The 72,089-nt window shown below is 43.6% G+C and overlaps 1 protein-coding gene and 3 pseudogenes across 2 annotated transcripts; 3 read left to right on the plus strand and 1 right to left on the minus strand.

The window, feature by feature from the left end:
• Nucleotides 1-2,552: 2,552 nt before the first annotated feature.
• On the minus strand, nucleotides 2,553-4,874 carry LOC125507541 (L-gulonolactone oxidase 2-like; annotated as a pseudogene).
• A 5,813-nt stretch (nucleotides 4,875-10,687) lies between these two features.
• LOC125507542 (heat shock 70 kDa protein, mitochondrial-like) lies at nucleotides 10,688-13,870 on the plus strand (annotated as a pseudogene).
• A 2,699-nt stretch (nucleotides 13,871-16,569) lies between these two features.
• Nucleotides 16,570-19,254, plus strand: LOC125506307 (glycolipid transfer protein 3). Of its 2 annotated transcripts, none has more exons than XM_087525046.1 (8): nucleotides 16,570-16,845; nucleotides 16,984-17,039; nucleotides 17,152-17,282; nucleotides 17,383-17,518; nucleotides 17,772-17,827; nucleotides 17,909-18,075; nucleotides 18,196-18,331; nucleotides 18,694-19,254. In XM_087525046.1, exons 1-5 carry the CDS (start codon nucleotides 16,677-16,679, stop codon nucleotides 17,793-17,795), a joined length of 516 nt encoding a protein of 171 aa, XP_087381172.1. In that variant the 5' UTR covers nucleotides 16,570-16,676; the 3' UTR covers nucleotides 17,796-17,827; nucleotides 17,909-18,075; nucleotides 18,196-18,331; nucleotides 18,694-19,254. The 2 variants fall into 2 exon arrangements, with proteins under 2 accessions (XP_087381172.1, XP_048527113.2); XM_048671156.2 differs by having other exon boundaries at nucleotides 16,571-16,845; nucleotides 17,945-18,075; nucleotides 18,694-19,250.
• Nucleotides 19,255-24,333: 5,079 nt separating this feature from the next.
• Nucleotides 24,334-29,750, plus strand: LOC125507543 (glycolipid transfer protein 2-like; annotated as a pseudogene).
• The last annotated feature ends 42,339 nt before the right edge of the window (nucleotides 29,751-72,089 follow it).

Genomic DNA, 72,089 nt, shown 5'->3' on the forward strand with positions numbered 1-72,089 from the left:
TTGTTAAGCACTTATTTCGTAAGAATTTAATGACTTATACCATATAAATATGTTTTTATTTTGGTAAGTTAATAAAACATGAGACAATTGATTCTATTTTAGGGATAATGGATGGGAGAAAAATCAAAGATGGGAGGAAAAGATCAAAGAGGAGAAGGAAAGAATTGGACGTATATAAGGAAGGTTAGACGAAAGAGAAGTGAAATGGGAACGTTACGTTCTTTTTAAATAGTAGAGATAGAGATTCTCTATAACATGTTGGCAAAAGGCTGTTAATTTGCGAAAGAATTTGGTGAAATGTTGTTTTTTTAGTTAATTAAAAAACGGACATTTGAGGTATATGGTTGGATGGCCGCCTCCCGTATCCATGTCCGGACACCAGTCCAGACCGGCCCGCGAACAAATACCGTGTCTGTTTTAGGGGGTCGGCATCGGAGATGTCCTTATTACTTACTCCATCCATTCCAAAATATAAGGTGTTTGACCAAAAAAATTTAAAAAAATATTAATATGTACTATACCAAATTTTTATCATTAGATCCATCACAAAAGTATTTTTTTTGTATTGCAGATGTTGGCATTTTATTCTATAATCTTGTTCAAAAATACATAAGTTTGACTTGGACATAAAACATGGATGAGCAGTTGTCCCCCCGCCGCGTCCGGAACCCCGCACCCCATCCATCAGTCTGCCGACATGGATTGCGTCGTCGGACCACGTTGGAACAGAGGAGAATCAGACGGCCGGTTGGGCATTCCGGACAGCTTTCCGCCCCTCGCAGATGCTGGCGGTTGACGTATGTCAATCGCCGCAGCTCGTTCGGGCGCGGATGAGCATGAGCGCCGGCGGCGCCCGGTCTGCCCACAACCTGTTCGAAGGAATGACACAACAAGAGTCAATACAGTTTTTGTTGCTCCTGCCCAATCAACTTTGCATATGGCATTTCAATGTTTTGCATAGGCCGCTATTCATTTCGTACATGATGAATGCTTGCAAACAACGATCATTTAGGAGGTGTTTCAGTCGGACATGATCAATGACAATCATGGTCCGACCCAAATGGGTTACGAATTGGGGGGCACCACATTTGAAGTTGAGACAACATCTGATCCCAAACAGAGCAAGAAGAAGAAGGGAATGACGGCGAAGGCAATAGGTCTGGCATTCTCAAGTTTTGAGGACATCTTGTTGGTTAAAGCTTGGTTGGCCATAAAAATAAATCCAATATGTGGCACCGAGCCAAAGGGGAAAATATTGGGAGAAGATTTGAAAGGAGTATCACGGACAAAAGGAATATGTGGAGCCACATCCTACCGTGACAGACCACAATGCGGCATCTCTCCAACATCGATGGGGGGTCATTCAAGGGGAGGTGAACAAATGTGTTGGCTACTACTCACAAGTGACCGACCGCCCTCAAAGTGGGATGGGAGTGGCAACTCACGTAAACTCAACTACTTCATCTTGTCATCATTTGCATGTGCTTGGTTTTGTTGCATTCTCAAGCTCATGCATTTTTTGTTTGCTAGTCGGTGTGCTATGTATCAAGAAATGGAGAAGCATCCATTTGTTTTTAGCCATTGTTGGGTCATATTCAACGGAGTGCCAAAGTGGACACAACTCGTGCCCGGTCTCAAGGCCAGCAAAAAGAGGAATAATGGCTCAAACTTCCACCGATCAATTGGATTGGACGACGAAGAGGAAGATATTGTCGTCGAGAATGGAAGACCCACCGTGCCAAAGGATAACCGCCGAGTCATGGGAAACAAGTGGGAGAAGGCAAGGGCCTCCCGTGACGCCGTGGCTACAAAAATGTCCTCCGCTTGGACGGGCCTTTTTCGGCGAGGGAGAACAAGAAAGAGGAGAGGTACAACTCATGTTGGATTCACAAAAGAAGATGATGGATTGAGACCGGAAGAGGGAGGAGAAGAAGCTGCAAATTGAGAGGGGGAAGATCGAGTTGGAGAAGTAAGAGCCGGCGATCAAATGGGAGCTCAAGAAGGCCAAGACATTTGGAGAGATTGAGGTTGAGAAGAGGAGGTTCCAACTCGCACGAGACACGGAGGATGCCAAGATCATGCCGGCGGATGAAACCCTCTTGGATGACCGTGCAAAGAAGTGGGCTTGCGGCGAAGAAGAAGGAGACAACAGGGGTAGGAAATACGAGGCGACGAGGGCGGTTGCGGTAGCAGTGGACCATGCGACAAAGATGCAAGTGGAGCATGCGGCCCAGATGCAGGCAGAGCAGGATGCAAGGATGGACTCGGAGCAGGCCGCATGGATGGCGTCCGACCAGTGATCCGGCCAGCCAACGAGGCATCCGTCACGCTCAGACATTTATTTCATTTTGGCATGTCCGGTTTTGTTGAACTATGATTTTCTTTGCTTGTTTTGAACAATTGAATTCGGACAATTTGTCTCGTATGATCGATGTGCATGGATTACATGGATTTGAGGCTCCGCATTTGAGACATATGAATGTGCGGCAGCACATATGAGAGGCCGGCAAGCGTCCCGTGAACGCGCCTACGGGCATATAGGGGACCGGATTTGCCAAGCCCGGCTTAGATGCTCTTAAACCTACAGCCGGCTTCCAGCGCATGTATGGATATAAATCACTTATCTACGGAAAAATGATTTAGATAACCATGTGGAAGAGAATGAAGTAAATCAACACACCGCTTACAAAAGCATACTAATTCAACATTAGATCGCACCACTTCTTGACCCATCCATGACTAGATTCATGTTTTGTCGTTGTGGTCACGGTGTGAGGTGGGTCGGAACGAGCATACCCTTGCCTCCGCGTACACATTTCCAGGCCGACAGTAATAGCCTTGTTCTGGCGCGCAATGCGAGTCGTGAGAGCATATGCAGAGCCCTTCGATGGCGCAACCCTTGTGAACGATGTTGGGGCTCCCATCGATGCCGAGCACATGGTCGCTCCACTAACTAGAGAAGACCCCATCTGGGTCGTACCTCTCCTTCACTTTGAGGAACTCGCCGGACTTTGCGCACTTGGTGATGGCGCCGTCGAAGCCGAAGTTGTGGTTCTTGCCCCATTGCGGGACGACGCCATACTTAACAAAGCCATCTGTTCGAGCTCGTCGATCACATCAGAGTGAGCACGCGGCCTGCCTTGGGTGTAGCTCCGGTAATAGGTGAAGTCAAAGTTGACCGAGTCCTCCGTCTTGCCGAGGTAGGCGGAGGAGGCCCCAACGTAGCGGATGAGCACGCCCATCTTGGCGTGGAGGCTGCATAGGGCGCGTGGGTTGAGGTCGCGAAGTCGTTGCATGTCGGCGACCAGAGTCGGGGCTTTGGAGAGCGCGACGCTGAAGCCCGAGTTGTAGAAGAAGAGGCTCCGGACGCGTGGGTCCCACGTGCATGAGGAGCGGAGCAGGGTGCCCTTGGCATCGATGCACGAGCTGGACGCCTGGATGCGGTGCTGGTACCCGACCACCGGGTATCCCGTGAAGGAGGAACTGTCGTTGGTGAAGCCATACGCCTGCATGGGGAACAAGGCGGGCAGCACCCCCGCGGCTAGGCATCGTGCCATGTCGTTGCTTTCCTCCACATGCTCCTCCGCGACTCTCGCGACGATGAGCCCGAGCATCGGGAAGAAGCGGAAGCCGAGGTAGTCGTTGAGGCCATCGCCGGGCGACGAGACATCGACACGGTCATCCTCGCGGTAGATGACCTTGCCTTGGCGCCGCAGCCATGTCATGTCGCCGAACTCGTGTAGGTCGCCCCACACGGCCACCTGCGCCGCCAGGTCCGAGTCGTCGCGCTCCAGGAACGTGACGGACCGCTTGAACATCGGTTGCAACTGCAAAGTAACCTGCGCAAGCATGACACACAACACACATAAGGATGGGATTACCCTGTCTAGTGACTTTTTTTTATAGGAACATTACACATACAAAAATGTGAACATTTGTGTACATCGAAGCGATATATACAAAAACTGTAAGCTGTATGTTCACCGGTGTGTGTATGTATGTATGTATGTATGTATGCGTCACGTACCAAGACAGCCAAGCTTTCGTAGGCAAGCAAGTAACACAAAACCCACTTCAGCACATTGGCATGCATGCGCATTGGCAACTATACTACACGTGTAGGAGTAGGTACGTACCTGGGAGACGACGCCAAGGACGCCGAGCGAGACCTTGGCCGCGTCCAGGTCGGGGTGGTCGGTGCCGAGCTCCCTGACAACGGCGAACCCCTGGTTCGCCGGCGCTGGCGTGACGATCCTCATCCCGACCACGTACTCGTGCACGGCGCTGCCCTTCCCCCACAGCGAGCTCCCGTGAGCGCCCGTGGCCAGCAGGCCACCGACGCTGACGCCGTACCAGTAGGGCGAGTGCGGCAGCGCGAGCCCCACGGCGGCGGCGGCGCGGATCAGGTCCCGGAGCACCATGCCGCCCTCCACGGTCATCAGCCCCTTGGCGGCGTCGACGCTGATGATGGTGCCGTCGCGGCCGCCCGGGCAGGCCAGCTTGGGGAAGCTATGGGAGTGCCCGGGGACGGCCTTCACCTTGCGCTTGGCCGCCGCGGCGGCCGCCACGGCGGCCACCAGCTCCGCCTCGGTGCGCGGGAACGTGGCGTCAGCCGCGCGGCAGGCGGTGCGGTCCGGGAAGGAGCCGTAGACATTGGCGTTTTGGCGAGGATGCAGTCGGACGTGCCGCGGGCGCAGGAAACCGCGTCCGGCGGAGGGCTGGAGGCGGCGGGGCGGCTCAGGAGGAGGCCCAGGGCCAGGAGGAGAGCCGCCGGAAGCAACGACGATGACCTGCTGGCCTCCATCTACGTAGGGCGCTGGTGGCAGGCAGGCATGGACGTACGGTACTTGAATGCGAGTGTTGCATACGCAAGGCCTTGCTTGGGTAGACAGACGGTAGTGAGCGAGCTAATCTCTATTATTTAAAAAGAATGTAAGGTTCCCATTTCATCTTTATTCGCACCACTCCTTAGTCCAACCTTCCTTATATGATAATAAATCAACTTAATTACTTACCTTTTGAACCAGTTTCACTTTAATTTACTTACCAAACTTCGGATCAAGGTAATTCATGGGCAGAATTTGATGATCATTTATTTACACAATCACGTTATTATAGACAGGTAAATCACAAGCCGACGTACTAGAAGATTTATACCCCGTTGCAATGCATGGGCATTGTTCTAGTAAATTGAGAAGATGCTTATATATATGGCCACGTACGATCGATATGACATCCTCATCTAACATATAAAGCCTTCTAGAGTGGTAGTCACAACGAAGGCCTCGAGCGCACGGTATCACGCGAGGGAAAAAAGATCACCGCACCGTGCCCGCGCGTGGGGTTGCAGCGCACCACGCGAGCAGAAAAAACACCGCACCGTGTTCTGCATAAAATCCTTTGTCGTGTCAAGACAAGCGTTTTTGCTTTTTGAATCATCTCAATCCAAGATTGTATGCAAAAGTTACAATTAAAATAGTGCACTACAACAACGGCCCGTAAATTAGAGGTGATGGCCAATTAGAAAAAAAATACAATCGCAAACTCATCTACTACTTTTTACCCTAGTTTTTATATCTCTTTTTTGTTTCTTTCTCATTCTTCGTGTTGGAGAGCAAGGATCCGATGAAGGACATTTTTGCGCTCATCACACCATTGTATAAAATGAATAATCCTGGCATTTATGAGAAATTTCCTCCAATATTGTCACTAATGACTAATGAATGCTAGTGATCACGAAATCCTTTGTTTAATGTGTTTCTGCGGGAAAAGAGCCTAAACATGGAAGAGAATCACCACGTACGAGGAAACACGAAGTTTGATGGAAGAGATAAATCAACAAGAAACATTTTAGGAGTAATAGGGTGAAGTCTGGGGAAAAGGAAAGTCAACACGAAGAAATTCCGGACGCAATAGAGCGCAAGATGACACTTGGTATGACCACGCCTGCTCATACCAGTCGAAGTCAGCACCAGGAGATCCACCTGGCCAGGAGTTATAAAAGGGGCGACAACAAATTCCCAACATGGAAAGCACCATTCATGAAACAGAGCACCAGAACCGTCCTCCAACCCTAGCCGCCGCCATTTCCCATCTCATCTCCATAGCCATCTTTGCCATCATCAATCCAACCATCCATTTCCAAGTTAGTCATATTTTAATCGGCGTATCGCATATGCAACTATTATAAGACATATTATTGATGATCCACAAGTATAATGGGATCTAAAGTAGACCCTTATGGAATAATTCTCAATCTAGGGTTTGAATTTCTAGCACTCCTGTAACCCATCATCTACAAACTAATTTCACAATGCCTTCCTCTAGGTCCAAAGATGGTGGAGTGTGATGTAGTCGACGTTCACATAACATCATTAGAGGAAAGAACAACACAATATAATATTAAAACATTGAACAGGAATAAACTTCACATGATTGCTGGTAACAAGACTAGGGTTCGGAGATGAGATGGTACCGGTGAAGGTGTCGATGAAGAGGATAATCCCCACGATGAACAGAGCATTGGTGATGATGAAGGCTTCGATTTCCCCCTCCCGGAGAGAAATTTCCTCGACAGAATCGCTATGTCGAAGAGCAAAAGTGCTCCACGCAAGTTCCGCCTCACAGACGGCAGCAGAAAGTCCCGAGGATTTTCTGTGATATTTTTCTAGGGCAAAGTATAATTTACAGCCAAAGGACATTGGCAGAGGGGCCACAGGGGCCCCATACGGCCACATGGCGCACCATAGGGGGGGGGGCGCTACCAGGGTGTGTGAGCCTCTGGTGGTTCCCCTCTTGCCCATTCTTGCCCCATAAGTCTTCATATATTATGAAATAATTCTAAAAATCCATGATGCATTTTGAGCTCTGAAGCATAGTCTTATCTTCTGGTTCTTCTTCTTATGTTGGGAAATGAGAGAGAGAGAGAGACTCTTTTTGGGGTCCCTTTTTTAGAGAGACATGACCCAGTCGTCTCCTACCCAGCCCCACCCGTCACCATTTCATGGGTCCCACGCTGAGTAACCAAGCTAAGTAACGGTCAACAACTTTAACCCGACGGGAAGCCCCATTTGGACATATATGAGGTTGAGCTTACTAGAGGAGGGAAAACCCGGGGAATGTTAGATGGGCGGGGAAAAATAGAGCACAACTAAGCAACAAGGGGCATGAAAATACAAAAGCCTTAATAAAATGTTTACAAGTTTTTAAAAATGTTCACCAATCTAAAAAAACTTTCCTGTTTCTTAAAAAAAATCATCTAATTTAAAAAATTGTCCACAAATTTTAGACATACTAATAATTTTAAAAAATTATTACTAATTTGAAAACATGTTTCACGGTTCAAAAAATGTTCATGAATTCGAAAATTATTCCCATATGAATTTCAAAAAACTCCATAAATTTGAAAAAATATTCCCATATTTCGGAATAGCTTCATGAATTTAAAAATTAGTTTGTATTCCAAAAAATGTTTCTAGATTTCAGAAAATGTTCTTTGATTTTGATATTTTTTTCATCAATTTTAAAACTGTTCCCAAAATTCAGGAAGTGGTATCTCATGAAAAAATGAAAGAAGATGTAAAATAAATAAAGAATAAAAGGAACAAAAAAACATAAACGCAAAAGAAAAAGCAGGAGGAGGTTAGCCCATATACTAGGCATTTATAGGGGGAGGTTGCGTGCGAAATCACTAATTAAGGAGTACTCGTTGCAAAGAACACTCCACTTTCCCAGGTCGCGACAAGTGGCGCACATGCAGCGCGCCACTTGTTGCAACCTGGGAGTTTTTCCTTTTTTCGTAGATTCGTTTATTCAAAACGTTTTATCTCTTAAACCGTGCGTCCAAATCTCGAACCGTTTTCACCATTGGATTTCTCGCGTCGAGATCTTCAAAACTAGATCCCATGTAGATAGGTTTTGACAAACTTTTTTTTTCACGAAAAAACCGGACAAAAAAATCGGGCAAAAAAACCAAACCAAGAGCATGGTTTTTTTCCCTTTCCGAAAGAGGCACGCCCGTGCCTCTCGCGAAATCACAACCGTGCCTCTCGTGGAAGCAAAACCGTGACTCTCATGAAAGGAAAAAAACAGAAAACACTTTTTTTTCCGTTTCCGAGAGGCACGGCCGTGACTCTCGCGAAAGCACAACCGTGCCTCTCGCGAAAGCAAAACCATGACACTCGCGAAAGAAAAAAAAACAGAAAACGCGTATTTTTTCCCTTTTCGAGAGGCACGGCCGTGACTTTCGCGTAATCACAACCGTGCCTCTCGCGGAAGCAAAATCGTGACTCCCACGAAAGAAAAAAAAACAGAAAACGCGTTCTGTTTTTCCCTTTCCGAGAGGCACGACCGTGATTCTCGCGAAAGCACAACCGTGACTCTCGCGAAAGAAAAAAAACAGAAACGCATTTTTTTTTGTTTCCGAAAGGCACAGCCGTGACTCTCGCTAAAGCACAACCGTGCCTCTCGCGGAAGAAAAACCGTGACTTTCGTGAAAGGAAAAAAAAAGAAAACGCATTATTTTGCGCAAATTTTTTTTGATCGAAAAGCTAAGAAAGACCGGGGGAAAAACAAAACATCGAAAAAAAAGAAAAAAAAACGTTTAAAAAGCCGAAAACGCGTGCGGAAAAATAAAAAAAACAAAATTCGAAGGGAGCGTTCAGAGCGCGACACGTGACGAATGGCTGAGAACGCGCAAAGTGGCGCTGATCGTTGCGAGGCTCCCGAAGGAGCGCTCGTTAACTAGTTGCTCCCGGTTGCGTGTGTTTGCTATTCCCCAACCCATACAGGGAATAGGATCTGGAACTAAAATTAGAAGGGTGGTAATAAAAAGAAGAAAAATTTGTGTACACGCAACTGCGGCAACTCCTATATGCCGCTCCTTGCGACAAGTAGTCGCCCTTTCGCACAGGGGCCCGAGTGGGCCGGCCCATTAATAGCACAGGGAAGCAATTTGGAAATGCACAGTAGCGCTGGATCAAGTACTGCAGAGATTTTCTCAAAAAAGAAAGTACTGCAGAGATCGACCAAGCATCTGCAAAGCTGGAACAAGGCATTGCAGCAAACATTTTAGAAAATCTGAGAACATTTTTTTGGAAAAAACTTGGAACATTGTTGGAAAAGCGAACAAATTTTTAAAAATGTGACAAATTTTCAATTTTTGATCAGTTTTTTTCTAAAAAAATAACATTTTTTGGAATCCGAATATTTTTAAAATGTTGATACTTTTTTGAAGCTACGAAAAAAATGTGAATAGTTTTCAAAATTCGGAACAATGTTTTTAAAATGTGATTTTTTTTCAAAACTGCGAACATTTTTGGAAAACAGAACATTATAGTTCAAAAGGGCAAATATATTTCAAATTTGCGGCCATTGTTTTAGAACAGTGTGGTTTTTTGAAAAAAAAGAATTAAAAATAAATATAAAAAAGGATATGTAAAGAACAGCGGAGAAAAGAAAACCAAAACGTCTTGTATGTTTTGCTACCGAAAAATGTGCCGGACCAATTAACTCACCCGTCGTCCCTTACTAAATTAAGGGGTATCTCTCTCAAAAGCCACTCCCACCTTCTCTGGTGTGGACAAGTGGCGCACATGCAGTGCAATCTGGGAGTTTTTTTTAGTAGATTTTTGCCCCAAAATGTGTTATCTCTTGAACCTTGCGTTCAAATCACGAATCATTTTCATGTTGGATTTGTTACATGAGATATTCAAAATTAGGTTTTGCATGAAAAAGCAAAACAAAAAAAACCCAATAAACCGGAATTAAATGAACCAGGAACCCAAAAAAGCAAAATGAAAAAACTGGAAAACCAAAATGAAGGGAAAAAGAGAAAGCCGAAAAGCCAGAACCAGGAGTCTTCTGTCACTGCTGATATGCTGGCCTCGGCGCTAGGTGAACTTAGTTAAGACATGGCCCCACATGCCATTGAGAGGAAGCGGATAGAAGAAGAAGAAACAATGATAGCCAGGGCCTAGTAGAGCGGCAGGTGAAATATGGCGTGCGTGCCGATGAAGGAGAATTAATAAGGATTGGCAAACTAGAGGACACAGTCTTCTTCACTAACGCTTCGCAAACTTGGCAGTCAATAGTGCATAGCTTGGATCTATTGAAGAAGGGCTTGGTCTGGCGCATTGGTAATGGGCTATCTGTTCGCATTTGGAGAGACTCATGGATCCCCCACCCCATTGGGCGTCCTCCAATAACTCAACAAGGGCGCTGCAGGTTGAGGAGGGTGAGCGAGCTGCTAGATGACAATGGTGCTTGGCGCGTTGATTTGCTCCAGCAGGTGTTCTGGCCGGTTGACGTACAACAAATTTTGAAGATCAAGGCATCTCCAAGGCTGGGAGATGATTTTATTGCATGGGGTGCCGAACGCACTGGTATCTTCACCGTGCGTAGCGCATACAGGCTGGCGCTCGAGGACAAGTTGCGTCCCTCTTCAGTCGCGGCGAGCAGGGCACCGGACGGGCGACGTGCCGTCTGGGCATTTTTATGGAGGTGCCCTGCTCCTCCGAAGGTGCGTGTCTTTGGTTGGCGGGTGGCTACAAATGCACTTGCTACTTGGGCTAACAAATTTGATCGCCATATGGAGGTATCTGATATATGTCCACTATGTGGTCTCGAGCGAGAGGACACATATCATGTGTTTTGCAGGTGCCCACGGGCTGTGGATTTGTGGCGTACCATGGCGGAGGTGTGGAGAATTCCCAAAGTCACATCCATACGGAACACGGGGCCGGAATGGTTCTTGAACCTCTTGGCGGAGTGTGAGGAGGGTGACCGTCTCAGAGTCATCATGGTGATGTGGAGGTGTTGGTTCATACATAATGAGATCCAACATGACAAGAAACCACCGCCTATGGAGGTCTCTCGACGCTTCCTACAGAGCTATGTTTCCTCGCTGTTGGGTGTACAACAATTCCCAACAGGAGATTGGGATAAGGGGAAGATGGTTCTGTAGCATGAAGGGGCGGTGCGGCGATCTTCGCATGTGTCGACGGGACCAAAGCTTCCTTGAAAGTGGCACCCACCGCCGCATGGGTGGGCTAAGCTGAATGTCGACGGATCCTTCGCCCACGAGGATGGTACGGCGGGCTCCGGCATGGTTCTACACGGTCATGATGGCGCCATCATCTTCTCTGCATGCAGAGCCCTGCGTTCGTGCCCTAACCCACTTCATGCCGAGCTGGCAGGGTGCCGGGAAGGACTCGCACTGGCCTTATAGTGGACTGAGCTACCAATCGCCCTCGAATGCGATTGCCTGCATGCAATATCGTTGATCAAGGCGACGGGACAAGACCGATCCGAACATGCAATGGTGGTTTCAGAGGTCAAGCTTCTTTTGGGTTCTAGGGAGTCTAGTGTTACTCATATCTCTAGAGAGCAAAATAATGTAAGCCATGTTTTAGCAAATTTTGGTAGAACGAAGGACCGTACGGTGGTTTGGCTCCGCTCTGGCCCGGCTAACATCCCTAGCTTGTGTAGGGATGAACTTCTATGCTCTTGAGTAATACAACCCTTTTACCCCCGCAAAAAAAAAAGGATTGCTCGCATCTACGGTCTTGAACCCCTTTTACACAAAATGCCAGATTGGTGGGTTTGTGCTGACCAAGATGAAGGAGACAGCTGAGTCTTACCTTGGCAAGTCTATTTCCAAGGCTGTCATTACCGTTCCAGCTTACTTCAATGATGCTTGTTGTAACCTGTCTCTTAATTAGCAGTAGTTTGCTTCAGTAAGGAAATTAATTAAGTTGTTATATAAATGCTTCGTTTCCATTGCTGATATGTTGATTGATTATGTTCTTGATTGACAGGTCAAAGCAACAAACGGCGACACTTTCTTGGGTGGAGAAGACTTTGACAATACTCTGTTGGGGTTCTTAGTGAGCGAGTACAAAAACACTAAAAATATCGATCTGTCAAAGGATAGATTGGCCCTGCAGAGACTGCGTGAAGCAGCTGAGAAGGCAAAAATCAAACTCTCCTCAACAACCCAGACTGAAATCAATCTTCCCTTCATCACTGTTAATGCCAGTGGAGCAAAACATCTGAACATCACACTGACAAGATCAAAATTTGAGTCTCTGGTGAACAGTCTGATTGAGAGGACCAGAGAGCCGTGCAAGAGCTGCTTGAAGGATGCCGGCATAACCACCAAGGATGTTGATGAGGTCCTTCTCGTCGGTGGAATGACAAGGGTTCCGAAAGTGCAGGAGATAGTCTCTGAGATCTTTGGCAAGGCCCCTAGCAAAGGAGTCAACCTAGATGAAGCTGTGGCCATGGGTGCTGCTATTCAGGGTGGCATTCTCCGTGGAGATGTGAAGGAGCTTCTTCTCCTTGATGTTACCCCGCTGTCACTTGGTATTGAGACTCTTGGTGGTATCTTCACCAGACTGATATCCAGGAACACTACCATCCCCACCAAGAAAAGCCAGGTTGGTAAACCACGTTTCACTCCTCCTGAACTAGTAGTATAATACTCCATGGTTCTCAAGTACTATGAACTAGTGTTGCATGTTCTTGTCATTTTTGCTGATTGTGTATCGCCGATCTTCCTCTGTTTAGATGTTCTTTTCATTTTTGTTCTAGTTACTTGAGATGTTTATGTGATGGCTTTGTGTCCAGTCATTGATAGATGGTGCAATTGAACATTGTTTTTGTCATGTTAAACTTGTGTCCAGTTACTGATGATTGTTGTTCGCAATTGAACATTGTACTGTAGTTTTTGGTCATGTCCTCTGATAGTGACAAGTTTTTCTTTTTTACCAATCTCTGTAGTACTATTAGCTTGCTTACTTGCTTTCACCTCTTGGTGCATTTCCTAAGAGGATCAATTAGCATTAGCTATGTCTGTGCCTTCTGATGGCATTCATGGAGCTGGCTTTTCCCTCATAGCAGAGTACTGATTCATCCTTATGCCATAATAGAACCTTCGGTTTGCCTTTTCTGTGATAGTACATTTCCTAAGATGAATCGTACTTTTATTCATCTAACATGTGTTGAGCAGCTTGCTTGGCATGTACATGATATTGTTTTGGCAGCACAACATACTAACAAGAAACAATATAATGTCGGCGCTCTTAATATCTGCACTGCAGGTGTTGTCAACCGCCGCTGACAACCAGACGCAAGTGGGCATCAAGGTGCTGCAAGGCGAGCGTGAGATGTCAACAGACAACAAGCTCCTAGGCGAGTTCGACCTGGTCGGCATCCCGCCAGCACCGAGGGGCACGGCACGCCCCAGGTCGAGGTGGGATCGTGACGGTGTCGGCCAAGGACAAGGCGACGGGCAAGGAGCAGCAGATCACCATCCGGTCCTCGGGCGGCCTGTCGGAGGCGGAGATCCAGAAGATGGTGCAGGAGGCTGAGGTGCACTCGCACAAGGCCCTGATCGACGTGCGGAACACCGCGGACACCACCATGTACAGCGTGGAGAAGAGCCTGGGCGAGTACCGGGACAAGGTCCCCGCGGAGGTGGTGTCGGAGATCGAGGCGGCCGTCGCCGAGCTCCGTGCTGAGATGGCCTTGGACGATGCCGAGAAGATCAAGGCCAAGATCGACGCGGCCAACCGGGCCGTGTCCAAGATCGGGCAGCACATGTCTGGCGGTGGCGGCGGGGCTGCTGGTGGTGAGCCGGGGTCGCAGCAGGGTGGTGGTGGCGACGCAATCTTGTTGTGATGTTACTCCCTGTAAGCTGTAACCCATGAGGGAGAGATGTTTGATGCCTGGAGGTAGCTAGGTAAAATCTTCTAGACGAATGGCAGATAGCATTGCGCCTCATTCCAGAAAGAGATATCTTCATTCAGTTGCTGATGGGGAACTGCCAGGATAACGAGGATTTCGGGGAAGATGTCATCATCTTGCTCTCATTTGTACTTGTACAGCCTTTGCTAGAGGAGATGAATGCCATTTCGGTCGGTGTTCCCCATTATCAATCCCTACATCTTCTTAATGATCATTTTGGGGAAGGTGTGTATTTGCTGATGCAGCTCATGGTGGTTAATTTACAGGTTAAGCACCGGCTCGACAGGCTGAAATCCAGCTGAAACACAAGGATGACCAGTCACCTGATGGCTCTACTTATATCTACTAGTGTACCGCATATAATAAGCTAATTAACCTACCTTGCCTTGTAAAAATGGTGATACCTTTTTGTTTAAGCTTTCACACATGTCTGCGCCATGTATTTGGTGGCCGGTTGGATGTATCGTAAGAGAACTTAAATAACCGAAACACAATGTGGCCGGTTGATTTCTTCCTCCCTCCCTCACATTATTTTTGTTGGTTAGTGGCAACACCGTTCATGCTTCCGCACAAGCGATCATCGAGAATCTTCTTCTTCATCTCTTGTTGCTAACTGCATGATACAAAAACCAATCAAATCATACTTCTTCACCTAATCTCCTAGATGAGGCCGAGGATGACAATGGCGCCGATCGTCGATCTAAAGCCACTTGCAATCTCACGGCAATAAAACCAAAGATGTTTGCGTTGTTGTGTCACTGGTCAGCACAAAGCTAGCTACGCGCAAAGATATTTTCTAGTTATCGTATACTCAGACTAATGATCTCTACTTTTTTTTTGAGTGGACGCAAATTGCGTGGCTTAGCTTTATAGAAGACAAAGGGTAAAATACAAAAAAGACTGACAAGCTCCCACTACAACCCGGCAAGAAGCAAACTCACTCCAATTCCAATGTAGACAGTACAACCACAACACATAAGAACATGCCCTAAACTGATCAACGAAGCTGCGTCTCAACCAACACCGGTCACCTCCGAAGAGCACAACTCCAAAAGAACTCTCCTTGCCGATGCACCAACCACCCTAGAGTGCATAAAAGAGTTGGCTGGTGGGTGGTGGGACTCAGACTAGTAAATTGCTGAAAACTACCACATTTGTGGCCAGAGTACTCCAAAACTAACCTTTTTGCCAAAAATCACGAAAGACCACCACTTTTGGTGCAAGTGAATAACAAAACGCATTAAACGAGCCGTGAGCCGCGACTAAGTGAAAATCTGGCATTTTGGGCCCCCTTGTCGGAACCACGTGGCCAGGGCAAACGGCCGAGGCCAGGCGACAGTTACCACCGCTCGTTAAGTCTTAGTCACACGCGGGAGGGCATTTCATCCAACCGCTCTCTCCTCTGCTCGTTCCCCTCTCGCACCGCAACAGCTGCTGCCGCCGCCGCGACCAGCTTTGCACCGCCGACGGGAGGGAGACATGGTGTCTTGGGATGATCTGCCAACGTCGTCTGACGATGAATCTGTGACAAGCCAGGTTAGCATCTGCTCCTTTGAACCACATCTAGGGTTAGGGTTCTAGGGAGAAAGGGGAATTTCTGTTCCTAATCAAAATTGAAGCCATTTTGCTTATGTCTAGCCACCTGCGACCATGGAGTGCACGAAATGGAGCGGCCTGGCTCTAAATCATGATGCACGTTATGAGCATCGAGCCCCCTGTGAAAAGTTGGTGGCATTTGAATCCACTAATAGCGACAGGAGGTTTCTAGGCTGTGCAAAAAAGGTAAGTGAGCAGTGCAATTAGCTGTTTTAGTGATTTTGTGAAATCTGTGAATTGATTACTTCTTAATTCACATAGAATTAGTCTGCAATTAGGATGTTAAAAGTATAATGCTCTGGCCATAAATCTTGATACAACAATAGTACCAAATGCATAAGTAGCCAGTGCAGTGTAGGAGTTGTCAGTTTTTTATGCTCTGGCCATTAGTCTTGATATAAAAGTATAAATCTCTGGCCATAGCTCTTCTTTATAAGTATTTTTAGCTCTCTATTATTTATCAGTAGTAGCCAATGCAGTCTTGTTTTTGTTTTTCTTTATCATCACTGTTGCTATATATTTTTATCAGTAATGTTGCTCTATATTTTTATGTGTTTGATATTATAGCAGTAGTATTTTAGCTCTATATTATATTTATACAAGTAGAACATTAGCAGAATTAAATTGGTTAAGTGGTTTTGCGTTGTTTTCAGTAAATTGGTTCCACATTGGATTGAATGTTATTTCCTTTTTTCACACATTTATAGGGCGGCGATCCACGAGGCTCATGGGTGATCACGTCGACCTAGGGCAACCCATAGCCGCTGCACGCCCTGACATGTCCTACCGCATGTGGGGTTTCGGGTTTTGAAAAGCGCTCGCCGAATTGCTTGCGTACCGCGCTTCCGGCCGGGTCTTCTTCAAAATGAGCTGCGGTGTATCTCAAAGTAAATTTTTTCGTACACGTATCTTTCACCTGGAAACCACGCCAGCTGGTTAGCCGTTAATTAAGATGGAGCTACAATTAATTGGCAACGTTCTTTTTTCCGGGGAGCCAATGGTTTAACAACACTACGACAAGTACAAGCCAGCTGGTTAACCGTTAAACAAGTACATCAACTGAATCAAATCATCCATTTCCAAGCTAGGCGACAGAGCCACCACCTCATATTTTACTCCCAATAATACATCATTTGCTGCTCTGACTTCCCATAGAGGATAGGATAGCTCCAAGACATAACAATTAATACATTACAAAAATAGCATCAAGAAGTTGACCCCCATCATTTGTCCCAAGAAATGGCAGCAGATGAGGCTGAATATGTGCGTATATAACTGGGGGACTAATCGAGCCAGATGTCAAGCTAAGGTAGTAGTAGCTAGGACTAGGAGAGATGGAAAGGGAGAAGATGGAGAGGGGCAAGTCTGAGCTGAGGATGGCCATCGACGACCTCTGCTTGCCCAGCTCAGGAGATGGTGAATATCAGGAGCAGCAGGGGAAAGTTAGGAGGTCATCCACCATGGATCTCCTCTCTGTCTCCAACCAGCTTCTACGTGTCCTTGGTTAGTTACTTGAACAAAACTGAAACTGAAAACAGTATGGATTAAACTTCTATTTCTTCAGAGCTACTCTGTTTTAAACCTTGGCTTACCATCTCCTCTTCTTTCAATGTATATATGCTTTGTCTTTGGCTGTCAAAGATGCGATTGGGCCAACGCTTCTAGTCCTCAGACAAGACATTAAGCAAAATGCTGAGGTAATATTGCGATTCTGCATTGCGTTTGTTCACATAACTAAGCGACTGAGCATACCGACTCCCTCCGTTAATTGCATTGAAGTGATTACAGTTATCTATCATTCGTTTGCAGACAATACAATATCTCCATGCAAGAGACTCTTTGAAGTATGCGAGCTTGACGGCGATCGTGATAGAGGAAGTGGAGGAAGGGACCTCGAAGAAGGCCCACAGTTGTACCAGGGCAATTATCTGGCTGGCTAGGTAACTTAGATGTACATGGGTTGTCTTATCATTGTACTGTATATGTCCATTCTATTTCCAAACCTTTGTTCTCACGTGTCGGGAAACACGTTTGGTTTAGATCGGTGGATTTCTCGATACGTTTGCTGGAGAGATTAGTGAAGAACCAAGAGTCAAGCCTGCAAGAGATGGTGGAAGAAGCATATGAGAGCACCCTGAAGCCATTCCATGGATGGATCTCATCAGCTGCTTACAGGGTATGGCCACTTTGATCAGCTGTCCATCATCATGGCTGCTACATATTTTACATGACCGTATAAGCTACTCCCTCCGTTACTTTTGTAAGTCATTTCAGATAACTCAAAATGGGCTATTTTGTACATTGTCTGAAATGTCTTCAAGGTCTTATAAAAGTGAACAGAGGGAGTAACAATTTTCTGAAGATTGTTCCAGCGATAAATCTAGTACTCCCTCTTTTTTCACTGTATGCTTTGTTTTTCGCCGTCAAAGATGCGATTGGGCCAACGCTTCTAGTCCTCAGGCAAGACATTCAGCAAAATGTTCAGGTAATATTGTGATTCTGCATTGCATTTGTTCACATAACTAAGCGACTGACTGAGCATACCGGCTCCGCGTTTTAATTGCAGCGAAGCGATCACAGTTATCTATCTTTCCTTATGCAGAGATTACAGGATCTCCATGCAAGAGACACCTCGAAATACACGGGCTTGATGGAGATCGTGATGGAAGAAATGGAGGAAGGGACCTCAAAGAAGACCAACAGTTGTACAAGGGCAATTATCTGGCTGGCTAGGTAACTTAACTGTACATGGACTGTCTTATCATCTAACAACATATGGTACCTGTATACCATATGTGTCATTTTTGTTCCAAAACCTTTGTTCTCATGTGTCGCAAAATACGTTCGGTTTAGGTCGGTGAATTTCTCGATATGTTTGCTGGAGTGATTAGTGAAGAACCCAGAGTCAAGCCTGCAAGAGATGGTGGAAGAAGCATACGAGAGCACCCTGAAGCCATTCCATGGATGGATCTCATCAGCTGCTTACAGGGTATGACCACTTTGATCAGCTGACATACTGCTGTCCATCATCACGGCTGCTACGTACTCCCCCTGTCGCATAATATAAGAGCATTTTTGACACTATATTAGTGTAAAAAACGGTCTCTTATATTATGTGACGGAGGGAGTATTTTACATGACTGTATAAGCTAGCAATCTTTCGGAGATTGTTCACGCGATAAATGTAGTTCACTTTTTCGATAAATGTTAATACTCCATTGGATCCATATTAATTGTCAGTGATTTAATACAACTTTGTACCAATCAGCGATAATTAATGTGGATTGGAGGGACTCGAGTTTGAGTTTTGTCAACTGAACTAACGTGTTGGGCATACTTGCAAACTGTCAGGTAGCATTGCGACTCATTCCAGAGAGAGACATCTTCATTGAGTTGCTAATGGGGAACTGCCAGGATACCGGGGATTTTGGGGAAGATGTCATGATCTTGGTCTCCATTGTACAGCCTCTGCTAGAGGAGATCAATGTCATCTACAGATGTCTGCGTTGTATTTGTTGTTGTACCTGTAGTTTAATAGCCGGTTGGATGTATCGTGTCAGAGGACTTAAAATAACTGAAGCACAATGCATCTCTTGTTTTTCCTTTTGATTCCTTCCTCTCCGCCTCACCGTATTTTTTTGGCCGATGCGTGGGTTGGCCCATTCGCCGGACGCCTCCGCCACCATGGGGCCGGCAAGGAGCAGCAATAGCGTTCGGCCGCGCGGCTTCTTCGGCCCGGGCCGCGACCTGGCCGTTGGCGAGCTGCCGGCGCCGTTGCTCAGGGCGGGGCCGGCAAGGAGCAGCAGCAGCAACGTTCGGCCACGCGGCTTCTTCGGCCTGGGCCACGACCTGGCAGCTGGCGAGCCGTCGATGCCGTTGCTCTGGGCGGGGCCGGCAAGGAGCAGCAGTACCGTTCGGCTGCGCGGCTTCTTCGGCCTGGCTCGCGACCTGGCCGCCGGCGAGCCACCTACGCAGTTGCTCAGGGCGGGTTGGCGCAGCTTTTCATGGACCCGATTGCTTTTTTTCAAAAAACATATAAGGACCCGGTTGCTTTTAAAAAAACTTACATATGAGACCCACATGTAAGTTAACGGTTAAAGTAAATGGTCAAACAAACGGTTATCTTATATTTGGGTCCCAATTGTCATAATTGTGATCAACTGATAAAGAATTAACGATTTGGGTTTTTTGAAACAGTTGACCACCCATTTGGTAGTTATTTGAGAAAAAAAAAATAAAAAACCGGCAGTTTTTTGAAACCCTAACCCGTAAAGTAGTAGTTTTATACTATTTATTACTCGGTCAGCACAAAGCTAGCTACGCACAAAGATATTTTTCTAGTTATCATATGCTCAAACTAATGATAATATATGCCGGCACGTCATAATCTCTACTTAATCCAGTATGCAACTTGATAGTTTGTTAGCAAAAGAGAATAAATTTAAAAAACAAAGACTTAAATTAAATTAGAAAGAAAAAGCAACGACTGCGAGATACAGAAACCAAAGAAAACATGATTGTTTACCTAATCACTTGACATGCGGATTGACAATGACAATGACGCTGACCTAAGGGCATCTCTACCTGACTCCTTATAATGTAAGTCCCTAGAGCATTTCTAACCGTTTCCTTATAGCCAGTTAGAGGAGTAAAAATTTAGTTTTACTTCACTAGCGGCACCTAGCTGATCCTCAATCCGCCGTAAGGGAGTAAACTTTTTACTCCGGCCCCAAACTTCTCTCTAAATATACCCATCGAGATGGGCCGGATTATAAATTTCAGCTCTCTCTCTCTCTCTCTCCCTCCCTCTCTCCCCCCTCTCTCGCGCCTCCCCCTATTGCTCCTGCGCGCCGCCGGCCGCGTTGCTTTCATGCACGCCGCTGCCCCCCGCGCCCGTACTGGTGCCGCAACCATCATGGAAGAGCTCCGAATTCAGAGCTGGGCAGGCTCGTCGTCGGTCCCGTCCGCCATAGCCGCGGATCGAAACCCGCCATCGAAATCGAATCACTCCTTGTTGTGTCGATCGTTTCCTCGGGGGAGAGGAAGTTGGTTGGATGGGGTGTAACAGAAGTTTTGCGTGCTCGTTGATTAGGATGGAAGCGCTAGCTTTGATTTAGTCGTTATGGCTATGCCGAAATGATTTGGTTTTGTATCGCACTGATACTATATTTTGAGTTAACACCCTTCACTGAAAAAAGGAACCTTGCATGCACGCACTTAGGTCGTTATATGGATCTCCATTTAGTTATAGATGGTTGCTCAATATAAAATTCACCCATATAAGAAACCATGCACGGCAGTACGTACGCCTCATTGGACAAATATATAGACCAACACCATTGATCATCATTGATTAACCTGGTTAATGTGTAGCAAGTCTGTCCATTTCGAGAGGCAAATCACGCTCATAGGCTACACACTGCCCAGTGGCTTACCGCACGCAAGCGCGCGCGCACACACACACACTCATTGGTCAGTTGCTGCTTCTACAAGCACCAGCTTAAACAAAGTCGCTCCAGTAATCTGTAAGAGATCATATCTTAGAGGATCCATGGCAATATAATTTCTATGTGAATATAAGTAAACATGACTTATTACATTGTCTTTCTTATCCAACATCAATTATTTGATTTGAAATAATTAATTAGGGCTCACAATCATAAAAGATGTTCAAGATAGTATATTTATATGTGAAATCTCTCTTACTTTATTATTCTTTCATGAATTGTATCAATGACCAATGCTATGTTTGTTAATTTCCAATAAGTTTTATCAACTAGACTTCTTTTATGTGAAGTCATCACTTCCCATGGGATTAGGAGGATTTTTTGAAACTATGATGATTTTTATAGCAAATTCGGAAACTACACACCCTAATGCATAAAAATCAAAAGTATCACCCTGTCGGCCTCCTGTTGGCCGAAGAGGGACTTTTCGGTCTACTGTTGGCCGAAGAGGGTCTTTTCGGCCAACCATTGGCCAAAGAGGACTTTTCGGCCAACCGTTGGCCAAAGAGGACTTCTCAGCCAACCGTTGGCCAAAGAGGACTTCTCAGCCAACCGTTGGCCAAAAAGTCCCTCTTCAGCCAATGGTAGGCCAAAAAGTGGTCTTCGGTCAACACGTGCTCTCCTGTTTTAAAAAATTCATATCAATTAGGAATTTTAGTATTTTAATTTGATTCTTTTTGCATTAGATTAGAAATTTTATGAAGTTTCTGTAAATATCAAGTTTGACTAGATTTGAAAATTTAAATTTAAATTTTCATGAATTTGCTCAAATCACTAGATTGCCTATAATTTGAGTTAGGAGTATTTTTTAGATGATTCTTTTTTGCTACTAGTTCTTTGTGACTTTGTTTATCAGTAGTAATTAATTGGCAAATTTTAGGATTATTTAAAATTAGATTTTTATGAAAACAATTCTGTTTTAGTGTTTTATAGGTTTTGTGCTATTTCTTTTAATTTTAATTAATCTAAATTATTTTCTTTAGATTTTTTTGACATATTCTTTTAGTTTCTGTTAATTTATCAGTAGCTATTTATTTGTAGTATTTTTTGTATTTTATTTCTTTTATCCTACTAGAAAACTTTGAGCTTGATAGGAGTTTATATTTAAAAGTGCCTTATAAATCCTGTACAACCATTGCTGTTTTATACATGAAAAAACTATACTTTCCCGCAATCTTTTTCCCTCCATTTTCTTTCCCGCCATTTTCTCTGCTGCCATTTTCTCCCGCCATTTTCTTTCCCGCCATTCTCTCCCGCCACACTAAGGAGGCCAGTGTAGTCTCGTCAAGATGTCTGGTCATCCTTTTGATCGTAGTTGTTTTCACCCTAGTGTGTTCAAATGTCTTTTGGGTTTAGACACCAGTTTCACGATAGACAATAGGATAGTTCCATGGGACGAACTCCTTAGTAGTGACACCTTACTGAATGAGTTGGCTCACGCATTAAGTAGGTGCGGGTAGCCTGCAAGGACCTTTGAGGAGATACGAAAAGAATGTCTCAGGTTGCATGGAAGATGGAAGAAGCAACAACATAAGGGTGAATCATTCCTAAAGGCTACAGCAAAACATACTTATTTATGGACCCAAGACAACGAGGACAAAGACGATATTTTCATGCCGAGCACCAAGGGCAAGAGTACCGCATCGTCAAAGGGCAATAGTACCGCATCATCAAAGGGCAAGAGTGCTGCATCGGCGGAGGATGACGATGATGCCTTCATGTGGAGTGTGAAATACTCTCTAAGAGAAGTCATAAGTGTGAAACACTCTCCGATGATGATGACGAAGCTGCAAACACTTATGACTTCTCTCAGACAGTGTTTCACACTCCACCACCTGCACCGACGCAGGTGACACAGACCGTGTCAGACGATGTTATCTACGGTCGTGGACACCATGAGGCTCGTTTTATAAGTTGAGAAGAGAAGATGGCGAGAAAGAAGATGGCGGGAAAGAAGATGGCGGGAGAGAATGGCAGGAAAAAATGGCAGGGGAGAATGGCGTGAAAGAAAATGGCGGGACAGAATGGCATGAAAGAAAATGGCGGGAGAAAATGGAAGGAGAGAATGGCAGAAAATAAAATGACGGGAAAGAAAATGGCAGGAGAAAATGGCGGGAGAGAATGGCGGCAACGAATGGCGGGAACGAAAATAGCGGGAGAAAATGGAGGGAAAGAACGGCGGGAAAGAAAATGGACGATAAAATAAATAAAATAAAAAATACTACAAATAAAATATCTACTGTTAACTTAACAGAAACTAAAAGAATATGTCAAAAAAACTAAAGAAAACAATTCAAAGCAATTAAAATTAAAAGAAATAGCTCAAATTAAAAGAATCATCTAAAAAAATACTCCTAGCTCAAATTATAGGCAATCTAGTGATTTGAGCAAATTCATGAAAATTCAAATTCAAAGTTTCAAATCTAGTCAAACTTGATATCTACAACAACTTCATAAAATTTCTAATCTAATGCAAAAAGAATCAAATTAAAATATTAAAAATCCTAATTGATATGAATTTTCTAATACAGGAGAGTAGGTGTTGGTCGAAGACCACTTTTCGGCCTATTGTTGGCCGAAGAGGGACTCTTTGGCCAATGGTTGGCTGAAAAGTCCCTCTTCGGCCAATAGTAGGCCGAAAAGTCCCTCTTCGGCCAACGGTAGGCTGACGGGGTGATACTTTTGATTTTTATGCATTAGGGTGTATAGTTTCCGAATTTGCTATAAAAATCATCATAGTTTCAAAAAAAATCCTGGGATTAGCATATGAACTTTTTATCATCATTGCTGTGATCTATGGAAAAGAATAAAGGTAAAGAAACACTCAAACCCATACTACCCTTTATTATAACTTTCAAGTACGATTACATTGATAGCTGGGTTGATGGATGATGACATGATGATTTTTCTGCTCCAACTAGATGATGACATGATGTTCATATATGCATACATCCCTTACCTAAAGTAGTTCTCTCTGATAAAATATGCCATTCTTGATGGTCTATTTTGCGAGGGAATCTTATATGTCACTCCCGAGGGATGATCTCCAATTAAAAAGAAGGCAACTTGCTATTTACAGAAGGCCAACTTAGTACTTGACTGTCTTTTTAACAACATTGTATCTGTGCAAGCTAGAAGAGTCTTATGCAGATTAATTGCTAATAATGGCTTAACAACACCACAACAAGTACAGGTCCAGCTGCATCAATTGAGTCAAATCATCCACTTACAAGCTAGGCAACAGAGCCACCACCTCTTACTTTACTCCTAACAATACAATCACCTCTTGCTGCTTCTGTCTGACTAAACATGCATAGAGGATAGCTCCAACACACAACTAGTATTACATCACAGAATAGCATCAAGAAGTTGACCCCTATCATTTGCTCCAAGAAATGGCAGAAGATGAGGCTGAATGTGTGTGTATATAACTAGGGGACTAATGGAGCCAGATGTCAAGCTAAGGTAGTAGTAGCTAGCAGAGATGGAAGCAGAGATAGAAAGGATGAAGATGCACAAGGGAAAGTCTGAGCTGAGGATGGCCATGCATGGAGGACAGGAGGAGCTCTACTTCGTCAGCTCTGGAGATTTTTTTGAGAAAAGGAGGCATAACCCCCGGCCTCTGCATCACATTGATGCACACAACCATTTTATTAAAAATCAAAGAGGTCCAAAAGTCTCCTCAACCATTCTCAAAATATCATAAAGAAACCAATGCCACATGCGGCCAAAACAAAAAAAAGCCACAACCGGCTAAAATAGATTAAGCTGCCTACACACCTAACCTATTACTGGACCGCCATCCATATCGGTTGTAAGTATCCCGTACAACCATTTCCCATCGGTTGCACCCAATAGCCATATGCGCCCTGTGGTCCGTATGGCTCAGCAAGGACCATGTACGGATCCATGTAGACGCTCTAAATATGACCTGCAAAAAATTAGTAATGTGTTGCCTGTTAAAAGCCATGTCATTCCGACAATTCCATATAGCCCAAAGCAACGCACATGCTCCGACTCTGATTTGTGCTGCTGTCTGAGGTCTCACCCCGTTCAGCCAGTTATGAAAGAATTGTGATATTGTAGTTCTCCAGAGTAACCTAGAAAGCGGACATTTGATAAACAAATGTTCAATTGTTTCGTTTTGATCACAAAAGCAACAACGGGAACTCCCTACCCAATTACGTTTGGCTAGGTTATCTTTGGTTAAAATGACACCTTTGTGAAAAAACCACATAAACACTTTTATTTTCAACGGCACTTTAATCCTCCAAATATGGCCCAACCTTCGGATGTCTCCGGTATTGATTAAATCCGTAGCTAGGTTATCTTTGGTTAAAATGACACCTTTGTGAACAAACCACATAAACACTTTTATTTTCAACGGCACTTTAATCCTCCAAATATGGCCCGACCTTGGGATGTCTCTGGTATTGATTAAATCCGCATACATAGTTTTAACCGTGAAGACTCCTGACACCGTTAACTTCCAAACTATCGTGTCATTGGCATCCGACAGATTAATATCCATTAATCTACGCACGAGATGCAACCATGTATCCCAACGTGGACCTACAAGTGCCCGTCTAAAATGAATATTGAGCGGAATGGACTGTAACACTGAAGCAACCGAAACATCTTTCCGTTGTGCAATGTTATATAAACTTGGATACTGCAACACTAATGGAGTGTCCCCTAACCAGGTATCCTCCCAGAATCTAGTTCCTTGCCCATTCCCTACTCTAAATTTCACTCTGTTAAAGAAAGCAACTTTCGTCCTCATAAGTCCTTTCCAAAATGGTGAGTCGGTGGGTTGTGCCGTTACGTGAGCCAAAGACTTCGCATATAAGTATTTGTTACGCAATAACTGCAGCCACACACCCTCTGTCTCTACTGAAAGACGATATAACCATTTGCTCAGCAAGCATCTGTTTTTTACCTCAAAATTCTCAACACCCAAGCCACCCTGGTCCTTCGGTCTACAAATTATATCCCACCTGGCAAGCCTATATTTAGCCTTGTTCTCATCCATTTGCCAAAAGAATCTGGATCGGTAAAAGTCTAATCTTTTCCGTACTCCTACTGGTACTTCAAAGAAAGAAAGGAGGAACATCGGCATGCTAGTCAGAACCGAGTTAATAAGAATTAATCTTCCTCCATAAGATAAAAGTTTGCCTTTCCAGCAACTTAGTTTCTTCTCAAATCGATCCTCAATACACTTCCATTCTTTGTTAGTTAGTTTGCGATGGTGAATTGGTATCCCTAGATACGTAAAGGGAAGCACACCTAATTCACATCCGAACAACTTTTTATAGCTTTCTTGTTCCTCCTTGGCTCGTCCAAAGCAGAACAATTCACTCTTATTAAAATTAATCTTAAGTCCGGATAGTTTTTCGAACAAGCAAAGCACTAACTTCATGTTCCTTGCTTTCGCAAGGTCATGTTCCATAAAAATAATTGTGTCATCCGCATACTGTAGGATGGAAACCCCACCATCCACCAAATGTGGGATTAGGCCTCCTACTTGGCCTTCTTGTTTCGCCCTATTAACAAGAACAGTCAACATGTCGACAACAACATTGAACATAATTGGAGACATGGGATCAACTTGTCTTAATCCCTTAAGCGTCTGAAAGTAATGACCAATATCATCATTCACTTTAATACCAACGCTGCCTCCCTGCACAAAGGATTCAACCTGCTTTCTCCAGGCTTCATCAAATCCTTTCATGCGCAAGGCCTGTTGCAGAAAAGGCCATTTGACTTTATCATAAGCCTTTTCGAAATCCACCTTGAAAATCACTCCATCGAGTTTCTTCGAGTGGATTTCATGAAGGGTCTCATGTAGGACAACCACCCCTTCTAGGATATGTCGCCCTGGCATGAAAGTAGTCTGCGTTGGCTAAACCATCGTATGTGCAATCTGTGTAAGATGGTTTGTGCCAACTTTCGTGAAAATTTGAAAACTCACATTGAGTAGACATATCGGTCTAAATTGCTCAATGCAGATTGCTTCCTCCTTCTTTGGCAATAAAGTGATAGTTCCAAAATTTAAATTTGAAAAGTTGTAAGTGCCCATTAAAGAGATCATGAAACATAGGCATCAAATCTCCTTTAATGATACCCCAACACTTCTTATAGAATTCAGCTGGAAAACCATCCGGACCAGGTGCTTTATTGTTTTTCATTTGAGCAATCGCCTCATATACCTCCTTCTCAGAAAAAGGAGCTGTGAGGATCTCATTCTCGTCATTCCGAAGTTGAGGGATGCCATCTACTCTTGCCTCATCCAGGCTGACAAAATTCTCAACTGGATCCCCAAACAATTGTTTATAATAGTTAGTGATGTGCAGCTTTAGGTTCTCATGACCTACAATCGTACCCTCATCCTGTTCAAGCTGGATTATTTTCTTTTTCCTATGTTTTCCATTTGCAATCATATGGAAAAATTGTGTGTTGTTATCCCCTTGTACAACGCGCCGCACTTTTGCTCTAAGCGCCCACTTCATTTCTTCCTCTCTAAGAAGCTTCGTCAGACTGACCTCAGCTTCTCTCTTAGCAACCCGATCATTGATGTCTAGATTCATACTTTCTGCCTTAATGTCTAGATCATCTATCAACTTGAGTAGTCTTTCCTTCTCAAGTCTATAGGCTCCACTAATATTCTTAGCCCAGCCTCTCAAGAACTGTCTAAGGTGTCTAATTTTGTATTGCCATCTCTCTATATTAGATGTGCCCCGTTGCTCTACCGCCGACTCCCTTTCAACCAATTCAAGGAAGTCCTCTCTCTCGAACCATGCAGTTTCGAAAGAGAAAACACTCTTGTTACCCAAGTGAACTGCCTCACCTGAATCCACAAGAAGTGGCGTATGATCAGAAACCCCTCTAGGCATCGCCATCACAGAAACTAGAGGAAATTTTTGTTCCCATTCAGTGCTCATGAGAACCCGATCAAGCTTTTCATAAGTAGGAGATGGAAGATTATTTGCCCAAGTGAATTGTCTACCAGTGAGCTCAATCTCACGTAGGTCCAAGCTTTCAGTGATCTCCTCTGGAGATGGTGATGATCAGGAGCAGGAGTAGTACAAAATTAGGTCATCCACCATGGATCTCCTCTGCGTCTCCAAGCATTTTCTCCATGTCCTTGGTTAGTTACTTGCATATATGGAACTGAAACTGAAACTTATGAGAACTGCACTTTGATTTCTTTAGAGCTACTCTGTTTTAAACCTTGGTTTACCATTTTTTTGAAACAGAGACAAAAGCTTTGCCTCATCTCATTAAAAAGAAGGGGAATAACAAAGTTTGCAGAGGGCCATTACACCTCACACAAATGGAAAGAAAACGCAAGCCTACTATCGCGACATCAAAAAACCAAATGCTTCGCCCCTGCGACAATCCAGAGCGTCGCCTCTGCTTTAATAGCCTCAACCAACACGTTTGGCAACCTACATACATGCTGGAACACCCTCGCGTTTCTCTCTTTCCACACTTCCCAAGTAACAAGCATGATGAGTGATGAAATCGCCTTCCTTATGTGTCCACGCCTAAGGACCACCGCGTACACCACTCTTTGACCGTGGGGATCCCGTTCCAGGCTGCAACGTCTAGTTCATGGCATCCACCCAAACCCTGATCGCATTCCAAATGCGGGCAGAGAACCTGCATTGGAAGAGAAGATGAGCTGCGGTCTCTGGCTCCCTCTTGCAAAGTTGACACAAGTTGCAGTTAGTTTACCGTTTGCACTTCTTTCACTATGAATATATCAGTAGATCAAGGTTTAGCTAACAAATGCTCTGTTTTTTTGTCATCAAAGATGTGATTGGGCCGACGCTACTAGTCCTCAGTCAAGACATTGAGCAAAATGTTCAGGTGGTTGCTCTTTTTCTACGTAATCATTACTCCCATGTTGCCTTGCATTCTGCATTGCATTTGTTCACATAACTAAGCGACTGGGCATACCGACTTGATTGTGCCAATTGCAGTGAAGTGATTACAGTTACATAATAAGCGAGTTTCCCTTTGCAGAGATTACAAGTATCTCCATGCAACAGACTCTTTGAAATACGCGAGCTTGACGGCGATGGTCATGAAGGAAGTGGTGGAAGGGACCTCAAAGAAGACCAATAGTTGCGCCAGGGAAATTATCTGGTTGGCCAGGTAACATATGCTGTTTTATACCATATGTGTTAATTCTGTTTCAAAACCTTAGTTTTCATGTGTCGCCAAAATGCGTTGGGTTTAGGTCGGTGAATTTCTCGATACATTTGCTGGAGGGATTAGTGAAGAACTCAGAGTCAAGCCTACAAGAGATGGTGGAAGAAGCATACAAGAGCACCCTCAAGCCGTTCTATGGATGGATCTCATCAGCTGCTTACAAGGTATGACCACTTTACTTTGATCAGCTGACATACTGCTATTCATCATCACGTCTTTTAGTTTCACACGACCATACAAGCTAGCAATTTTCTGGAGATTGTTCACCTGATAAATCTAGTTCATTTATTTTTGATAAATGGCAATACATTAGTAATATCAAGCTGTTATTGCAGCCATTAGCTGGTTTGAGTTGTGTCCACTGAACTAACATCGCGAGCATAATTGCAAACTATCAGGTAGCATTGCGTCTTATTCCGGAAAGAGACATCTTCATTCAGTTGCTGATGGGGAGCTGCCAGGATCCTGGGTATTTTGGTGAAGATGTCATGGTCTTGGTCTCCATTGTACAACCTTTGCTAGAGGAGATAAATGCCATTTTGGTCGGTGTCCCCCATTATGCAGACACACACATTCTTAATGAAACAATCACTGCATTACACTGAAGATATGTGTTTCCTGATGCAGTTCATGATTGTTAATATACAGGTAAAGCAACGGCTGGAAAGGCTAAAATCCACCTGAAACACAAGGATGAACAGTCACCTGATGAATCCGCGCATCTACCACTGTATTGCATAACCTAACGGTTAACATTTGACAAAGCATAGGCTTTCATACACCCCCTTATCTAGCGATTCATTTCCACATCAAGATTCGTGCGAGCACTTTTGTCTTTTTTGTTTCTTCCAAATAAAACAACATATGAACTATAAACTTTGGAGGACAACAAAACATTCTAACCAGAATGTTAGAAAAAACTTTCAGATTTTTTTGTGAAACATATATACTAAAACTAATATTTTTTACCCCCCCAAAAAATCTCATTTTGTATGTTTATGTTGTACCAAAAAATCTGAAAGTTTTTTCCCACATTGTAGTTAGAATGTTTTGTTGTCCTGGAAAGTTTGAAGTTCATATATTGTTTCATTTTGAAGAAACAAAAAAGAGAAATATGCATGTAACACGTTAATTGTGTAGCACGGATCTCAAAGCAAGATTGTAGGGTATGGATAGGAGGTGTGGAAGCCTGAGCTTTTATAAATCCACATTCCTAAGCTAACTAACCTGCCTTGCCTTGTAAAAATGAAAGGTAAGGACTTGAAATGCAGGGCTTGTGCGCTTTTCTGCAGCGATCTCCTGTTTTAGAGAAGTTGACAGATCTTTAAGCACGGTATTTACGTTTGATCCACATTCCCCAGTTTGATTTATATAATCGTTCACACACATCTTTTTTGTTTTCCACGCATACATGTTTTCTCTTAAGAAATGTATACCAGTACATGTTTTCTCTTAAGATTTATGAACTTGTGTGGATGAGAAGCGAAAAGGTGACAACACCGTTCATGCTTTCGCAAAAAGCGATCACCGAGAATCTTCTTCTTGGTCACTTATAATTGATATATAAGGTGTAACATATTTGTTGTGTTCTTCTTGCTGGCTGCAAGATACAGAAACAAAGCAAATCTTGATTCTTCACCTAATCTCTTGAGATGAGGCTGAGGATGACAACCAAAGATGTTTGCGTTGTCGTGTCGCCGGTCAGCAGAAAGCTAGCTACGCGCAAAGTTACTACTTTTTTTAGTTATCGTATACTCAAGCTGGTGATGATATATGCAAGTGTTGGAAATATGAGCAATTTACCAAATAATTTTGCTAACAGAAATGCTAGATAAAGCATGACTAATATAGTAGAGATAAAACAAGTCATGCTATCTGACAGAGTGAAGGTAAATAGCATCTGCATATATGAACTTGAACTAAACACATCTAGAACAGACACTAGATGAAGTTGCATATATGAAGTAGCACCTATCATATGTAGGGCAGAAACTAGAGCAAAGAACTGTGGCAGGACATCTAACAGAAAGAGCAAGAACACGTACGGAACAACAGCAGTAGAAGCACTGGACTTGGGGTCGACATCCTCTCCAGCCATGTCGTCGATGAGGTTGTCGACATCGGGGAAGAAGTCCTCGTCGGGGAAGTAGTCGTCGGAGTCCGTGATGAAGAAGTCAGTAGTCGTGCGGAGCGCTCCCCAAAAACTTTATCACCCTTCTCCCATACAAGACTCAAAAGGTGCGGTTCCGGAGGCCTACTGTCCCGACCTGCGGTGCAAGCTGCAAGCCGGGATGGGGAAGATCGTAGCAGCAGTGCAGTGCTTAGGAACTTTGTGGCGAGAGGGAGGGGATCTTCTGGTGTGTCTCTCTGGAGAGGAGCGACCTCTCTTATATAGGTACAGGAGAAGGACGCGAACAGGCTGCAGCGGGAGGTGAAGCAATGAAGGGAGACAAAGTGAACAGGCAGCGGCCGAAGAGGCGCGCCATTCGAATTCAGTGTCCACTACAGAAAACGTTTCAGCTTCCACGTGACCTTTCGCATACCCGTCGTGCGTGGCAAAAATTTAGACATCGGCTCGGCTCATTCCCGCAACCCGCGTCGTGTCGTGACAAGGCATGGCGTGGCGAGGCGGGCGGCGGAGGAGGAGCGCACGTGGATGTCCCTCTTGTTCTCATGCTCATACATGTGGGGAAAGAACCTCCCTTATAAAGAGGTCCAACTCCCTCTAAACTAGCAATGTGGGACTAAACTTTTGTTCCACCTCTTGCCTTCCACGAATGGGCTGCGTGGGCCTCTAGGATTTATTAGGAATTTCTGAAACTGCTATTGGGCTAGGCCCAAAATAGACAAAATTCCAGCAATCCCCCACCAGATCCCAGAGGCACACAAAATTTGCCTTTGGTTCAAAAACACTGTTTTATATACCGGTACTACATTGGAGACTGTTAAGTTGAACTTCCACCTAGAACTCTATGCTACACTAGTAAGCAACTTGAACAGTGGACTGGGCCTTGTACTGCAAGTTTTCTGCGAATCTAGCTTCACATAAAGCCTTGACCGATACGTGGCTACCATGGGTCTTCCCTGTGGGTGGAGCTTATGCGTCATACTCCGAGACCTTTCATGAGTTTACTAGAGAGAACCCTACTCTCATAGATTGCGACGTTTGACAATCAGACTCATATAGGTGTGTTCTTCAAAAGATGTTCTGCAGGACGACATCTCTACTTCAATGAGCCACTTAGAACACATTAAGATATACATCAACCTGCCATGCAGATTAGGAGAGTATTGCATCTTCATGGAGTGGTATTGTTGATAATAAGGATACTCTCCTCTCAGTTGACCAACACCTTGTCTTCCACATCTAATTCACGGGATCTCCGATCACAAAGAATAGGTTACCACTGTGAACAACTCATATTGTGGGTCTCATACCCATCTCCCTCAATGCATTATCGATCACATTACGTGATAGACCCTTAGTAAAAGGATCTGCCAGGTTCTTAGATGTTTGGATATAATCCAATGTAATAACTCCGGAGTTCTTTATTTTCCTGACAGACTTTAACCTTCTCTGAACGTGTCTTGATGACTTCATGTTATCCTTTGAGCTGCTCACTTTTGTGATCACAGTTTGATTGTCACAGTTCATAAGGATACTCGGTACAAGTTTCTCAACAACCGGCAAGTCATTCAAGAGCCGACGAAGCCAATCTGCTTCGACCTTAGCTGTATCTAGTGCTGTGAGTTCTGCTTCCATTGTTGACCTCGTTAAGATGGTCTGCTTGCAAAACTTCCAAGAAACAGCGCCACGTCCATGAGTGAATACATAACCGCTCGTGGACTTTATCTCATCAGCATCTGAGATCTAGTTTGAGTCACTATACCCTTCAAGCACCTTTGGGTGCCTAGTGTAGTGAATTCCATAATTCGTAGTGCCTTTGAAATAACGCAGAACTCTCTCTAGAGATTTCCAATGCACATCTCCTGGTTTTGAAACAAATCGACTGAGTTTGCTAACAGCAAAAGAGATGTCAGGTCTTGTAGCACTGGCTAAGTACATAAGCGAGCCAATAATCTGAGAATATTTCAATTGATCTCTAGCAATTCTTCGATCCTTTCGAACCAGCACACTAGCATCATATGGTGTTGGAGAGGGCTTGCAGTCACTATAGCCAAAGCGACTCAAGATCTTTCCACATAGTGAGATTGAAGCAATGTAGTCCCACCATCATCGTCTCTCAACAACTTGATGTTCAAAATGACATCAGCCACTCCTAAATCTTTCATCTCAAAACTTCGAGATAGAAAGTACTTGACCTCCTTAATAACATTCAGATTTGTTCCGAAAATCAGTATGTCGTCAACATACAAGCAAAGGATAACTCCCTCGGCCCCACCATGGCGATAGTACACACAATTGTCAGCTTCGTTTACAACAAAGCCTGCAGCTGTTAACGTTCTTTCAAACTTCTCATGCCACTATTTGGGTGCTTGCTTGAGTCCATACAAAGACTTCAGCAACTTTCACACTTTTCTTTCCTGACCATCTAGTACAAACCCATCTGGTTGTTCCATATAAATTTCCTCGTCGAACTCTCCATTTAAGAAAGCAGTCTTAACATCCATTTGATGAACGGGAAGACCATGCGGGCCAGCTAGTGAAAGTAGAACTCGAATAGTGGTCAGTCGAGCAACAGGTGAGTAAGTATCAAAGAAGTCTTCACCTTCCTTTTGGGTATAAAACTTAGCCACGAGCCGAGCTTTGTACTTTTCAATAGTACCATCAGGCCTAAGCTTCTTCTTTAATACCCATTTGCATCCTATATGTTTGCACCCATTGTTGGGTTTTGTAGTAATTTCAAAAAATTTCCTACGCACACGCAAGATCATGTGATGCATAGCAACGAGGGGGAGAGTGTTGTCTACGTACCCAACGCAGACCGACTGCGGAAGCGCTGACACGACGTAGAGGAAGTAGTCGTACGTTTTCATGATCCAACCGATCAAGCACCGAAACTACTGCACCTCCGAGTTCGAGCACACGTTCAGCTCAATGACGATCCCCGGACTCCGATCCAGCAAAGTGTCAGGGAAGAGTTCCGTCAGCACGACGGCGTGGTGACGATCTTGATGTACTACAGGAGCAGGGCTTCGCCTAAACTCCGCTACAGTATTATCGAGGAATATGGTGGCAGGGGGCACCGCACACGGCTAAGGAATAGATCACGTGGATAAACTTGTGTGTTTCTGGGGTGCCTCTGCCTCAGTATATAAAGGAGCCAAGGGGGAGGGGGGCGCCGGCCAGGGAGGAGGGCGCAGGAGGAGTCCTACTCCTTCCGGGAGTAGGACTCCCCCCCCCCAATCCTATTCCAACTAGGATTCCCAAGGGGGGAAAGAGAGAGGGGGGGGCCGGCCACCTTCTCCTAGTCCTAATAGGACTAGTGGAGGGGGAAGGTGTGCAGCCACCTTGGGCTGCCCCTTTCTCCTTTCCACTAAGGCCCATGAAGGCCCATATGGCTCCCGGGGGGTTCCGGTAACCTCCCGGTAACCCGGTAAAATCCCGATTTCACCCGGAACACTTCCGATGACCAAACATAGGCTTCCAATATATCAATCTTTACGTCTCAACCATTTCGAGACTCCTCGTCATGTCCGTGATCACATCCGGGACTCCGAACAACCTTCGGTACATCAAAATGCATAAACTCATAATATACCTGTCATCGTAACCTTAAGCGTGCGGACCCTATGGGTTCGAGAACAATGTAGACATGACCGAGACACGTCTCCGGTCAATAACCAATAGCAGGACCTGGATGCCCATATTGGCTCCTACATATTCTACGAAGATCTTTATCGGTCAGACCGCATAACAACATACGTTGTTCCCTTTGTCATCGGTATGTTACTTGCCCGAGATTCGATCGTCGGTATCCAATACCTAGTTCAATCTCGTTACCGGCAAGTCTCTTTACTCGTTCCGTAATACATCATCTCACAAATAACATATTAGTTGTAATGCTTGCAAGGCTTATGTGATGTGTATTACCGAGAGGGCCCAGAGATACCTCTCCGACAATCGGAGTGACAAATCCTAATCTCGAAATACGCCAACCCAACATCTACCTTTGGAGACACCTGTAATGCTCCTTTATAATCACCCAGTTACGTTGTGACGTTTGGTAGCACCCAAAGTGTTCCTCCGGTAAACGGGAGTTGCATAATCTCATAGTTATAGGAACATGTATAAGTCATGAAGAAAGCAATAGCAACATACTAAACGATTGGGTGCTAAGCTAATGGAATGGGTCATGTCAATCAGATCATTCAACTAATGATGTGACCTCGTTAATCAAATAACAACTCATTGTTCATGGTTAGGAAACATAACCATCTTTGATTAACGAGCTAGTCAAGTAGAGGCACACTAGTGACACTTTGTTTGTCTATGTATTCACACATGTACTATGTTTCCGGTTAATACAATTCTAGCATGAATAATAAACATTTATCATGAAATAAGGAAATAAATAATAACTTTATTATTGCCTCTAGGGCATATTTCCTTCAGTCTCCCACTTGCACTAGAGTCAATAATCTAGTTCACATCGCCATGTGATTAACAGCAATAGTTCACATCACCATGTGATTAACACCCATAGTTCACATCGATATGTGATCAACATCCAAAGGGTTTTACTAGAGTCAGTAATCTAGTTCACATCGCTATGTGATTAACACCCAAAGAGTACTAAGGTGTGATCATGTTTTGCTTGTGAGATAATTTTAGTCAACGGGTCTGTCACATTCAGATCCGTAAGTATTTTGCAAATATTTATGTCAACAATGCTCTGCACGGAGCTACTCTAGCTAATTGCTCCCACTTTCAATATGTATCTAGATCGAGACTTAGAGTCATCCAGATCTGTGTCAAAACTTGCATCGACGTAACCTTTTACGACGAACCTTTTTGTTCACCTCCATAATCGAGAAATATTTCCTTATTCCACTAAGGATAATTTTGACCGCTGTCCAGTGATCTACTCTTAGATCACTATTGTACTCCCTTGCTTAAAACAGTGTAGGGTATACAATAGATCTAGTACATAGCATGGCATACTTTATAGAACCTATGGCTGAGGCATAGGGAATGACTTTCATTCTCTTTCTATCTTCTGCCGTGGTCGGGCTTTGAGTCTTACTCAACTTCACACCTTGTAATACAGGCAAGAACTCTTTCTCCGACTGCTCCATTTTTGAACTACTTCAAATTTTTTGTCAAGGTATGTACTTATTGAAAAAAAAACTTATCAAGCGTCTTGATCTATCTCTATAGATCTTGATACTCAATATGTAAGCAGCTTCACCGAAGTCTTTCTTTGAAAAACTCCTTTCAAACACTCCTTTATGCTTTACAGAATAATTCTACATTATTTCCGATCAACAATATGTCATACACATATACTTATCAGGAATGCTGTAGTGCTCCCACTCACTTTCTTGTAAATACAAGCTTCACCGCAAGTCTGTATAAAACTATATGCTTTGATCAAATTATCAAAACGTATATTCCAACTCTGAGATGCTTGCACCAGTCCATAGATGGATCGCTGGAGCTTGCATATTTTGTTAGCACCTTTGGGATTGACAAAACCTTCTGGTTGTATCATATACAACTCTTCTTTAATAAATCCATTAAGGAATGCAGTTTTGTTTATCCATTTGCCAGATTTCATAAAATGCGGCAATTGCTAACATGATTCGGACAGACTTAAGCATAGATACGAGTGAGAAACTCTCATCGTAGTCAACACCTTGAACTTGTCGAAAACCTTTTGCGACAATTCTAGCTTTGTAGATAGTAACACTACTATCAGCGTCCGTCTTCCTCTTGAAAATCCATTTATTCTCAATTGCTTGCCGATCATCGGGCAAGTCAACCAAAGTCCATACTTTGTTCTCATACATGGATCCCATCTCAGATTTCATGGCCTCAAGCCATTTTGCGGAATCTGGGCTCACCATCGCTTCTTCATAGTTTGTAGGTTCATCATGATCTAGTAGCATGACTTCCAGAACAGGATTACCGTACCACTCTGGCACGGATCTTACTCTGGTTGATCTACGAGGTTCAGTAGTATTTTGTTCTGAAGTTTCATGATCATCATCATTAGCTTCCTCACTAACTGGTGTAGGTGTCACAGAAACAGTTTTCTGTGATGTACTACTTTCCAATAAGGGAGCAGGTACAGTTACCTCGTCAAGTTCTACTTTCCTCCCACTCACTTCTTTCGAGAGAAACTCCTTCTCCAGAAAGTTTCCGAATTTAGCAACAAAAGTCTTGCCTTCGGATCTGTGATAGAAGGTGTATCCAATAGTTTCCTTTTGATATCCTATGAAGACGCACTTCTCCGATTTGAGTTTGAGCTTATCAGGATGAAACTTTTTCATATAAGCATCGCAACCCCAAACTTTAAGAAACGACAGCTTAGGTTTCATGCCAAACCATAGTTCACATGGTGTCGTCTCAACGGATTTAGATGGTGCCCTATTTAACGTGAATGCAGCTGTCTCTAATGCATAACCCCAAAACGATAGTGGTAGATCGGTAAGAGACATCATAGATTGCACTATATCCAATAAAGTACGATTATGACGTTCGGACACACCATTACACTATGGTGTTCCAGGTGGCGTGAGTAGTGAAACTATTCCACATTGTTTTAATTGAAGACCAAACTCGTAACTCAAATATTTGTCTCCGCGATCAGATCGTAGAAACTTTATTTTCTTGTCACGATGATTTTCCACTTCACTCTGAAATTCTTTTGAACTTTTCAAATGTTTCAGACTTATGTTTCATCAAGTAGATATACCCATATCTGCTCAAATCATCTGTGAAGTTCAGAAAATAACGATACTTGCCGTGAGCCTTAACACTCATCGGACCGCATACATCAGTATGTATTATTTCCAATAAGTCAGTTGCTCGCTCCAGAGAACGGAGTCTTAGTCATCTTGCCCGTGAGGCATGGTTCGCAAGCATCAAGTGATTCATAATCAAGTGATTCCAAAATCCCATCAGCATGGAGTTTCTTCATGCGCTTTATACCAATATGACCTAAACGGCAGTGCTACAAATAAGTTGCACTATCATTATTAACTTTGCATCTTTTTGGTTTCAATATTATGAATATGTGTATCACTACGATCGAGATCCAATGAACTTGTTTCATTGGGTGTATGACCATCGAAGGTTTTATTCATGTAAACAGAACAACAATTATTCTCTGATTTTAATGAATAACCGTATTGCAATAAACATGATCAAATCATATTCATGCTTAACGCAAAAACCAAATAACACTTATTTAGGTTCAACACTAATCCCGAAAGTATAGGGAAGTGTGCGATGATGATCATATCAATCTTGGAACCACTTCCAACACACATCGTCACTTCACCCTTAACTAGTCTCTGTTTATTCTGCAACTCCCGTTTCGAGTTACTAATCTTAGCAACTGAACTAGTATCAAATACTGAGGGGTTGCTATAAACACTAGTAAAGTACACATCAATAACATGTATATCAAATATACTTATGTTCACTTTGCCATCCTCTTTATCTGCCAATCACTTGGGGTAGTTCCGCTTCCAGTGACCAGTCCCTTTGCAGTAGAAACACTTAGTCTCAGGCTTAGGACCAGACTTGGGCTTCTTCACTTGAGCAGCAACTTGCTTGCCGTTCTTCTTGAAGTTCCCCTTCTTTCCTTTGCCCTTTTCTTGAAACTAGTGATCTTGTCAACCATCAACACTTGATGTTCTTTCTTGATTTCTACCTTCATCAATTTCATCATCATGAAAAGCTCGGGATTCATTTCCGTTATCCCTTGCATATCATAGTTCATCACGAAGTTTTACTAACTTGGTGATGGTGACTAGAGAATTCTGTCAATCACTATCTTATCTGGAAGATTAACTCCCACTTGATTCAAGCGATTGTAGTACTCAGACAATCTGGGCACATGCTCACTAGTTGAGCGATTCTCCTCCATCTTTTAGCTATAGAACTTGTTGGAGACTTCATATCTCTCAACTCGGGTATTTGCTTGAAATATTAACTTCAATTCCTGGAACATCTCATATGGTCCATGACGTTCAAAACGTCTTTGAAGTCCCGATTCTAAGCCGTTAAGCATGGTGCACTAAACTATCAAGTAGTCATCATATTGAGCTAGCCAAACGTTCATAACGTCTGCATCTGCTCCTACAATAGGTCTGTCACCTAGCGGTGCATCAAGGACATAATTCTTCTGTGCAGCAATGAGGATAAACCTCAGATCACGGATCCAATCCGCATCATTGCTACTAACATCTTTCAACACAATTTTTCTCTAGGAACATATCAAAATAAACATATGAAAGCAACAACGCAAGCTATTGATCTACAACATAATTTGCAAAATACTACCAGGACTAAGTTCATGATAAATTTAAGTTCAATTAATCAGATTACTTAAGAACTCCCACTTAGATAGACATCCCTCTAATCCTCTAAGTGATCACGTGATCCAAATCAACTAAACCATAACCGATCATCACGTGAGATGGAGTAGTTTTCAATGGTGAACATCGTTATGTTGATCATATCTACTATATGATTCACGCTCGACCTTTCAGTCTCCGTGTTCCGAGGCCATATCTGCATATGCTAGGCTCGTCAAGTTTAACCTGAGTATTCCGCGTGTGCAAAATTAGCTTGCACCCGTTGTAGATGGACGTAGAGCTTATCACACCCGATCATCACGTGGTGTCTGGGCACGACGAACTTTGGCAACGGTGCATACTCAGGGAGAACACTTCTTGATAATTTAGTGAGAGATCATCTTATAATGCTACCGTCAATGAAAGCAAGATAAGATGCATAAAAAGATAAACATCACATGCAATCAATAAAAGTGATATGATATGGCCATCATCATCTTGTGCTTGTGATCTCCATCTCCGAAGCACCGTCATGATCACCATCGTCACCGGCGCGACACCTTGATCTCCATCGTAGCATCGTTGTCGTCTCGCCAATCTTATGCTTCCACGACTATCACTACCGTTTAGTAATAAAGTAAAGCATTACATCGCGATTGCATTGCATACAATAAAGCGACAACCATATGGCTCCTGCCAGTTGCCGATAACTCGGTTACAAAACATGATCATCTCATACAATAAAATTCAGCATCATGCCTTGACCATATCACATCACAACATGCCCTGCAAAAACAAGTTAGACGTCCTCTACTTTGTTGTTGCATGTTTTACGTGGCTGCTATGGGCTTAAGTAAGAACCAATCTCACCTACGCATCAAAACCACAACGATAATTTGTCAAATAGACTCCATTTTAACCTTCGCAAGGACCGGGCGTAGCCATACTTGGTTCAACTAAAGTTGGAGAGACAGTCGCCCGCAAGCCATCTATGTGCAAAGCACGTCGAGGGAACCGGTCTCGCGTAAGCGTACGCGTAAGGTTGGTCCGGGTCGTCTCGTCCAACAATACCGCCGAACCAAAGTATGACATGCTGGTAGGCAGTATGACTTGTATCGTCCACAACTCACTTGTGTTCTACTCGTGCATATAACATCAACATTAATAACCTAGGCTCGGATACCACTGTTGGGTTTCGTAGTAATTTCAAAAATTTTCCTACGCACACGCAAGATCATGTGATGCATAGCAACGAGGGGGAGAGTGTTGTCTACGTACCCAACGCAGACCGACTGCGGAAGCGCTGACACGACGTAGAGGAAGTAGTCGTACGTCTTCACGATCCAACCGATCAAGCACCGAAACTATGGCACCTCCGAGTTCGAGCACACGTTCAGCTCGATGACGATCCCCGGACTCCGATCCAGCAAAGTGTCGGGGAAGAGTTCCGTCAGCACGACGGCGTGGTGACGATCTTGATGTACTACAGCAGCAGGGCTTCGCCTAAACTCCGCTACAGTATTATCGAGGAATATGGTGGCAGGGGGCACCACACACGGCTAAGGAATAGATCACGTGGATCAACTTGTGTGTTTCTGGGGTGCCTCTGCCTCAGTATATAAAGGAGCCAAGGGGGAGGGGGGCGCCGGCCAGGGAGGAGGGCGCAGGAGGAGTCCTACTCCTTCCGGGAGTAGGACTCCCCCCCAATCCTATTCCAACTAGGATTCCCAAGGGGGGAAAGAGAGAGAGGGGGGCCGGCCACCTTCTCCTAGTCCTAATAGGACTAGTGGAGGGGGAAGGTGCACAGCCACCTTGGGCTGCCCCTTTCTCCTTTCCACTAAGGCCCATGAAGGCCCATATGGCTCCCGGGGGGTTCCGGTAACCTCCCGGTAACCCGGTAAAATCCCGATTTCACCCGGAACACTTCCGATGACCAAACATAGGCTTCCAATATATCAATCTTTACGTCTCGACCATTTCGAGACTCCTCGTCATGTCCGTGATCACATCCGGGACTCCGAACAACCTTCGGTACATCAAAATGCATAAACTCATAATATACCTGTCATCGTAACCTTAAGCGTGCGGACCCTACGGGTTCGAGAACAATGTAGACATGACCGAGACACGTCTCCGGTCAATAACCAATAGCGGGACCTGGATGCCCATATTGGCTCCTACATATTCTACGAAGATCTTTATCGGTCAGACCGCATAACAACATACGTTGTTCCCTTTGTCATCGGTATGTTACTTGCCCGAGATTCGATCGTCGGTATCCAATACCTAGTTGAATCTCGTTACCGGCAAGTCTCTTTACTCGTTCCGTAATGCATCATCTCACAACTAACATATTAGTTGTAATGCTTGCAAGGCTTATGTGATGTGTATTACCGAGAGGGCCCAGAGATACCTCTCCGACAATCGGAGTGACAAATCCTAATCTCGAAATACGCCAACCCAACATCTACCTTTGGAGACACTTGTAATGCTCCTTTATAATCACCCAGTTACGTTGTGACGTTTGGTAGCACCCAAAGTGTTCCTCCGGTAAACGGGAGTTGCATAATCTCATAGTTATAGGAACATGTATAAGTCATGAAGAAAGCAATAGCAACATACTAAACGATCGGGTGCTAAGCTAGTGGAATGGGTCATGTCAATCAGATCATTCAACTAATGATGTGACCTCGTTAATCAAATAACAACTCATTGTTCATGGTTAGGAAACATAACCATCTTTGATTAACGAGCTAGTCAAGTAGAGGCACACTAGTGACACTTTGTTTGTCTATGTATTCACACATGTACTATGTTTCCGGTTAATACAATTCTAGCATGAATAATAAACATTTATCATGAAATAAGGAAATAAATAATAACTTTATTATTGCCTCTAGGGCATATTTCTTTCACCCATAAGGACGATCAGTTATCTCCCAAGTTTCATTCGCCAAGATGGAATCCATCTCGCTACGAACCGCTTCCTTCCAGTAGTCACCATCTTCAGATGCATAGGCCTCTGAAATAGAACTGGGAGTGTCATCTATGAGATACACAAGAAAATCATCACCAAAGGACTTTGCAGTCCTCTGTCTCTTGCTCCTAGTAGGAACTTCATTGTTCTCCTCCACAGGACTTTCAAAGTGTTCCATCAAAATGGCAGGTTCGGTAATTGTAACTGGTTCCTGATTCGATGAACTAGGCATCTCCTGATTAGATGAGGTAGCCATATCCTTCATGGGAAAGAAATCTTCAAAGAAAGTCGCATCATTCGACTCCATGAGCGTACCGACATGCATGTCATGTAACTCAGATTTTACAACCAAGAATCTATAGCCAATGCTATGAAAAGCATATCCCAGGAAAATGCAATCCACAGTGTTTGGTCCAAGCTTCCGCTTCTTTGGAATTGGAACATTGACTTTCGCCAAACAACCCCATGTTCGTAGATAAGAGAGTCTTAACCTGTTCTTCTCCCATTCCTCGAATGGAGTTATGTCTTTGTTCTTTGTGGGAACTCGGTTTAGGACATGACATGCAGTCAATATCGCCTCCCCCTACCATGCCTTGGAGAGACCCGATGTGTCTAACATGGCGTTAACCAAATTTGTTAGAGTATGGTTCTTTCTTTCGGCCACCCCATTTGACTGAGGTGAATAGGGAGGCATCCTCTCATGGATTATACCATGTTCCGCACAAAAAGCATCAAATTTTTGGAAAATACTCTCCACCACGGTCAGACCTAAGCCTCTTGATTTTTCGATCAAGTTGGTTTTCCACTTCAGCTTTATAGATCTTGAAAAAGTTCGAAGCCTCATCCTTAGATTTCAGAAGATACACACGGCAGTATCTAGTGGAGTCGTCAATTAACGTCATGAAATATTTCTTTCCACCTTTTGTCAAAACACCATTCATTTCACATAGATATGAATGTATGAGTTCTAGTGGTGCAAGATTTATCGTTTCCACAGTCACATGAGACTTACGAGGTTGCTTAGCTTGCACACACACTCGACACTTGGATCCCTTGACAATGGTGAAACTAGGGATTAAGTTCAACTTCGCTAGTCGCGACATGCAACCAAAGTTAACATGACAAAGACATGAATGCCACACATTTGATTTACTATTGTTGCAAATATGATTAACAACTTTATTGCAAACATCTGATAAGGATAAACGAAACAGGCCTCCTGACTCATAGCCTTTACCAACAAAGGTTCCATACTTGGATATTACAAATTTATTCGACTCAAAGACAAGCTTGTAGCCATCTCTACACAAAAGAGATCCGCTAACAAGATTTTTATTGACGGAGGGGACATAATGCATGTTCTTCAGCCGCACGATCTTCCCCGAAGTAAACTTCAGATTGACCGTGCCAACACCACGAACAGAAGCACTTGAACCGTTGCCCATCAGCACGGCTGAAGTCCATGTGGTCTGATAAGATGAAAACATGGAAATATCACCGCATACATGCACATTAGCACCCGTGTCAATCAACCAATCAGGAGAATGACATACGGAAAGAATAGTGGGGAATATACCATATCCATCATCCTTCATGTTAGTGTCTCCAATGACAACATTAGCGGTCTTGCCGCCTTTCCCAGGGTGACGCTTGTCATAGCGATTAGGGCAACTAGGAGCCCAATGATCAGGATCCCCACACACATGACAAGCACCTTTCTTCTGGTCATTCTTCTTCTTGAAGTTCGTGTGTTGCACAACCTTGTTCTTCCCATCAAACTTTGCTTTACCATCAAACTTGCCCTTGTTCGTGAACTTGTGGGGCTGGAAGTTCTTCTTCTGTACCAGATTGGCACTAGATCCTCCCTCAATACCTCGAGCACGTGTGTCCTTTGCTCTCACCTTTTCTTCCACATCAAGAGTACCAATGAGATCCAGAATGGAAAACTCCTGTCTCTTATGCTTCAGTAAGGTAGCAAAGTTCCTCCATGAAGGAGGAATCTTAGTGATGATACCTCCGGCAACAAACTTGTCCAGTAGCATACAGTTGAAGTGCTCAAGTTTTCTAGCAAATGACTGTATCTCATGAGCTTGCTCAACCACGGAGCGCTCTTCAGTCATCCTGTAATCATAGAATTGTTCCATGATGTACAGCTCAGTGCTAGCATCCGAGACCCCAAACTTGGCCTCGAGTGCATCCCACATATCTTTTCCATTATCAATTGACGGATAAGCATCAACTATGTTCTCACCAAGAACACTCAATAGAGCAGCCTTAAACAGAGTATCCATTTTCTGAAAAGCTTGTGCCTGTTGAGCATCAAGCTCCCCTTCAGGTTTGCCAAGAGTGGCATCATAGCAACTCATGGTTTGAAACCATAAGACTGCTCTCACGCGCCACCTCTTATAGTGGATACCCTCAAACATAGGAGGTCTCATGGAAGCAACGAAACCACTTGGAGTAAATTGCCTATAATAAAGTTTTTGGATTGTTGGAAATATGAGCAATTTACCAAATAATTTTGCTAACAGAAATACTAGATAAAGCATGACTAATATAGCAGAGATAAAGCAAGTCATGCAATCTCACAGAGTGAAGATAAATAGCATCTGCATATATGAACTTGAACTAAACACATCTAGAACAGACACTAGATGAAGTTGCATATATGAAGTAGCACCTATCAAATGTAGGGCAGAAACTAGAGCAAAGAACTGTGGCAGAACATCTAACAGAAAGAGCAAGAACACGTACGGAACAGCAGCAGCAGAAGCATAGGACTTGGGGTCAACATCCTCTCCAGCCATGTCATCGATGAGGTTGTCGACGTCGGGGAAGAAGTCATCGTCGGGGAAGTAGTCGTCGGAGTCCGTGATGAAGAAGTCAGTAGTCGCGCGGAGCGCTCCCCAAAAACTTTATCACCCTTCTCCCGTACAGGACTCAAAAGGTGCGGTTCCAGAGGCCTACTGTCCCGACCTCCGGTGCACGCCGCAAGCCGGCATGGGAAAGATCGTAGCAGCAGCGCAGTGCTCAGGAACTTAGTGGCGAGAGGAAGGGGATCTTCTGGTGTGTCTCTCTAGAGAGGAGCGACCTCTCTTATATAGGCATAGGAGAAGGACGCGAACATGCTGCGGCGGGAGGTGAAGCAACGAAGGGAGACAAAGTGAACAGGCAGCGGCCGAAGAGGCGCGTCATTCGGATTCAGTGTCCACTACAGAAAACATTTCAGCTCCCACATGACTTTTCATATACCCGTCGTGCGTGGCAAAAATTTAGACAACGGCTTGTTCCCACAACCCGCAGCGCGTCGTGGCGAGGCGGGCGGCGGAGGAGGAGCGCGCGTGGATGTCCCTCTTGTTCTCATGCTCATACATGTGGGGAAAGAACCTCCCTTATAAAGAGGTCCAACTCCCTCTAAACTAGCAATGTGGGACTAAACGTTTGTTCCACCTCTTGCCTTGCACGAATGGGCTGCGTGGGCCTCTAGGATTTATTAGGAATTTCTGAAACTGCTATTGGACTAGGCCCAAAATGGACAAAATTCCAGCAACCCCCACCAGATCCCAGAGGCACACAAAATTTGCCTTTGGTTCCAAAACACTATTTTATATACCGGTACTACAATGGAGACTGTTAAGTTGAACTCCCACCTAGAACTCTATGCTACACTAGTAAGCAACTTGAACAGTGGACTGGGCCTTGAACTGCAAGTTTTCTGCGAATCTAGCTTCACATAAAGCCTTGACCGATATGTGGCTACCGTGGGTCTTCCCCGCGGGTGGAGCTTATGCGTCATACTCCAAGAGCTTTCATGAAATTACTAGAGAGAACCCTACTCTCATAGATTGCGACATTTGACAATCAGACTCATATAGGTGTGTTCTTTAAAAGATGTTCTGCAGGACGACATCTCTGCTTCAATGAGAAACTTAGAACACATTAAGATATACATCAACCTGCCATGCAGATTAGGAGAGTATTGCATCTTCATGGAGTGGTATTGTTGATAGTAAGGATACTCTCCTCTCAGTTGACCAACAGCTTGTCTTTCACATCTAATTCACGGGATCTCCGATCACAAAGAATAGGTTACCAGTGTGAACAACTCATATTGTGTGTCTCATACCCATCTCCCTCAATGCATTATCGATCACATTACGTGATAGACCCTTAGTAAAAGGATCTGCCAGGTTCTTAGATGTTTGGATATAATCCAATGTAATAACTCCGGAGTTCTTTATTTTCCTGACAGACTTTAACCTTCTCTGAACGTGTCTTGATGACTTCATGTTATCCTTTGAGCTGCTCACTTTTGTGATCACAGTTTGATTGTCACAGTTCATAAGGATACTCGGTACAAGTTTCTCAACAACCGGCAAGTCATTCAAGAGCCGGCGAAGCCAATCTGCTTCGACCTTAGCTGTATCTAGTGCTGTGAGTTCTGCTTCCATTGTTGACCTCGTTAAGATGGTCTGCTTGCAAAACTTCCAAGAAACAGTGCCACGTCCATGAGTGAATACATAACCGCTCGTGGACTTTATCTCATCAGCATCTGAGATCTAGTTTGAGTCACTATACCCTTCAAGCACCTTTGGGTGCCCAGTGTAGTGAATTCCATAATTCGCAGTGCCTTTGAAATAACGCAGAACTCTCTCTAGAGATTTCCAATGCACATCTCCTGGTTTTGAAACAAATCGACTGAGTTTGCTAACAACAAAAGAGATGTCAGGTCTTGTAGCACTGGCTAAGTACATAAGCGAGCCAATAATCTGAGAATACTTCAATTGATCTCTAGCAATTCTTTGATCCTTTCGAAGCAGCACGCTAGCATCATATGGTGTTGGAGAGGGCTTGCAGTCACTATAGCCAAAGCGACTCAAGATCTTTTCCACATAGTGAGATTGAAGCAATGTAATCTTGATACGTCTCCAACGTATCTATAATTTTTTATTGCTCCATGCTATATTATCTACTATTTTGGACTATATTGGGCTTTATTTTCCACTTTTATATTATTTTTGGGAGTAACCTATTAACCGGAGGCCCAGCCCAGAATTGCTGTTTTTTTTGCCTATTTCAGTGTTTCGAAGAAAAGAAATATCAAACAGAGTCCAAACGGAATGAAACCTTCGGGAACGTGATTTTCTCACCGAACGTGATCCAGGAGACTTGGACCCTACGCCAAGGCATCAGAGAGGCGGTCACGAGGGTGGGGGGCGCGCCCCCTGCCTCGTGGGCCCCTCGGAGCTCCACCGACGTACTTCTTCCTCCTATATATACCTACGTACCCCCAAACGATCAGAACAGGAGCCAAAAACCTAATTCCACCGCCGCAACTTTCTGTATCCATGAGATCCCATCTTGGGGCCTGTTCCGGAGCTCCGCCGGAGGAGGGCCGTCATCACGGAGGGCTTCTACATCATCATAGCCTCTCCGATGAAGTGTGAGTAGTTTACCTTAGACCTTCGGGTCCATAGTTAGTAGCTAGATGGATTCTTCTCTCTTTTTGGATCTCAATACAAAGGTCTCCCCCTCTCTTTTGGAGATCTATTCGATGTAATCTTCCTTTTGCGGTGTGTTTGTTGAGACCAATGAATTGTGGGTTTAGGATCAAGTCTATCTATGAATAATATTTGAATCTTCTCTGAATTCTTTTATGTATGATTGGTTATCTTTGCAAGTCTCTTTGAATTATCCGTTTGGTTTGGCCAACTAGATTGGTAGTTCTTGCCATGGGAGAAGTGCTTAGCTTTGGGTTCGATCTTGCGGTGTCCTTTCCCAGTGACAGAAGGGGAGCAAGGCACGAATTGCATCGTTGCCATCGAGGATAACAAGATGGGGTTTATTTCATATTGCATGAATTTATCTCTCTACATCATGTCATCTTGCTTAAAGCGTTACTCTGTTTTAAACTTAATACTCTAGATGCATGCTAGATAGTGGTCGATGAGTGGAGTAATAGTAGTAGATGCAGAATCGTTTTGATCTACTTGTCACGGACGTGATGCCTATATACATGATCATGCCTAGATATTCTCATAACTATGCTCAATTCTGTCAATTGCTCAACAGTAATTTGTTCACCCACCGTAGAATACTTATGCTCTTGAGAGAAGCCACTAGTGAAACCTATGGCCCCCGGGTCTATTCTCATCATATCAATCTCCATCACTTTAATCTTGCTTTGTTTTTACTTTGCCTTTTACTTTTTACTTTGCATCTTTATATCAAAAATACCAAAAATATTATATCTATCAGATCTCACTCTCGTAAGTGACTGTGAAGGGATTGACAACCCCTAATCGCGTTGGTTGCGAGTAGCTATCGTTTTGTGCAGGTACGAGGGACTTGAGCGTGGCCTCCTACTGGATTGATACCTTGGTTCTCAAAAACTGAGGGAAATACTTACGCTACTCTGCTGCATCATCCCTTCCTCTTCGGGGAAATCCAAAGCAAGCTCAAGAGGTAGCAAATCCCACCATCATCATATCTCAACAACTTGATGTTCAAAATGACATCAGCCACTCCTAAATCTTTCATCTCAAAACAACGATATAGAAAGTCCTTGACCTCCTTAATAACATTCAGATTTGTTCCGAAAATCAGTATGTCGTCAACATACAAGCAAAGGATAACTCCCTCGCCCCCACCATGGCGATAGTACACACATTTGTCAGCTTCGTTTCCAACAAAGCCTGCAACTGTTAAAGTTATTTCAAACTTCTCATGCCACTGTTTGGGTGCTTGCTTGAGTCCATACAAAGACTTCACCAACTTGCTCACTTTTCTTTCCTGACCATCTAGTACAAACCCATCTGGTTCTTCCATATAAATTTCCTCGTCCAACTCTCCATTTAAGAAAGCAGTCTTAACATCCATTTGATGAATGAGAAGACCATGCGAGGCAGCTAGTGAAAGTAGAACTCGAATAGTGGTCAGTCAAGCCACAGGTGAGTAAGTATCAAAGAAGTCTTCACCTTCCTTTTGGGTATAACCCTTAGCCACGAGCCGAGCCTTGTACTTTTCAATAGTACCATCAGGCCTAAGCTTCTTCTTGAAAACCCATTTGCATCCTATAGGTTTGCACCCATAAGGACGATCAATTATCTCCCAAGTTTCATTCGCCAAGATGGAATCCATCTCGCTACAAACCGCTTCCTTCCAGTAGTCAGCATCTTCAGATGCATAGGCCTCCGAAATAGAACTGGGAGTGTCATCTATGAGATACACAAGAAAATCATCACCAAAGGACTTTGCAGTCCTCTGTCTCTAGCTCCTAGTAGGAACTTCATTGTTCTCCTCCACAGGACTTTCAAAGTGTTCCATCAAAATGGCAGGTTCGGTAATTGTAACTGGTTCCTGATTCGATGAACTAGGCATCTCCTGATTAGATGAGGTAGCCATATACTTCATGGGAAAGATATCTTCAAAGAAAGTCGCATCATTCGACTCCATGATCGTACCGACATGCATGTCAGGTACCTCAGATTTTACAACCAAGAATCTATAGCCAATGCTATGAAAAGCATATACCAGGAAAACACAATCCACAGTGTTTGGTCCAAGCTTCCGCTTCTTTGGATTGGAACATTGACTTTCGCCAAACATCCCCATGTTTGTAGATAAGAGAGTTTTAATCTTTTCTTCTCCCATTCCTTGAATGGAGTTATCTCTTTGTTCTTTGTGGGAACTCGGTTTAGGACATGACATGCAGTCAATATAGCCTCCCCCACCATGCCTTGAAGAGACCCGATGTGTCTAACATGGCGTTAACCAAATCTGTTAGAGTACGGTTCTTTCTTTCGGCCACCCTATTTGACCGAGGTGAATAGGGAGGCGTCCTCTCATGGATTATACCATGTTTCGCACAAAAAGCATCAAATTCATTGGAAAAATACTCTCCACCACGGTCGGACTTAAGTCTCTTGATTTTTCGATCTAGTTGGTTTTCCACTTCAGCTTTATAGATCTTGAAAAAGTTCAAAGCCTCATCCTTAGATTTCAGAAGATACACACGGCAGTATCTAGTGGAGTCATCAATTAATGTCATGAAATATTTCTTTCCAGCTTTTGTCAAAACACCATTCATTTCACATATATCTGAATGTATGAGTTCTAGTGGTGCAAGATTTATCGTTTCCACAGTCACATGACTTACGAGGTTGCTTAGCTTGCACACACACTTGACACTTGGATCCCTTGACAGTGGTGAAACTAGGGATTAAGTTCAACTTCGCTAGTCGCGACATGCAACCAAAGTTAACATGACAAAGACGTGAATGCCACACATTTGATTCACTATTGTTGCAAATATGATTAACAACTTTATTGCAAACGTCTGATAAGGATAAACGAAACAGGCCTCCTAACTCATAGCCTTTACCAACAAAGGTTCCATACTTGGATATTACAAATTTATTCGACTCAAAGACAAGCTTGTAGCCATCTCTACACAGAAGAGATCCGCTAACAAGATTTTTATTGACGGAGGGGACATAATACATGTTCTTCAGCCGCATGATCTTCCCCGAAGTAAACTTCAGATCGACCGTGCCAACACCACGAACAGAAGCACTTAAACCGTTGCCCATCAGCACGACTGAAGTCCCCGCGGTCTGATAAGATGAAAACATGGAAATATCACCGCATACATGCACATTAGCACCCGTGTCAATCAACCAATCAGGAGAATGACATACGGAAAGAATAGTGGGGAATATACCATATCCATCATCCTTCTTGTCAGTGTCTCCAATGACAACATTAGCGGTCTTGGCGCCTTTCCCAGGGTGACACTTGTCATAGCGATTAGGGCAACTAGGAGCCCAATGATCAGGAGCCTGATAACCCACAAGTATAGGGGATCGCAAAAGTTTTCGAGGGTAGAGTATTCAACCCAAATTTATTGATTCGACACAAGGGGAGCCAAAGAATATTCTCAAGTATTAGCAGTTGAGTTGTCAATTCAACCACACCTGGGTAACTTAGTATCTGCAGCAAAGTATTTAGTAGCAAAGTAATATGGAAGTAACGGTAGCGGTAGCAAAAGTAATATTTTTGGGTTTTGTAGTGATTGTAACAGTAGCAACGGTAAAGTAAATAAGCGAAGAACAATATGTGAAAAGCTCATAGGCATTGGATCGGTGATGGAGAATTATGCCGGATGCGGTTCATCATGTAACAGTCATAACATAGGGTGACACAGAACTAGCCCCAATTCATCAATGTAATGTAGGCATGTATTCCGAATATAGTCATACATGCTTATGGAAAAGAACTTGCATGACATCTTTTGTCCGACCCTCCCGTGGCAGCGGGGTCCTAATGGAAACTAAGGGATATTAAGGCCTACTTTTAATAGAGTACCGGACCAAAGCATTAACACATAGTGAATACATGAACTCCTCAAACTAAGGTCATCACCGAGAGTGGTCCCGATAATTGTCACTTCGGGGTTGCCGGATCATAACACATAGTAGGTGACTATAGACTTGCAAGATAGGATCAAGAACTCACATATATTCATGAAAACATAATAGGTTCAGATCTGAAATCATGACACTCGGGCCCAAGTGACAAGCATTAAGCATAGCAAAGTCAGAGCAACATCAATCTCAGAACATAGTGGATACTAGGGATCAAACCCTAACAAAACTAACTCGATTACATGATAGATCTCATCCAACCCATCACTGTCCAACAAGCCTACGATGGAATTACTACGCACGGCGGTGAGCATCATGAAATTGGTGATGGAGGATGGTTGATGATGACGACAGCGACGGATTCCCCTCTCCGGAGCCCCAAACGGACTCCAGATCAGCCCTCTCGAGAGGTTTTAGGGCTTGGCGGCGGCTCCTATCATAAAACGCGACGAATCCTTCTCTCTGATTTTTTCTCCCCAAACACGAATATATGGAGTTGGAGTTGAGTTCGGTGGAGCAAAAGGGGGCCCACGAGGCAGGGGGCTCGCCTAGGGGGGCAGGCACGCCGCCACCCTCGTGGACAGGTGGAGGCCCCCCTGACGTGGATTCTTATTCCAGTATTTTTAACATTTCCAAAAATAAGTTCCATGGAGTTTCAGGTCATTCCGAGAACTTTTGTTTCTGCACATAAATAACACCATGGAAATTCTGCTGAAAACAGCGTCAGTCCGGGTTAGTTCCATTCAAATCATGCAAGTTAGAGTCCAAAACAAGGGCAAAAGTGTTTGGAAAAGTAGATATGACGGAAACATATCAACTCCCCCAAGCTTAAACATTTGCTTGTCCTCAAGCAATTCAGTTGATAAACTGAAAGTGATAAAGAAAAACTTTTACAAACTCTGTTTGCTCTTGTTGTTGTAAATATGTAAAGCCAGCATTCAAGTTTTCAGCAAAGATTATGACTAACCACATTCACAATAACTCTTAGGTCTCATGTTTACTCATATCAATGGCATAATCAACTAGCGAGCAATAATAATAAATCTCGGATGACAACACTTTCTCAAAACAATCATGATACGATATAACAAGATGGTATCTCGCTAGCCCTTTCTGAGATCACAAAACATAAATGCAGAGCACCTTTAAAGATCAAGGACTGACTAAACATTGTAATTCTTGGTAAAAGAGATCCAGTCACAGTCATACCCAGTATAAATTAATAGTAATGGATGCAAATGACAGCAGTGCTCTCGAGCTGGTGCTTTTAATAAGAGGGTGATGACTCAACATAAAAAGTAAATAGATATGCCCTTCATAGAGGGAAGCAGAGATTTGTAGAGGTGCCAGAGCTCGGTTTTGAAATAGAGATAAATAATATTTTGAGCGGCATACTTTCATTGTCAACATAACAACTAAGAGATGGCGATATCTTCCATGCTACACACATTATAGGCGGTTCCCAAACAGAATGGTAAAGTTTATACTACCCCTCCACCACAAGCATCAATCCATGGCTTGCTCGAAACAACGAGTGCCTCCAACTAACAACAGTCCCAGGGGAAGTTTTGTTTGCAATTATTTTGATTTGATTTGCATAAAGCATGGGACTGGGCATCCCGGTGACCAGCCATTTTCTCGTGAGTGAGGAGAGGAGTCCACTACTCTTGAGAATAACCCGCCTAACATGGAAGATAAGGACAGCCCTAGTTGATACATGAGCTATTTGAGCATACAAAACAGAATTTCATTTGAAGGTTTAGAGTTTGGCACATATAAATTTACTTGGAACGGCAGGTAAATACCACATATAGGAAGGTACAGTGGACTCATATGGAATAACTTTGGGGTTTAAGGAATTGGATGCACAAGCAGTATTCCCGCTTAGTACAAGTGAAGGCTAGCAAAAGACTGGAAAGCGACCAACTAGAGAGCGACAACAGTCATGAACATGCATTAAAATTAATAAACATTGCGTACAAGCATGAGTAGGATATAATCCACCATGAACATTGCTACCTCTTGAGCACTGCGTTGGATTTCCCCGAAGAGGAGAGGATGATGCAGCAAAGTAGCGTAAGTATTTCCCCCAGTTTTTGAGAACCAAGGTATCGATCCAGTAGGAGGCTACACGCAAGTCCCTCGTACCTACACAAAAACAATAGCTCCTCGCAACCAACGCGATTAGGGGTTGTCAATCCCTTCACGGTCACTTACGAGAGTGAGACTAATAGAGATGATAGATAATATTTCTGGTATTTTTGATATAAAGATGCAAGGTGAAAAGTAAAAGACAAAGTAAAAAGCAAAGCAATAATAAAGTGATGGGGATTGATATGATGAGAATAGACCTGGGGGCCATAGGTTTCACTAGTGGCTTCTCTCAAGAGCATAAGTATTCTACAGTGGGTGAACAAATTACTATTGAGCAATTGACAGAATTGAGCATAGTTACGAGAATATCTAGGTATGATCATGTATATAGGCATCAGGTCCGAGACAAGTAGACCGACTCCTGCCTGCATCTACTACTATTACTCCACTCATCGACCGCTATCCAGCATGCATCTAGAGTATTAAGTTAAAAACAGAGTAACGCCTTAAGCAAGATGACATGATGTAGAGGGATAAATTCATGCAATATGATATAAACCCCATCTTGGTATCCTCGATGGCAACAATACAATACGTGCCCTGCTGCCCCTTCTGTCACTGGGAAAGGACACCGCAAGATTGAACCCAAAGCTAAGTACTTCTCCCATTGCAAGAAAAACCAATCTAGTAGGCTAAACCAAACTGATAATTCGAAGAGACTTGCAAAGATAACCAATCATACATAAAAGAATTCAGAGAAGATTCAAATATTATTCATAGATAGACTTGATCATAAACCCACAATTCATCGATCTCAACAAACACACCACAAAAAGAAGATTACATCGAATAGATCTCCACAAGAGAGGGGGAGAACATTGTATTGAGATCCAAAAAGAGAGAAGAAGCCATCTAGCTAATAACTATGGACCCGAAGGTCTGAGGTAAACTACTCACACTTCATCAGTGATGCTATGATGATGTAGAAGCCCTCCGTGATGACGGCCCTCTCCGGCGGAGCTCCGGAACAGGCCCCAAGATGGGATCTCGTGGATACAGAAAGTTGCGGCGGTGGAATTAGGTTTTTGGCTCCGTATATGATCGTTTGGGGGTACGTAGGTATATATAGGAGGAAGGAGTACGTCGGTGGAGGAACAGGGGCCCATGAGGCAGGGGGCGCGCCCTAGGGGGGGGCGCCCCCACCCTCGTGACCGCCTCTTTTGTTCCTTGGCGTAGGGTCCAAGTCTCCTGGATCACATTCGGTGAGAAAATCACGTTCCCAAAGGTTTCATTCCGTTTGGACTCTGTTTGATATTCTGTTTCTCTGAAATACTGAAATAGGCAAAAAACAACAATTCTGGGCTGGGCCTCCGGTTAATAGGTTAGTCCCAAAAATAATATAAAAGTGGAAAATAAAGCCCAATATAGTCCAAAATAGTAGATAATATAGCATGGAGCAATCAAAAATTATAGATACGTTGGAGACGTATTAGGCATCCCCAAGCTTAATTCCTGCTTGTCCTCGAGTAGGTAAATGATAAAAAGAGAATTTTTGATGCGGAGTGCTACTTGGCATAATTTCAATGCAAATATTCTTAATTGTGGTATGAATATTCAGATTCGAAAGATTCAAGACAAAAGTTCATGTTGACATAAAAATAATAATACTTCAAGCATACTAACAAAGCAATTATGTCTTCTCAAAATAACATGGCCAAAGAAAGTTATCCCTACAAAATCATATAGTCTGGCTATGATCTATCTTCACCACACAAAGCATTTAAATCATGCACAACCCCGATGACAAGCCAAAAGCAATTGTTTCATACTTTAACATTTTCAAAACTTTTTCGATCCTCATGCAATACATGAGCGTGAGCCATGGATATAGCACTATATGTGGAATAGAATGGTGGTTGTGGAGAAGACAAAAGGAGGGGAAGATAGTCTCACGTCAACTAGGCGTATCAATGGGCTATGGAGATGCCCATCAATAGATATCAATGTGAGTGAGTAGGGATTGCCATGCAACGGATGCACTAGAGCTATAAGTATATGAAAGCTCAACAAAAGAAACTAAGTGGGCGTGCATCCAACTCGCTTGCTCACGAAGACCTAGGGCATTTTGAGGAAGCCCATCATTGGAATATACAAGCCAAGTTCTATAATGAAAAAAATCCCACTAGTATATGAAAGTGACAAAATGAGAGACTCTCTATCATGAAGATCATGGTGCTACTTTGAAGCACAAGTGTGGTAAAAGGATAGTAACATTGCCCCTTCTCTCTTTTTCTCTCATTTTTTTATTTGGGCCTTTTCTCTTTTTTTATGGCCTCTTTTTTTTCGTCCGGAGTCTCATCCCGACTTGTGGGGGAATCATAGTCTCCATCATCCTTTCCTCACTTGGGACAATGCTCTAAAAATTGATGATCATCACACTTTTATTTTTCTTACAACTCAACAATTACAACTCAATACTTAGAACAAATATGACTCTATATGAATGCCTCCAGCGGTGTACCGGGATATGCAATGAATCAAGAGTGACATGTATGGAAGAATTATGAACGGTGGCTTTGCCACAAATACGATGTCAACTACATGATCATGCTAGCAATATGACAATGATGGAGCGTGTCATAATAAACGGAACGGTGGAAAGTTGCATGGCAACATATCTCGGAATGGCTATGGAAATGCCATGATAGGTAGGTATGGTGGCTGTTTTGAGGAAGGTATATGGTGGGTGTATGATACCGGCGAAAAGTGCGTGGTATTAGAGAGGCTAGCAATGGTGGAAGGATGGGAAAAGTGCATATAATCCATGGACTCAACATTAGTCATAAAGAACTCATATACTTATTGCAAAAATCTAGAAGTTATCAAAGCAAAGTATTACGTGCATGCTCCTAGGGGGATAGATTGGTAGGAAAAGACCATCGCTCGTCCCCGACTGCCACTCATAAGGAAGACAATCAATAAATAAATCATGCTCCGACTTCATCATAGAACGGTTCACCATACGTGCATGCTACGGGAATCACAAACTTTAACACAAGTATTTCTCAAAATCACAGCTACTCAACTAGCATGACTCCAATATCACCATCCTCATATCTCAAAACAATTATCAAGCATCAATATTTTCTTAGTATTCAATGCACTCAAAAGAAAGTTTTACAAATCTTGAATACCAAGCATATTATTATTAAGCAAATTACCATGCTATTAAGACTCTCAAAATAATCCAAGTGAAGCATGAGAGATCAATAGTTTCTTTAAAACAAATCCACCACCATGCTCTAAAAGATCTAAATGAAGCACATAGAGCAAAATTATCAAGCTCAAAAGATATAAGTGAAGCACATAGAGCAAAACTATAAAGCTCAAAAGATATAAGTGAAGCACATAGAGTATTCTATCAAATTCCAATTCATGTATGGCTCTCTCAAAAGGTGTGTACAGAAAGGATGATTGTGGCACACTAACAAACAAAGACACAAATAATACAAGACGCTCCAAGCAAAACACATATCATGTGGTGAATAAAAATATAGCTCCAAGTAAAATTACCGATGGAAGTAGACGAAAGAGGGGATGCCTTCCGGGGCATCCCCAAGCTTTGACTTTTTGGTGTCCTTGGATTATCTTGGGGTGCCATGGGAATCCCCAATTTTAGGCTCTTGCCACTCGTTCCATAATCCATCAAAAGATTTCACCCAAAACTTGAAAACTTCACAACACAAAACTCAATAGAAATCTCGTGAGCTCCGTTAGAGAAAGAAAACAAAAGACCACTTCAAGGTACTGTAATGAACTCATTCTTTATTTATATTGGTGTTAAACCTACTGTATTCCAACTTCTTTATGGGTTATAAACTATTTTACTAGCCATAGATTCATCAAAATAAGCAAACAACACATGAAAAACAGAATCTGTCAAAAACAGAATAGTCTGTAGTAATCTGTAACTAACGCAAACTTCTGGAACTACAAAAAATATACCAAAATAAGAAGACCTAGACAATTTTTTTATTGATCAGAAGCAATTGGAATCAGTATTTTATCATGTTCTGGTGATTTTTAACAATTCGGGCACTGAGCGTAAAGTTTCTGGAAATTACAGCAAGATCAAATAACTATCATCCGAGAAGATCCTATAGGTCTAACTTGGCACAAAAACTAACTAAAACACAAAACCACATCCAAACAGAAGGTAGATGGATTATTTATTCAACAATAGAAAGGAAATATATTGGGTTGTCTCCCAACAAGCGCTTTTCTTTAAAGCCTTTTTAGCTAGGCATTGAGATTTTAATGATGCTCACATAAAAGACAAGAATTGAAGCACAAAGGGAGCGTCATAAAACATGTGACAACCACATCTAAGTCTAACATACTTCCTATGCATAGGCATCTTATAGGCAAACAAATCAAGGTAAGCAAAAATTAGCATATGCAAGGAAGCGGAAAGAGACAATAGCAATCTCAACATAACGAGAGGTAATTTAGTAGCATGAAAGTTTCTACAACCATATTTTCCTCTCTCATAATAATTACATGTAGGATCATAGGAAATTCAAAAAAATAGCTATCACAAAGTATATTCTCAACACGATCCACATGCATGCAAAGTTGACTGTGACGCCCCCGATTCAATCGTACACTAATCATGCACGCAAACGTGTACGATCAAGACCAGGGACTCACGGGAAGATATCACAACACAACTCTAAAACATAAATAAGTCATAAAAGCATCATAATACAAGCCAGGGGCCTCGAGGGCTCAAATACAAGTGCTCGATCATAGACGAGTCAGCAGAAGCAACAATATCTGAGTACAGACATAAGTTAAACAAGTTGCCATAAGATGGCTAGCACAAACTAGGATACAGATCGAAAGAGGCGCAGGCCTCCTGCCTGGGATCCTCCTAAACTACTCCTGGTCGTCGTCAGCGGGCTGCACGTAGTAGTAGGCACCTCCGGTGTAGAAGGATTCGTCGTCGACGGTGGCGTCTGGCTCGTGGACTCCATCGTCTGGTCGCAGCAATCGGGTAAAGAAAAGGGGAAAAGGGGGAACAAGGCAAGCGTGAGTACTCATCCGAAGTACTCGCAAGCAAGAAGCTACGCTACATATGCATGGGTGTATGTGTAAAGGTCCATATCGGTGGACTGAACTGCAGAATGCCAGAATAAGAGGGGGATAGCTAATCCTATCGAAGACTACGCTTCTGGCAGCCTCCGTCTTTCAGCATGTAGAAGAGAGTAGACTGAAGTCCTCCAAGTAGCATCGCATAGCATAATCCTACCCGGCGATCCCCTCCTCGTTGCCCTGTTAGAGAGCGATCACCGGGTTGTATCTGGCACTTGGAAGGGTGTGTTTTATTAAGTATCCGGTTCTAGTTGTCATAAGGTCAAGGTACAACTCCGGGTCGTCCTTTTACCGAGGGACACGGCTATTCGAATAGATTAACTTCCCTGCAGGGGTGCACCACATAACCCAACACGCCTGATCCCATTTGGCCGGACACACTTTCCCGGGTCATGCCCGGCCTCGGAAGATCAACACGTCGCAGCCCCACCTAGGCACAACAGAGAGGTCAGCACGCCAGTCTAAACCTAAGCGCACAGGGGTCTGGGCCCATCACCCTTAGCACACCTGCACATTGCGAGGGCGGCCAGAAGCAGACCTAGCAACCTCCAGTACAATGGAAGTCACGTCACGCGGTCCAATCTGGCGCGCGCCACTCAGTCGCTGACGTCATGAAGGCTTCGGCTGATACCACGACGTCGAGTGCCCCTAACTGTTCCCGCGTAGTTGGTTAGTGTGTATAGACCAAATGTCCAGACTCAGATCAAATACCAAGATCTCGTTAAGCGTGTTATTCTGAAGTAACCACGAACGTCGACAGGGCCAGGCCCACCTCTCACCCAGGTAGTCTCAACCTGCCCTGTCGCTCCGCCATAAAGATCCACCCAGAGGGCCGTCGGGACAAAGGTCCTTTCAGCCCCCAATCCGTGAATCACTCGCGGGTACTCCTCGAGCCGACCCGACTTTAGTCACCACATGTATCATGTATAAAGTATATAGTATATACCCGTGATCACCTCTCGAGTGATCATGGCCCGATAGTACAACATGGCAGACGGACAAGGATGTAGGGCCACAGATGGAATACTAGCATCCTATACTAAGCAGGTAGGATTGCAGGTAAAGGTAACAACAGTAATAGCAAGGACAGGCTATGCATCAGGATAGGATTAACGGAAAGCAGTAACATGCTACACTACTCTAATGCAAGTAGTATAGAGAAGAATAGGCGATATCTGGTGATCAAGGGGGGGGGGCTTGCCTAGTTTCTCTGGCAAGAGAGAGGGGTCGTCAACTCCGTAGTCGTACTCGGTAGCAGCGGCATCGGTCTCGGTGTCTAATGAGAGAAGAGGGGGAAGAAACAATAAATATTTAAGAAAACAGATGCATAGCGATGCATGATATGACAAGTATCGGTGCTAGGGGTGCCCTAACGCGGTATGAGGTGATACCGGTGAAGGGGGGAAACATCCGGGAAAGTATTCCCGGTGTTTTGCGTTTTCGGGCAGAGGAGCCGGAGGGGGAAAGTTGCGAGTTCGATAGGTTAGGGATGCATGGCGGACGAACGGGCTGCGTATCCGGGTTCATCTCGTCGTTCTGAGCAACTTTCATGTATAAAGTATTTTCATCTGATTTACGGTTTATTTTATATTAATTTTCAAAGTTTTATTGAATTTCTATATTACAGGATTTATTTTAATTCGAAAATAAAGCAGAATAAACTTTTGCTACCTAGTGCTACCCTAGCCTATATATGTGTATGACAATGGGGCCAAGGGATCCAGTCAGCAGAGTTGACCCAATCAACATTTGACTGGTGAAACTAGCTGGTGGGACCCAGTTGTCATAGAGACAGTGTAAATTAAGAGTTCAATTAATTTAACAAATTAGGTGCGGGCCACATGTCATAGACTCAGTTTGCATTAGAGTTAATCTACACAATTTAATTAGTTGGTGGGCCCCATGTGTCATTGAGTGGTTTATTTAACAGAGTATTAATTAACTCCAATGAGGTTCATTTGGACGGTGGCGTCCATTGTCATGGGGAATTAGTGGTTTAATTAACTACTTAATGACGCCACATCAGCAGGTTAACGCTGGCGAGGCCGAGGGCGCTGGAGTTGGCCGTCCGGCCATTTCCGGCTACAGTTCGTGAAGCGGCAGGGCGCGTTGGACAGCCAGAGTCGCCGCGAAGTGGATGGTGGGGGCAGTACGTGCGGGAAAGGTTCAGCGACGCCAAGTCGAGGTTTGCGGTGCCCCGAGCTCGGAATAGTGCAGCAGCGGCATGGAACACGGATGCGAGCGAGCTAGCAGGGCGAGCAACGGGCGTGCGCGGGTAGCTACGGCAGCGGCATCAGAATGACAGTAGGCGCGGACGGGCGTGGCGTGACGCGGGCGAGGCGACGCTGGCGGCGCAGGTGAGCACGAGTAACGATGCGGCGAGCACGACAATCTGGAGCGCGGGGACCGAGGGAAGAGAGGAGAGGAGGGGGTCGCTGCTCACCCCCGTTGCAGGGGATCTGGGGCGGCGAGGCTCGGGGTCGGCCGATGAGGAGGAGGCCGAGGACGCGGCGATGCAGGGGAGGAGCGGCGATGGCGTCCGGCGTGGTCGTCCCGGTCGGTCACGACGGTCGGTCCGGCGCAGGGCGGTGGCGGTGGGGCAGCGTAGGCGAGGCGGCGCCTGGCGCCGGCGATGACGACGGGGTCAGGGGCGACGCGTCCAGATCGGGGAGAGGGGGCGGTGAGGGTTGGTGGGAGGATCGAGCACGGGGAGCTCCTCTCCCAGGCACAATGCGTGCGTGTGCGTGCGTGCGGCGCGGGGTGGAGGGGAACGAGGGGAGAGATGTGGATCGGGGGAAAGTGGGGGTCGTGCGGGAGGAGGCGAGCCACGAGCTAGGGTTAGGGCACAGGTGGGGGGCGGCTGGGCCAAGGTTCGGCGGCCTGGAGGCCTAGTTGGGCCGAACGGCCCAGGAGGAGGGGGGCCCTTTTTTGTTTTGTTTTGCTTTTTCTTATTTTTCTTTACAATTCTTTTCTGTTTTTTGTTCCTAATTATTTTGGTTTAAAAAAAATAAAAAGTGGCACCTGAATTGATGTTACAATTATGTCACAACCACAAAAGGTTTCATCCCAAAATAATATACTTTAGTATTTTACAAAATATAAAAGGCATTTAATTAATGGTTTTAGCTACTGATTTAATTAGTTTAGTGCAATTAAACATTTTATAAAGACTTGGTTTCTCCACCAATATATCTTATGAATTATTAGTCACAATAAGAACATTTTAGTTTCGACTTTTGAAAACTTTAATTGTTTGACTTGTTTTTGAATTTGGATTTTGAATCGGTTTTGAACTAACGTGAGATTAGCAACAGTAACGGAGGTGACATGGCATCATTAGCGGAGGTTCACTGTAGCTTAATTATCCGGGCGTCACATTGACACTCTTCCAAAATACTGGGATTGTCACTAACTAAAGTCATGACCTCTCCAAACCCACTTTTATCAAAAACTTCATAAGATTGAACATTCTCCAAATATGTGGGATCTAAAGTTGACACTCTTCCGAACCCACTTTCAATATTATTGCAAACTATATTATCAATCTCATATTCATCATGGGGCTTAAATAAATTTTCAAGATCATAAGAAGAATCACCCCAATCATGATCATTGCAACAAGTAGTAGACATAGCAAAACTAGCATCCCCAAGCTTAGGGTTTTGCATATTATTAGCACAATTTACATCAAATGAATTTATAATAAAATCATTGCAATCATGCTTTTTATTCAAAGATCTATCATGAGTCACTTTACGGATTTCAGGCAAAACCTTATAAAGATAATCTAGTTCATCCAAATCACTAGGAATTGGTTCATCATAATTGGATCTCTTAAAAAGATTGGCAAGTGGATGAGGATCCATAGATCTTAGCTTCTCTGTTTAGGAATAAATACTCAACTATTTCAACCAAACGAGCAAACGAGCCAAGTAAGACATCAAGGCAAACGAAAAGAGAGGGCGAATAAAACGGCAAGGGTGAAGTGGGGAGAGGAAAACGAGAGGCAAATGACAACTAATGTAATGCGAGAGATAGGGATTGTGATGGGTACTTGGTATGTTGACTTTTGCGCAGAGTCCTCGGCAACGGCGCCAGAAATTCTTCTTGCTACCTCTTGAGCACTGCATTGGATTTCCCCGAAGAGGAGAGGATGATGCAGCAAAGTAGCGTAAGTATTTCCCTCAGTTTTTGAGAACCAAGGTATCAATCTAGTAGGAGGCTACACGCAAGTCCCTCGTACCTACACAAAAACAATAGCTCCTCGCAACCAACGCAATTAGGGGTTGTCAATCCCTTCACGGTCACTTATGAGAGTGAGATCTAATAGAGATGATAGATAATATTTTTGGTATTTTTGATATAAAGATGCAATTGCTATTTTTGAATTTTGAATTTGGATCTGGATCGCGATTTTTTTGCCCATTTTTTGCTTGTTTTTTTGCATGATATTATTTCAAATTTTGTTCCCGTTTTTGGATCTTGTACGTTCTTTTGCCGTGTTCTTTTGCCGGAGAGGAGTTCACCGGAGAGGAGGAGGAGGAGGTGACCGGAGAGGCGCTCGCCTACATCGCCGTAGAGGAGGAGGAGGTTGCCGGAGAGGAGTTCACCGGAGCATCGGAGAGGAGGAAGGAGAAACCATGAGGGGATGGGAGGAGAGGAGGGAGGAGGAGCTCACCGGAGAGGAGGGAGGAGGAGCTCACCAGAGAGGAGGGAGGAGGAGCTCACCGGAGAGGAGGGAGGAGAAACCGTGAGGGGAGGGGAGGGGAGGAGAGGAGGGAGGAGGAGGTCGTCGGAGAGGAGGAGGAGGAGGTCGCTGGAGAGGAGGAGGAGGTCGCTGGAGAGGAGGAGGAGGAGGTCGCCGGAGAGAAGGAGGAGGAGGTCACCGGAGAGGAGGAGGAGGTCGCGGGAGAGGAGGAGGATGAGGAGGTCGCCGGAGAGGAGGAGGATGAGGAGGTCGCCGGAGAGGAGGAGGGTAGTATGGTGGAGGAGAGAAGGGAAGATGGAGTGGAGGAGAGGAGGAGATGGAGTGGAGGAGAGGTGGAGTGGAGGAGAAGAATGAAGAGGTAAGGAGGAGAGGACACGCCCAGCCATATATACGGCATAGTAGTGGCGCACCGTGGGCAGGTGCGCCATTACTAATTTTTTTTACTTTTTTGATTTATTTTGAATTTTGAAGACGGGAAGATACTAATGGCGCACCATGGGCAGGTGCGCCATTAGTAATTTTTTTTATTTTTTTGATTTATTTTGAATTTTGAAGGCGGGAAGATAGTAATGGCGCACCATGGGCAGGTGCGCCATTAGTAAGTTTGAATTTTTTTGACTCTCCAGATCTTAAAAGCCCCGTATCTTTTTTTTCTGTTAGGTTTTGAGGATTTTGAAAATGTTTAACGGGGTGCGCCATTAGTAAGTTTCAAATATTATTCATAGATAGACTTGATCATAAACCCACAATTCATCGATCTCAATAAACACACCGCAAAAAGAAGATTACATCAAATAGATCTCCACAAGAGAGGGGGAGAACATTGTATTGAGATCCAAAAAGAGAGAAGAAGCCATCTAGCTAATAACTATGGACCCGAAGGTCTGAGGTAAACCACTCACACTTCATCGGAGAGGCTATGATGATGTAGAAGCCCTCCGTGATGACGGCCCTCTCCGACGGAGCTCCGGAATAGGCCCCAAGATGGGATCTTGTGGATACAGAAAGTTGTGGCGATGGAATTAAGTTTTTGGCACCGTATCTGATCGTTTGGAGGTACGTAGGTATATATAGGAGGAAGGAGTACGTTGGTGGAGCAACAGGGGGCCCACGAGGCAGGGTGGCACGCCCTAGGGGGGGGGGGCGCCCCCACCCTCGTGACCGCCTCTTTTGTTCCTTGGCGTAGGGTCCAAGTCTCCTGGATCACGTTCGGTGAGAAAATCACGTTCCCGAAGGTTTCATTCCGTTTGGACTCCGTTTGATATTCTGTTTCTCCGAAATACTGAAATAGGCAAAAAACAGCAATTCTGGGCTGGGCCTCCGGTTAATAGGTTAGTCCAAAAATAATATAAAAGTGGAAAAGAAATCCCAATATAGTCCAAAACAGTAGATAATATAGCATGGAGCAATAAAAAATTATAGATACGTTGGAGACGTATCAAACATAAATATCGTGAAGGCTATGTTGATTTGTTTCAACTACATGTGTGAACATGTGCCAAGTCTAGTCACTTGAATCAATCAAAGGAGGATACCACCCTATCATACCACATCACAACCATTTTAATAGCATGTTGGCATGCAAGGTAAACCATTATAACTCATAGCTAGTCAAGCATGGCACGAGCAACTATAATCTCTAATTGTCATTGCAAACATGTTTATTCATAATAGGCTGAATCAGGAACGATGAACTAATCATATTTACAAAAACAAGAGAGGTCAAGTTCATACTAGTTTCTCTCATCTCAATCAGTCCATCATATATCGTCATAATTGCCTTTCACTTGCACGACTGAACGATGTGAATAATAATAATAGTGCACGTGCATTGGACTAAGCAGGAATCTGCAAGCATTCAATAAACAGGAGAAGACAAGGCAATATGGGCTCTTGGTTAAATCAACAATAATGCATATAAGAGCCACTTCAACAATTTAATTATGGTCTTCTCCTATCGACCCCCAAAGAAAAGAAATAAAACTATTTACACGGGAAAGCTCCCAACAAGCAAAAGAAGAATAAGAAATCTTTTTGGCTTTTCTTTTTAATTATTACTACTACAGCAAGAAAAGTAAACTAACTAAAAGCTACTACTAATTTTTTTGTTTTTCTTAAGGTTTTTCAAACACACAAGAAGAAAGCATAAAAATAAACTAGCATGGATATTACAGTGAAAGAGTATGAGCACCGACATCTAGAAATGAGTGTGTGAACATAAATGTAATGTCGGTGAGAGATACATACTCCCCCAAGCTTAGGCTTTTGGCCTAAGTTGGTTTGTTGCCATGGATGGCCTGGCGGATATCCAAAGTTATAATTGGGGTCGTACTGAGATGCAGCAGTCATTGCATCGTGTGCTGCAGCTTGGAGACGAGCTATCTCAGCCCTCGTCCTATACTTCTCCGCCTCCTCTCTGGTTATGTAATGTCTCCCTTTTTCCTGAAATTCAAAGAGAGTAGGGGCAGGAAGAACAATATTGACGGTGTGACTCCTGTCAAAGATTAGTCTGTACTGGAGAGGTGGTTCATTCCTCTCGACAACCTTATGGTGAACCATAGAATTAATGTCTAGATAAGTAGGAGGCAGTTCAATATCATTATCACGTATGGTTACACCAAGAAAATCAGCTAAGCAGGTTGCATAAATTCCACCAAAGAAATCTCCATTAATTCTATTGTGATGCAACCTACGCGCAACAATAGCTCCCGAATTATAAGTTTTGTCTCCTAACACAACACTCCTAAGAATACTGAGGTCAGGGACACACATATGACATGCTTCATCTTTACCATTTATGCACCTACCTATGAAGAGAGCAAAATAATGTATAGCAGGAAAATGAATGCTCCCTATGGTAGCTTGTGTTATATCTCTAGATTCCCCCACAGTTATACTAGCAAGAAATTCTCTAAATTCAGATTTGCGAGGTTCACTAGTACTACCCCATTGTGGAAGTTTGCAAGCATTGGTAAAATCCTCTAAGTCCATAGTGTAAGATTTTTCATAGAGATCAAATAGGACAGTTTGAGCATTGCGTGAAGATGAAAATTCAAACCTCCTCACAAATGAACTAGTGAGATAGTGGTACTGGCGGCACTTCTCTGCCTCGAAGCTCACAAGATCAGCGTTACGCAAATATGCGTTAAATTCTTCCTTGATTCCCGCTCGATCCATAAATCCTTCTGAAGGCCATTCACAAGGCCGCACTGGAGCGTTCCTTGGTGGCTCATCATCCGCATCGCGCATTGCGAGCCTGAGTCCTTGCTTCCTTGAAGGACCACCATGGTACATTTTCCTAAACATATTTCTTCCTTTGCAAAATTTCTGAAATTTTTAGTAACTTCAAATAAAGGTGAACCAAGCTCAACAAAATTGATAGCAACTACTCCTACAAGTGCCTAGAGACTATATCATGCATTAGAACTACTTAGAACCATATAAATTTGACATGCAAGCTCAAGAACATGGTCACCTAGGCAGCACAAATTTGCAATGAATAAAGCACTAGAACAAAAACTAATTGGACCAATGGAGGAGTCACATACCAAGGAACAATCCCGTAAAGCAGTTTTGTGAGAGGTGCTTTGAGCAAGGAGATCGAAAATCGTAGCAAAATGAGCTAGAACTCGTGCTTGATCTGGATGGTGATTTTTTGGGAGGAAGAAGAAGTGTGTGAGTGCAGGAATAAGTGGAGGGGAGCCACCGTGGGCCCATGAGGCAGGGGGCGCGCCCTGGACCCTCGTGGGCAGGTGCTTGCTCCCCCTGCTGTGTTCTCAGTGCCAGATATTCTCAAATATTCTAGAAAAAATCATATTTCAATTTCGGGGCATTTGGAGAACTTTTATTTTCGGGGTATTTTTATATTGCACGGATAATTCAGAAAACAGACAGAAAATACTAATTTTACTTTATTTCAACTAAATAACAGAAAGTAAAAGGAGGGTACAGAAGGTTGTGCCTTCTAGTTTCATCCATCTCATGCTCATCAAAAGGAATCCACTAACAAGGTTGATCAGGTCTTGTTAACAAACTCATTCCGACTAACATGGAACCGGAGAAATTTCGAATAACACTATGTTACCTCAACGGGGATATGCACATCCCCAATAATAAGAATATCATATCTCTTTTTGACAGTAGGAAGAGGAAATTCAAAGCCTCCAATAATAATAGATGGAATTTTTCCAATAGAGTTTATACTATGAACTTGAGGTTGTTTCCTTGGGAAGTGTACCGTATGTTCATTTCCATTAACATGAAAAGTGACATTGCCTTTGTTGCAATCAATAACAGCCCCTGCAGTATTAAAAAAGGGTCTTCCAAGAATAATAGACATACTATCGTCCTCGGGAATATCAAGGATAACAAAGTCTGTTAAAATAGTAACGTTCGCAATCACAACAGGCACATCCTCACAAATACCGACAGGTATAGCAGTTGATTTATCAGCCATTTGCAAAGATATTTCAGTAGGTGCCAACATATTCAAATCAAGTCTATGATATAAAGAGAGAGGCATAACACTAACATCGGCTCCAAGACCACATAAAGCAGTTTTAACATAATTTCTTTTAATGGAGCATGGTATAGTAGGTACTCCTGGATCTCCAAGTTTCTTTAGTATTCCACCCTTAAAAGTATAATTAGCAAGCATGATGGAAATTTTAGCTTCCGGTATCTTTCTCTTATTAGTAACAACTAGCAAAAAGGCCCGTGCGTTGCAACGGGTGAACAAAATTCTTGCACATACCTAGCGACACATTGATCTTGTCAATTCTCCCGTTCGTCGATGGTGGTCATGGATTCTAGCTAATCACGGTAAACACTTCTCCTGTTCGTCGATGATGGCCATGTATTTCACCTAATCATGGTAAACATGATCAATTCCAAGGTGACGAGGTTGGCCATTACACTATAGCATGCTGCATCTGTGTGCCCCTTTTTTCGCTGACTTGTAATTCTGTGCTTGACATGTCCCATTAATGTATGCATGAGTATAATTAGAATGTGCTCCCTCCGTTCGAAAATACTTGTCATCAAAATGGATAAAAAGAGATGTATCTAGAACTAAAATATGTCTAGATACATCCCCTTTTATCCATTTTGATGACAAGTATTTTTGGATGGAGGGAGTAATATTGTAAGATACATAGTTTTATTATTGTTTACTTATGTATTAATTAAATAAATGCATACCATCTTCTTCCATGCTAGAAAGAAAAATACTAACTTGAGATTGTTGAAGCTCTCCTCTTAGTACACGCGATGCAACAAATACTATAGAAAGGAAAATAGCACAAAGGAGTCATGAAAAATATAATCACTTTTGCCAGTCCACATATCAAAGGAATCAACATCATTATATTCTGATAGACAATTTTAAAGTTGGGAAATATTCTTCTACTCAAACAATAATAGTATGCAAATTCACTAAATATACGTAGTGTAATTGTGTTTCAACTAATGTGCAGGTCAGAAATATAATCAATGCTTTGAGAAGTCTATACAATGATCATAACCCTTTGTTCAATTATGCAGAGGAAGGATAAGTAAAATGTTCATCATCAGGAGACAAGACAGTTCAGGCGACAACCTATGTGGTCTGCGTCATCCACCGTGTGCAGCGGAGCCGACGTCGCGTGCATAGGTAGCTCTGGTCCTCACGAGTGCCTGTTCCTCATCAATCTGTCCGCAAGGAAGCCGATACAAAAGCTTAGGTAGCTAGCTCACGTAGCTAGCTTTGTAAACAAGCCTTACCTTGAACTCATGGTCTGGATGAAGCTATCTCGGCCTTGTGTTCGGATTAAGCGCCCCGACCTACGTTGCGCGCCCCGTTCCACATGCCCGCGAGCGGAGGAGTGTAGGACAGCTGGATTGGGGAAGCAACGTCGGCGAACAACACAGCGCCACCATGTACAGCGCCTGTCCATCCTAGTTGAGTGCCCGGAAGTCCGTAACTCCAACCGCAGCACAGCCGCGCGTCCAATCTCTTCAGACTGGTACGTACCTCTTGGATGAGTTCGCCTTCCTTCCCCTGTGTCCGCGTGCCTCTAGGAGTTTTCTCCCGCTCCGTCATCCACGTGGGATCGGCCTCAGCGTGCCTCCTCGACCAGCCGCTCCGCTCTACCCATGGGATCGCCCTCTGCACGCCTCATCGACAGGCCGCTTCACTTGTTGCTTCTCGTCCAGCCGCTCCGTCGTCCATGTGGGATCGGCCGGCCGTTTCGTATTTTGCTTCTCCACCTCTACGGTATCGATCGCCTCCCTCTTATCTGATATTTATCGTAGGGGTTAGGGTATTACCTGTTTGAAATCTTATCGTAGGAACTGTCTAGATGGAGGTACGTGTATGAGTCAGACACGAAAGAGAAAACCGAATTAAACCAATGTTTTTGACGGACTGACGGGATTAGTACTATCTTGGATTTTGGAAAAAATATGGACGTGTTGAAAAAAACCTGAAAGCGTAAATTCACGGGAAGAAGTGTATTGTGACGGTGAACCCGGAGACTCAATCCGTGCTTTATTATTAGGGATAGATTTCTTTCATATACTTAGCATAAGGATTCATTTTGAGCATATCAGTTAATCGCATACGCAAAAAGATAGGTCTAATCATTTCAGCAAAGTGCTCAAAATCCTCATCATCCTTTTTCTTGTATGGTTTGGGAGGAAAAGACATGGGTTTCTGAACCCATGGTTCTCTTTCTTTACCATGTTTCCTAGCAACAAAGTCTCTCTTATCATAATGATGATTCTTTGATTGTGGGTTATCAAGATCAACATCAGGTTCAAATTCTACATCATTATCATTGCTAGGTGGAGCATCATCATGAACATCATCATTAACATTATCACTAGGTTCATGTTCATTACCAGATTGTGTTTCAGCATCAGAAATAGAAATATCATTCGGATTCTCTGGTGGTTCAGCAATAGGTTCACTAGAAGAATGCAAAGTCCTATCATATTTCTTTTTCTTCTTTTTAGAAGGACTAGGTGCATCTACATTATTTCTCTGAGAATTTTGCTCAATTCTCTTAGGATGGCCTTCAGGATACAAAGGTTCCTGAGTCATTTTACCGGTTCTAGTAGCCACTCTAACAGCATAATCATTATTCTTACTATTCAATTCATTGAGCAAATCATTTTGAGCTTTAAGTACTTGTTCTACTTGAGTGGTAACCATAGAAGCATGTTTACTAATGAGTTTAAGTTCACCTTTAACTCTAGACATATAATCACCCAAGTGTTCTATCATATAAGAATTTTGTTTCAATTGTCTACCAAAATAAGCATTAAAATCTTCTTGCTTAACCATAAAGTTATCAAACTCATCCAAACATTGGCTAGCAAACTTAGTAGGAGGGATTTCAGCTTTATCATATCTATAGAGAATTTACCTTTATTACCTGTGTCGGGTTATCAAGACCATGAGTTTCTTCAATAGGTGAGGGATTAAGATCATATGTTTCTTCAACAGGCGGTAAATTAAGACCATGTATTTCTTCAATAGGAGGTAAATTCTTAACATCTTCAGCTTTAATACCTTTTTCTTACATAGATTTCTTTGCCTCTTGCATATCTTCAGGACTGAGAAATAGAACACCTCTTTTCTTCGGAGTTGGTTTAGGAATAGGCTCAGGAAGTGTCCAATTATTTTCATTTGTCAACATATTATTCAATAGAATTTCAGCTTCATCCGGTGTTCTTTCCCTAAAAACTGAACCAGCACAACTATCTAGGTAATCTCTGGAAGCATCGGTTAGTCCATTATAAAAGATATCAAGTATTTCATTTTTCTTAAGAGGATGATCATGCAAAGCATTAAGTAATTGGAGAAGCCTCCCCCAAGCTTGTGGGAGACTCTCTTCTTCAATTTGCACAAAATTATATATATCCCTTAAAGCAGCTTATTTCTTATGAGCAGGGAAATATTTAGCAGAGAAGTAATAGATCATATCTTGGGGACTACGCACACAACCAGGATCAAGAGAATTATACCATATCTTAGCATCACCCTTTAATGAGAACGGAAATATTTTAAGGATGTAAAAGTAGCAAGTTCTCTCATCATTAGTGAACAGGGTGGCTATATCATTTAATTTAGTAAGATGTGCCACAACAGTTTCAGATTCATAGCCATAGAAATGATCAGATTTAACCAAAGT

Source organism: Triticum urartu, chromosome 5A, assembly GCF_056163025.1.
Source record: "Triticum urartu cultivar PI428250 chromosome 5A, HENAU_Tu73, whole genome shotgun sequence".
In the NCBI taxonomy this organism is placed as follows: Eukaryota; Viridiplantae; Streptophyta; class Magnoliopsida; order Poales; family Poaceae; genus Triticum; species Triticum urartu.

What these genes read in the sequence shown, in the direction of transcription:
- LOC125506307 (XM_087525046.1), top strand. Translation starts at nt 16,677, where the DNA reads ATGGAAAGGGAGAAGATGGAGAGGGGCAAGTCTGAGCTGAGGATGGCC. An exon ending in CCAGCTTCTACGTGTCCTTG is followed by an intron (nt 16,846 to 16,983) that starts GTTAGTTACTTG and finishes TGGCTGTCAAAG; the next exon opens with ATGCGATTGGGCCAACGCTT. An exon ending in TCTCATCAGCTGCTTACAGG is followed by an intron (nt 17,519 to 17,771) that starts GTATGGCCACTT and finishes TCGCCGTCAAAG; the next exon opens with ATGCGATTGGGCCAACGCTT.